The sequence below is a fragment of the Carettochelys insculpta genome, chromosome 5 (assembly GCF_033958435.1).
Source record: "Carettochelys insculpta isolate YL-2023 chromosome 5, ASM3395843v1, whole genome shotgun sequence".
NCBI lineage: Eukaryota > Metazoa > Chordata > Testudines > Carettochelyidae > Carettochelys > Carettochelys insculpta.
In genome coordinates, this window is record NC_134141.1 from 125,415,521 (window position 1) to 125,482,104 (window position 66,584).

General features: G+C 49.8%; 2 protein-coding genes across 3 annotated transcripts; one reads left to right on the forward strand and one right to left on the reverse strand.

Annotated features, from left to right (window-relative positions):
- Nucleotides 1-10,702: 10,702 nt before the first annotated feature.
- Nucleotides 10,703-17,023, forward strand: LOC142013266 (myogenesis-regulating glycosidase-like). Its single transcript, XM_074994426.1, is given in 2 exon segments — nucleotides 10,703-13,613; nucleotides 13,616-17,023. Coding segments are annotated over 2 exon segments (2,091 nt in total). The 5' UTR covers nucleotides 10,703-13,264; the 3' UTR covers nucleotides 15,358-17,023.
- Nucleotides 17,024-25,976: 8,953 nt separating this feature from the next.
- LOC142013884 (myogenesis-regulating glycosidase-like) lies at nucleotides 25,977-56,631 on the reverse strand. 2 transcript variants are annotated; one of them, XM_074995854.1, is made up of 4 exons: nucleotides 56,437-56,631; nucleotides 52,581-52,856; nucleotides 32,279-32,332; nucleotides 25,977-29,142 (listed from the first exon to the last, which is right to left on the reverse strand). In XM_074995854.1, the coding sequence occupies exon 4, from the start codon at nucleotides 28,955-28,957 to the stop codon at nucleotides 26,921-26,923; it is 2,037 nt and encodes a 678-aa protein (XP_074851955.1). In that variant the 5' UTR covers nucleotides 28,958-29,142; nucleotides 32,279-32,332; nucleotides 52,581-52,856; nucleotides 56,437-56,631; the 3' UTR covers nucleotides 25,977-26,920. The 2 variants fall into 2 exon arrangements, with proteins under 2 accessions (XP_074851955.1, XP_074851954.1); XM_074995853.1 differs by lacking the exon at nucleotides 52,581-52,856.
- Between the last annotated feature and the right edge of the window lie 9,953 nt (nucleotides 56,632-66,584).

Consider the following 66,584-nt stretch of genomic DNA (forward strand, 5'->3'; position numbering starts at 1 on the left):
CTGTGACTTATCAGCTCTGTCTCTTGCTGCATTCCTGTGGGCAGAATCTACCTAGCACAGTTATTGCTTTAACCTGCTGTTGTTCAGGCTTGAGGCCTTTCACTTTGCTGTACGGTAACAAAGCATTAAGTGTTGTTCTAGGCCTTTAGCCTTACACCAAGCCTCTCATTACTACATGTACCTCCTTTATTTCCATGGGTATTTGCATCCACAGATATGGATAGATACCCCCAGTTCATTTTTGCAGATATCTGTGCAGGGCTGTAATAATGAAGGGTAAACAAAATATAGTACTAAAGCTTTCGCATGTACAGGTTGAATTTCTCTTGTCCAGCACTCTTGGAACCTGATCAGCGCCGAACAGGAGAATTTGCCGGACCACAGGAGGTCAGTATTGTCTAGCAACATTACCAACACTTCCACGGCTTACTGGGCACTTAGAAGACATTTAGGGGTAAATTGCAGCCAAGTAAAAGCGCAGAACACTGAGAGCCAGGACTGGTGGCTATAAACTAAGTTTATGGGACCACAGAGATTTTGGCCACACCCATGATAAGTGTTCATCTGGCTAAGAAAAATCATGCAAGATTATGGATGTTGCTGGACAAGAGTGCTGGACTAGAGGTGTGCAAACTGTACTTACGTACACCTCGAGGCCAACTATGTTAACTCAGGGATGTTTACAATGGTGAGGGGCCTGCGGTCCATCCTTGTTGATCACTGTGCAGTCTGTATGTCCAAGGCCATGCATTCATTGTAGTTTGCACATCATTCTAATCACCGTTTCCCCTCATCTCATCTGCTCAGATGTGATAACGAGCAGCGAGAAGAGGTAGCGTTAGAGATTAAAGGTCTAGTTTTCAGGAGACAGGTGTGTCCACATGTCTGAGTGACTGCAGCTGCAAGCCTGAGTGTATTTCCCAACAGGGACCAGCGTTGGTATCTGCAGAAGCATGCACACAATGCAGGCACAGCTGCATTGCTACAGGTGCAGACCTGACAGCTGAACAAAGCATTGGCAAGATGACATGCTAAAAGCTTTTCAGACCACCTACACTATTCATTTGTAGCAAGTGCAATTCATGGAGAGATACTGGACCACAGAACTTTCATCGGCCACTGATCTGGTATTGCTCCAAGGCAGAAAATAGCAAGTCCTAGACAAATACCACAGTAACTTTCAGTCCTTAGAGAGTTAAACTGTGTCAAAGAGAAAGTGCCACAAGAGGCCCAGAAAAACAAGCTGAACATAGAGCTGGGGAATTGTTAGGGCATTCCAAATCTGACTGCTCCTATTCCTCTCCTATCCCAGCAAGGAACTTAGGCTGCTGCTACACTACCATTGTCCTGTCGGAGGTGCCATGGTAATGAGGCAATTAGAAGCAGGCTAATGAGGTGCTGACATGCATATTCAGCACCTCATTAGCACAATAGTGGCTGTGCAAACAGACTTCGAATTGCAGATTGATAGTGAAGATGGGGCAGCTTCAAAATAAGCGCCCCGCTTCGACATTCCCTTACTCCGACCTAGTTCTGTGGGAGTAAGGGCATGGAGAAGAGAGGCACTTATTTCGAAGCTGCCGTCATCTTCACTGTCAATCTGCAATTCGAAGTCTGTTCACGTGGCTGCCATTATGCTAATGAGGTGCTGAATATGCATGTCAGCACCTCATTAGCCTGCTTCTAATTGCCTCATTACCATGGCACCACCAACAGGATAATGGTAGTGTAGAAGTAGCCTACGTCATCTTTTGTCATGCCTCCATCTACTCATTTCTTACTCACCCAGACAGCATTGCTTAGTCTGGGAAGTACTTACATACAGAATAATTCTGCTACTAGGGCAGTTCATTCTGTTGTAAGAAGCTTGCTTGGCCCGGTGGAAAGGGGATCTTTTCACAGGCCCTTTTCCACAGCACTGCCCAACTATTTTTCGCAGCCCTAGGTGTGGAGGCACACACCAAATCCGACCTCTCCCAAACCTAGCAGCAGTCAGCAGAGCTTGCATTATATAGTTGTGTGATCAGCTGACCTCAGTCACATGTTCTGTGGTTTTTGCCTCCTCCATCAGTCCCTGTAGACCAGTGTTTCTCAACCTTTTTTTTTAATAAAGATGTGGAAAAAGTACCTGAAAAGTTACTTTAGTGAAACGGCAGCTGCTTTCACTTCTACATACTTGCATGCCAGCAAGATGTGATGTGTTTGCACGTGTATGTTTACTCAAGTAGATTCCAGAAGGACACCAGTGACTTGTACTTAAGTACCCCCCCCCCCAGCTATTGTACTCAAGTAACTTTTTGGGTACTTTTCCCACCTCTGATAAAATACGCCTTTTTCGAAGGAAAAAAAATTGTACGTATGCCCAGTACCTACAAGTTTCAGGCGCACAATATTTTTTCCTACCATTGCAACACATGTGTTTAAATATAATTGTAACTGGTTAGTTGGAAGAAATTGCCTCCAGGCAATAAACTTGCCATCATGCTTATGATTGTGCAAAAAGGATAAATTAAAAAAACCTCAGAGGAACATTAAATACGTCCAATTTTTTCATTCATAAAAGAGATTGAGGAACACTGAGTTAATTTACCCTTTGGAAGAGCTCTGTGTACCCCCAGGGGTACACATACCTTGGGTTGAGAACATGGCTTCAGACAACATCTCCCAGAATGCCCTGGTCCTGAGTACCAGGATCTGGGGTTTGAGTGGACTACAGACTCTTTTAAAGGGCTAATGTATATTCCACTACACTTTTTAGCCCACCAGAAGGAGAAGCACAAACCCAGTTTTTAAATATTCTTTTGCAGGTCTCATTCTTAGGTGCTATCAAAAAATGGAGTGCAGAGAATACGCTTGGAAAGCAGAAAGCCCAGGGCTGAATCTCTATCACCGTTGTCTGCACTGGAGTTACAGCCCCGATGACAACAATGTAGGAAGTTAACCAAGTTATACAAGGGATGAAGTTGACTCATTATGTATTTATTACACACACATATCACAAAGGCCTAAACATAACAGAAGTCCACTAAAAATGCAGTATCAGAGAGCCTAATGTTATGTACCACCTTCCAGCCAAGGTTCTTAAAGCATTTTTCATGCCTGGTACCTTGCAGCTCCCCTGTAATGCAGGCAGTTATTTCCATACCCATTCTATAGATGGGAATACTGAGGCTCCAAGGTATTTTTTTTTTTTTTAATGATTTGCCCAAGCTAACATGGGGAATAAGTGGCAGGGCTGAGAAAGGACTATTTCCTTACTTCTGTGACTGTCTCTTTCACCACCCCAGGAAGGGAGTTGTTCTGTGTCCTGGACTCAGCAAGGGCATTCTTGTTCAGTTGGATTAGGCAGTTGAATTTAGCCGCTATTTTTCTTTCTTCCTTTTCCTCTTGTCTTCATTCTCATGTGGAGGTCTAGCAACAGAAGCTGTATAGAGGGTGAAGAACCCTAGTCTCCCCTTCCCTGATCGCTGAGTCTCATTCTCTCCTGCCCCCGCATACTCAGTCCCAGGTTTCTTGCCCAGATGGTCCCAATTACCCCTCCTAGCTCCTCAGTTGATCTGTTTCTCCCCTACCCCCCCCGACTCTCTCCCAGTCCCAGTCTGTCTCCTCAGATCCTCAGACAATCTCAGCCTTCTACTCCCTATCCCTGACCCTGGTCTTTTTTCCCAGCCATTTCTTTCCCCACACTCTGGACCTCTGTCAGATCTGTCTCTCCTCCTTCTCTACACCTATGTCCCAGAGGCTCTGCATCCCAGTCTCTGGTCCAGCAAGTCCCGGTATCCCAGCCCCTGGCCTGATTTGAGTGCCTCCCCGGCCCTGAGCTAGTGAACAATGCTTTCTGAATAAGCCATTCCATGGAGCCCTGTTTCCCACCATGCCAATTACTGGCATGCACGGCAGAAGAGTAACCAGTTTTCCTAGGTGCTGGAATTGGGCTGGCTGTGCCTGTGGGCAGGTAACAATTCTTTCTCAAGGTAGAGGTCTGATTTTTTAATGTACTCTTGTTACAGAGTTTGGGGGTCCCCAGGCCTGTGCTCCAGCTGCAGTCGGCTGGGACTCTCACACAGCTGGGAGAACAGAAGGTTTATTAGGTGACAGAGACACAGCATACAACAGACTTGTCAGCACAGAACCCAGAAGCTGTCAGTATGATTCATCTTGGGGAGAGAAGCCCAGAATGGGTCCCTGAGCCACAGACCAGGCCCTCCTTCCTCCCTCTCCAGGCCCAGGAGACTGCCCCACTCAACAGCCACGTTCCAGCTCAAACCAGCCAGGCCCTTCCTCCTTCCTTCGTCCTGTTTCCAAGGGAAAAAAATGTGTCACCTGGTTGCCTAGGTTACAAAGAGCAGGGAGGGCCATTGCCTATGCGTGAGACTTCATCACACCAAAACTCGCATCACCAACATTGATTTTGTGCCGAGGGAAAATGAGGCACTCACATGGAGTTAATACACGACAGTAGGAAACACATGCAACCTAACAAAGGGAATATAAGCCCCAGAGCCCTCACTTTGTCACAGCTCTCTCTAGAGAATTAGCATTGCTTGATTTCCTATCTCCTACTCTATCAGAGGGATAGTCGTGTTAGCCTGTATCTGTGCAAACAAGTCCTGTGGCACCTTATAGAGTAACAGATTTATTGGAGCAGAAGCTTCCGTGGGCAAATACCCACTGCGTCAGATGCATCATCTCCCACTGATTTCCCATCTCACACCCATTTAATGTTTCCAAACAAAGGAAAGTGAGATCATGCCAGGGGATCTTTCTATCTGCACTGAGCCACATTCACAGGTCAATGTGAGATGCTGCCTCAACTTTTTTATTCCTCTGCCACCCAAGTTTTCCCTACCCGTCTGTTCAGCCTGCCATTGTCTGTAGCCCCAGTTACATAAAAAGAGCCAATGGCCTCTACCCTGCAGGAAGTTTCTCCCAGCGTACAAGAGACTGCGAGGAGATTTAAGAACAGCGAGAAGTCTTGTGGGACCTTGTAGACTGACAGATGTTTTGGAGCATAAGCTTTTGTGGGCAAAGACCTGCAGATTTATTAACGCCAAGTGCTTCAAGGGGTAGATACTTGCCTCGCGCTGCCATCTACCGGACGTGAGAAAGATGGCAAAAATGAAACCGCATCTTCAGCTCACTACTGTTAATTGAACTCCAAGGCAAAACTTCCTGCAGTTGGGGGATGCTTACTGTTGTCCAGATCAGACTACAGCCTTAGGGATGGCTATTTGTCAGGCCCACCACAAAAGGTCTAGGCTGTGGGACATGGGAGAATGATGCTGACCCAGGCAAAATGGGACAGGTGGTCACCCTATGTCGGAGTCAGGCAGTGGCACCCTGCTCTGGGGCAGGGACTGCAGAGGGTAGCTGTGGCTCTCTGCTGCCCCATGACTTGGGGCACTGGGATTGGGTCTGCTGTCCCACCAGCAAAGCTCCCAGCTTTCCCCCAGCCAAAGGAAGTTGGGCACAGCCACACACCGCTCCAGTCTGACTCCCGGCTCCCCACACCTGTCTGGTTTCTGCAGCTGGGGGAAGCCCGGCAGCAGCCATGCTGGTTTGGTTCCCCCAGCCAGGGGAAACTGAGCAGCTGACGTGTCCGGCTCCCTTCGCTGCAGGGAGCTGGGTGGCAGCTGTGCCACAGCACCAGTCCAGCTCCCGGTTCCTCTAGCTGTGGGGAGCCAGAACCTGGCAGCAGCCACCTGCACTGGGGAAAAAGTGCAATATGGGGTAATTAGCCTCTTTGGCAAAATAAATAGGGACACCAGGATAGTGCCTGAAATATGGGGCTGTCCCACCCAAAACAGGATGAATAGTCACCCTAAGGCAGCGCCTTGTGGACAGTGGGGACCCCCGATGCCCCTGGCAGAGTCCTGAGCAGCTGAGCTGTGGTGTCTTGCTCTGGTACTCATGGGCATCTCTGCAGAAAGAGATTTACCAGTGAGATTTGTTTCCAACATGGATCAGACCTATTTTGGTCCCTGCCCATATTTCTCATTATGGCAGGAGTGAGACTGCTGACCCAAATTCAAAGCAGCCTGAACGGAAAGCCTGCTTTACTTTTATGGCTTGCCCTTCTTCACACCAGTTTGATACAGTGTCTGCTGAGGACATAAATTTGCTTCCATCCTCCTTTTGTGCTGTGGAGGAGGCTTATTTTGGCTTCTCTTCTTTTCATGCCATCTTCAAAGTACCAGCCATCTCAGGCCCCCAGATCCTCTAACAACAATGGGTCCTTGAGGGCAAAGAATATATGGGGCATTATGACCTGTAGTGATGGACACTTCATAAAACCTGATTAGAGCAATGGCCGCCAAGTACCCCCTCAGGTGCTTTTGGGGTGAGCCCCTCCATCCTGACACAACACAAGTGTTGCTTGTCTGAGGGCAAGGATCTTGAGAAGCCCAGTGTGTGTCTCTCTGTCCTCCACTTTGTAAGCTGCAGCCTTACTGCTGCAGAGGAGCTACTGCCTAGCATCAGGGCTGAAGTCTATCTCCTGGTAGTCGCTAAAGCACTGGGCTGCTGGAGGGTGTCCTGGTGAATTAGCTGGTGATGCTTTTTCCTCTCTGTCACTTGCTGCTGGAAGCTGCCCTGGGTTGGGCAGGTGGGGGTCTAGGCTCAACACCCCTCTACATTGTTTGAAAGAGGGATTAGGACAGGGGTGCACAAAGTGGGGGTGGGCCCCCTTGGTGGGGGCCTGAAATTTCATAAGGGGAGCACAGAACAAGCAGCTGCGGGATGTGAGGTTCCCCCACCTCACTAAAAATGATGCAATACGGTACTGTGTTGCTGTCTGTGTATTCACATTGATAGACCGATTCGTAATATTTCTACAGTCTACAGCCTCACTTTCTTACACGTGCTGGAAGATTGTTTGTTTTTTTTCACATGAACCTAACTGAAATGTCTGTCGGTTTGGATTTAGTTAGACGGGTTCAGGGGCCTTGCTAATTGCAGGGATGAAAAGTGGGGACCAAAGTAAAAACTGCTCACCCCAGTGAGATGTTAAATCGGTCTGGACCATTTGCAGCTGTGGCTGGAACTTGGGGAAGTTGAGGGGTTTTGCAATTCCTTAGCAAGTAGGTTTTGGATTGGGAAGGATGTTCCCTTCCCACTAAGCAATGGTTGAAGGACAATTAGAGGACTGAAGCACTTGGCAAAGGATATTAAGTCTTTCTACTATAGGATGCCAGATCAAATCCAGCCTAAGGATCAAGACCAAAAATCACAGCCAGCTGATGGCTTGTGATTGTTCTTTGTGAACAGAGCTGGTGGTTTTGGTCTAACTATCCATATCAAAGTGACACTTTGCACCTGGCTCAGACTTGGGACAGAGGGGCCCAGGGCATCTCGCGTCCCACTTCTCTTTGGATACAGTAAACCCTTGAGATATGTGCAATTAGGTTGCGTGTGTCTCAGGTTCACACGACTGCCACCCCTGACAGAAGCTGCAGCTTGGTTCCTGTCTCCCCTCAACTTGCACAAATATTCAAGTAAACCCGTGTAACTCGAGGGTTTACTGTATAGCAGTAATCACTGTAAGACAGCACTGAAGTGCATTGGTAGAGAGGTTGTTATTCCTGTTCTGGCCAAACACAGGTATGAATCTCTAGCACTCTTAATCAGGCACATTTCTCCAGTGTTGGGGATGCCTAAGAAGAATAAGTGATCACCCAGTATTCTGGTAGGAGGAGGCACAGCGGCATCTTTGAAAGACAAACCTACTACTTAGTACCTACCTGGGTACCTGTGAGCCATGTTTAGTTAATGCTTATGCACAGCTTTGAACTTACAGAGTGCTCTGAAAGTACTACATATTGTTAGGAATGGGGGGTGGGTAGGCATCCTTGTTCTCCATCCTTGTAGATCAGAGAGAGTCCTTGAGAAAGTCAGTGCACTATCTCTACCCTCCCTATAATTTACTGCTTGCTCATGTGAAACTCCTGTGTCTTTGTAGCCTGACAGCATCCTGTGGGATAATTTTGGCTTTCCCCCATCCACAAGCAATAGCCGATCCCGGCTTTCTCATGTCAGCTGTACACACAGTCAAGGGACTGGTGAACAAACAGGCTTCCAAATCCCTTCAGGCATAAATCCCCAAACAGGAAGTTATGTGCCAGCCAGAGTGACCCTATTTGCTGGGGTAAAAGTATATATGATCAGAACTGTTGCTTTCGGCCACACTTTGTATTATGGGTCCATCTAAAACTAACTAATAAAAGGATAATGAAGGACTAATTATAGCTGTTACAGGGTCTTTCAGATGAATAGTCTTCTTATCACTATCTATAGCACCTCCTAGAAGAGTGTTTCCATTTGCAGGTCAGGGCTCTGTGTCTAATCTGGGCTGAACAATCCCGCCTAGACTGTAACTACATCTACACTAGGCAACATAAGCTGACCACAGATATGCAAATCTAGCTATGGCAATTGTGTAGCTAAAATCAATGTATCTGCACTCCATTAATTAGGCTGTCTATACTGGGGGAGGTTGACGGGAGAGTTCTCCTGTTGACCTCCCTTATGCCTCACATCTGGCAAACAGTACAGGGGTTGACTGTGACCCTCCTAAAGGTTGATTTTGTATGTCCATACCAGATACATGAAATTGAACCTTGAAGTTCCACCCTGAGTGAACAACAAGAAGTCCTGAGGCACCTTATAGACTAACAGATCTTTTGGAGCATAAGCTTTCATGGGCAAAGACCCGCTTCATCAGATGCATGAGTGGGGGGGCGGTTCCACAGAGGGGCATTTAAAGAGTGGGGTCCCAGTAAAAGGGAGGGCCAGAGCTGACAAGGTCTATTCAGCAAGGTGGAAATGGCCCATTATCAGTAGTATGTATCAAAAGAGACAAAAACAAGTCAGATCAAACAGTGGGGATGTGGCCCATTGTCAGAGTTTAATGTGGAGATATTAACACCCAGGGCAGAGAAGCTGCTTTTGTAAGGGGCCAGCCACTCCCAGTCTCTGTTCACTCCCTGGTTGAGGGAGTCAAATTTGCAAATAAATTGCAGCTCAGAGCTTTCTCTCTCCATTTGATTTTTGAAATCTCTTTGTTTTAGGACTGCTGCTTTTAAATCTGTTACTGTGTGTCCAGGGAGATTGAAGTGCTCTCCCACAGGCTTCTGTGCATTACCCTTCCTAAAGTCTGATTTATGTCCATTTATTCTGTTACATAGGGAGTGAGTCAATCTACCGGGGTAGTGTAGACATAGCCTGAGATGCCAGAAGGAGAGATTTGGTGATGTGGACAGCTCTTTACTAGGAGGCAGGTTAAGACTCACCAAACTTATTTCGCTCATGAGACTGTGCTCTGCGCCACACCGCCTTCGCTCCCATCTCGCTTGTCCTGAGCACCTGAAGCACTCGCCTCTTCAATACAGACAAGACCAACTTCAGCTTCTGCATCGCCCTTTCTCCCTGCTGCCATGACTGCCCTGGAACTAGATGATGGATTCCAGCAGCTGCTGCTGAAATCTGCCACCGGCCAAGCTGTCCCACCCTTGACGCTAGGACAGCAGCAGCTTGGAACGTGCTGGCATCCAGAGCCCTTCTGGTGGGTGGGCACAGCTGCTGTGGGGAGATTGTCAGGGTTGGCATATGCCATTGTGGGTGATGTCAGTATGGAAGAGTGATGGGCCCATCTTCTGTCCCTTCCCCCCTGCCACCGAAGGACTTTTGGAACATTTCGAGGACACAGAAATCAGGCAAACTGCAAACTTCTCTGGCTGAGACAGCTCTTTCCAGAGCCAGCCCTAAGAACAAGGACCCTCAGGAGCACTCAGGGTGGAGGATGATGCTCAGCAGACTCGCAGTACCAATGTAAGGGGTGAAATTTCCAGCTTGGGACCTGCCCTGGACTCCCTCATGCACTGGTGCAAGTCAGGAGAAGCCGTGACTCTATTCACATCAATGAAGCTGCCTTGAGAAAATCAGGCACAGTGTCTCTTTCTCTCTGCTCCTCTCCTGCTCTTCCCTCTTGTCTTCCGCCTTTGCCTCCTTGCTGCTGGCTGGAGAGCCTCTCCTTCTGCAGCTCCCATCATCCCCTTGATAAACTGCAATAGTAACTGAGAACTGCAGGGGACAGCACGTTGCCCCATGCAACAGGCACTCCTGTGGCATTGTACCGCTGAAAGTACGGGGCTTGCTCTCACCTTGCAGAAGGGAGGGCACTGTAAGGCTGGGGTGACAAGAGATGTTTTAAAAGTGATGCCACCCCCCCCCCCAAAAAAAAAAAACAAAAAAACAAAACCTTGGAAAATTATGAAACCTGTAGGTTTGTTCTGCAGGTTTTGAAATGGGGACAAGTTTTCCTTTACTCAAAGGTTTACTGGAAACTTGCTTGGAAATTCTTCCTTTTTCTTCATTTTCCTGACTCCCTTTTCTTGCCCTTTTCCCATTTCCCCTATGTTGCCACTGGAAATTGGGAGATGAGTGCATCAAAAAAAAAAGATGAACTGAAAAAATAGAAAAAGAAAAAGTTGATTATTTGTTTTGTTTTCTTATTTCACCAGGTTAAAATATAACCTTTTGGGGGAAAAAAAAATCCAAAACACTATCATGAAAGTTTTCAATTTTGAAAGAAAAATGTCATTTTTCAACAACAGAACAAAGAAAGCTTTCATGTAAAAACCTGCAGCCAGCATTAGGCTAAAAGTAACTTGAAGGGGTGAGGTGTTGGTGGGTTTCTGTCCTTTCCTATTGGCCAGGCCCATGTTTGCTGTCCCCTTACTTGCTATGTTTGGTGCTAAAACACCTGAGCCTCTGGGTTATTTCTTGATCCCAATTTTCTCTTACTTGTTACTTTCCAAGGATAGAAAATCCTAGATTGTAAATTCTTTGGGGCAGAGATGCTTTTGCTCATTGTACTTGTGCAGTACCAAGCACAGTAAGAGCTGGACCATGGCTGGAGCTCCCAGGTAATGCCACAATACAGCTAAACCAATGAAACAAACAATGCCCCTCTGCCGTGTATATTAGCCAAACCGGAACGTCTCTACACCAATGGATAAATGGGCACATTAGGCCACAGGAATGATAAGACACATACACCTGTAGTGGAACATTTTAACTTCCCTGGACAGTCCATTATGGATTTAAAAGTAACCATTCTTCTCCAAAACAATTTTATCACCCAACTACAGAGGGAGACATCTGACCTGGAGTTTATTTACAAAAGTTCAACGCTATCAACTTCGGCTTGAATAAATCTCTTAACTGGTTAATGTATTACAAAGGCAAGTTCCCCTTTTTAGATATGTGTGTTTCCACATCACATGCTATGAATGAGCCAGACCCAGCCTAACTCAATTGGTTTCATTAACATTAGTCCTACAACTGACAGGTAACTTGGTTTGCTGTTATGTATACCCTGGAGTCTGTAATTTCCACTCCAAATCATCTGACGAGGTGGGTTTTGCCCGCAAAAGCTCATGGCCTCATAAATGTGTTAGTCCCTAAGGTGCCACAGGACTGCTCATTGTTTTTAACTATGTCCAGCTACTGCAAAGGTTATTCCATTTAGGTATAAGAAAGGATTTTTTGCTCAGTGCTGATCTTTTTTTCCATTTCAGGCCACGTCACAGCAAAGCTGAGGCCAGGCAAAGTTCAGCCAGAAGCCCAGAATATCCTTCCCCCCTCCAAACACAGCAGGTAATGGAGGTTACTTGGAAGCCTTTCTGACTGACATTGAAATTACTGATTATGGCATTTTTAATGGCCCCTCACACAGCTTGGCATTACTCTACTGAGATTCTGAGTCGTTAAGAACGATGGAAAAACACTTTGAGATGCATGTTGCCTAGCCAAGGAGGTTGAGCTTATTACCTTGTTACCTGAGGACTTGCTTCCCAACCCCGTGTTGATGCTAAGCTGCAGCCAGACTTCCAAGGGAAATGGAACCTCCGTCCTTGGAGGATTTCAACATTGGTTTGACAAACACCTGTCAGGGGTGGTCTAGGCCAGCATTTCTCAACCCATGGAGTGACACTCAAATTTGAATCACCAGAAGGTTTTAAAGGGTCACGTGACAGCAATTCGGCCAATCAGAAAACTGAATCTGCCCCTGAGTAACAAGTGTCAGCCAGACGCACCAATGGGGAGTACGGGGCAAGGAAGGTCAAAGGAAGCAGGTGTTTCCAGACCCAGCCTTTCCAAGGGGCCCAGAGCTCTGGCCACCAGTGAAGTGACTTTGGCAGTGGTGGCTGGAGCTCCAGGCCCCTTTGAAATGCCGTATGCTGCTCTGGCTGGATGTGGCTGTCAGGGAGTGGGAGTGGGGTCAGCACCACGGTCCAGGTGGTGCTTAGGACTGACTGGCCTCAGCCCCGCTCCTTCTAGGACATGGAGCTGGGCTTCCCTCCATATTGCCTCAGGGCCTGCGGTGGCTGTCGGCACCGCTAGCTTCAGCACCCTCAGTCTGATCAACATGACTTATTTGTGTCCTACACCCAAGCTGCTTAGGTACTGCACTGAACCAGAGCCTACCCGGTGAGGATATAAATAGCTCCTATGTGAGCTTGCTGGCTCCTGTCAGCAGCTGGCTGGCGGTCCGGGAGCAGTGCGCAGACGTTAACCTCCATGCCATGAGGCAGCTATGACTACCGGGCCCTGTCCAAAATGAAACCTCACTTCATCGTAACTGATCCAGGAGAGCAAATGTCTCGCTGCTGGCGTGATCAGAGTCAATACAGAATGAGAACAACGTGATACAGGAGGACGGGGAAATGCATCCAGGAATCTACTTGACCAAAGGACTAGAAGCCAGAGAGCACTGTGAAGCTGCCAGCCTGCATTGTCTGGTGCCTGCCCTTGTTTCTCTGTAGAGTCCTGTCTGCTTCTCCCCAGCAGGCTTTGTCCCCACCCCCTCCTCCCAGCTTGGCTGAGCTGAGCCAAACTGCAGCCAAGGGATGCTCGTGGGAATCTTGGCAGGTCCCCGTCTGGGTGAGCAGCATTATAATCAGCCTCGCACAGCTGCTGGTGAGCAGAAAGTAAGAGCCTGGAGCAGAGCAGCCAAAAGCAGCACAGACAGGGCGTCTGCACTGAAGTGGCAAGAGAGATGATTTGCTTCATTAGCTGCACTCATTTAGTGGATTTTTTGTAACATTTCACCCCTTCTTCTATGTCAGGGTCCGTGCTGCAGGACTAAATGGGTTGGAAGGGGACACAATAACTGATCTTCTTCTTCCTTCCCCTTGACTAGCGAGAGCAGAGCATCACAGTGAGAAACAACGCTGCCAGCAACAAGGGTCAGCTCCCAGGCGTCATGGAAAATCAGCCTGTTCATCGGTTAAGAAAGAGGAGCTCTAAAAAGGAGGCTGCTGGGGGGACACTCCTGCCTGAAAGCTCCACCCCAGTGAAACAGAAGCCGCCCACGGAGCTGAAGCCAATGATGGGGGCAATAGTTGTTGGGCTCCTCTTGTTCATTGCGGCGGTGGTGGCTTGGTGCTACTACACGGCCTCTCTCGGGAAGGCAGAGCAGCTGAAGATGGAATTGATGGACCTGAGGAAGGATGGGTTCATCATCAAAAACCAACAGGGAGAGGTGGTCTTCAGACTGGCCTTCCGGTCAGGAGCCCTCGACCTCGAGTCTTGCTCAAAGGAAAAGGAGATTTTACCTGCACCAGATCAGACAAGGGGAAGTTGAATTTCTTCATTCAGACGGTCAAGCCCAAGGACACGGTGATGTGTTACCGTGTCCGTTGGGAGGAGTTTGTGGTGGACACGGTGGTCGAGCACACCATGTTCTGGGAGGACGCTCACTGGTACGGGGGCTGCGAGATGAGCGTCCAGCACTGGCCAATCAGACTCCCGGGGTACCATGAGCCCATGCCCTTTGTGACAAGTGACGTGTATTCCTTCAGGGACAGCTTTGGAGGCATCTTGGAAAGGTACTGGCTGTCCTCGAAAGCAGCAGCTATAAAGATCAGTGACTCGGTGCCCTTCCACCTGGGGTTCAACGCCAGCGAACGGTCGCTCTTCTTTCAGGCCAGGTATAAGGATTCTCCCTACAAACCTCCCCTTGGGCAGCAGCCTTTCCCAGAGCTGAGCTACCGTGTCTGCGTCGGCTCGGACGTGACCTCCATTCACAAATACATGGTGCGGAGGTACTTCAACAAGCCTTCTAAGATCCCATCAGAAAATGCCTTCCGGTATCCCATCTGGTCCACATGGGCTCTCTACAAAAACGAGATTGACCAGGATAAGCTGCTGCGTTTTGCAGAAAAGATTAAAAAGTACCGTTTTAATTGCAGCCATATTGAAATCGATGACACCTACACGCAGACTTATGGCGACTTCGACTTTGATCCAGTAAAGTTCCCTAATGTGACAGAGATGTTCAAAACGCTGCGAGAAGAGGGATTTAAAGTTACCCTGTGGACGCATCCCTTTATCAACTACAATTCCTCCAATTTTGGCGTGGGAATAGAGCGGCAGCTCTTTATCAAGGAGCCGACAGGGCAACTGCCCGCCATGGTAAAGTGGTGGAACGGTATTGGGGCCATACTGGATTTTACCAATCCCGCGGCCAGGGAGTGGTTTCAGAGCCACCTGAAACACCTGCAGTACAAGTATGGCATAGCGTCCTTTAAATTTGATGCCGGTGAGGTGAGCTACCTGCCAAAGCAGTTCAGCACCTTCAGACCATTGTCAGATCCCAGCATCTGGTCCAGACGGTACACGGAAATGGCCATTCCATTCTATGAGCTTGCCGAAGTCAGGGTCGGCTATCAGTCCCAAAACATCTCCTGCTTCTTCCGCATCATCGACCGTGACTCGGTTTGGGGATATGAGCTTGGCCTCAAGTCCCTGATCCCTACCGTGCTCACCATTAGCATGCTGGGATACCCCTTCATACTACCGGACATGATTGGAGGAAACTTTCTGCCAAACAAGACGGAAGGCGCTGTTGAAATCCCAGACCAGGAGCTGTACATCCGCTGGCTGGAGCTGTCGGCATTCATGCCCTCCATGCAGTTCTCAATACCCCCCTGGCTCTATGACAAAGAAGTGATAGACATAGCACAGAAGTTCACAGAGCTGCACGAGTCCCTGGTCGCCCCTCTCTTATTGGAGCTGGCTGGGGAGGTCACCGACACGGGAGACCCCCTCATACGGCCCATCTGGTGGATTTCTCCCAATGATGACTTTGCTCATAAGATTGACTCCCAGTTTCTCATTGGAGATACCCTCATGGTGGCCCCTGTCCTGGAGCTGGGCAAGCAAGAGCGAGATGTGTACCTCCCCGCTGGCAAATGGCGCAGTTACAAAGGGGAGCTGTTTGATAAAACCCCAATCCTGCTAACAGACTATCCGGTTGACTTAGATGAAGTTGCTTACTTTTCTTGGGTAGCGTAACAATTGTATTAGTCAGTTTTAAGCATTGAACAGGTAAGAAATTGAAAAAATAGGGAGCTGTTAGTTTCTGAGGATACTACGCCTCTCTGTGAGGCACTGACCAGTGATCATACTTCCCACAGCACAGAACCATTCTTATGGAGTTATAAATACGACACGTAAAAGATATTTCTATACCTTTTGTCCTTTGAAGAAGTCCATGTTGTGACACAGTCCCTATCAGTCCCTTTAGGGTTTTCTGCACTTCCAGGCGGTCTCGTGTCTGCCTCAGAGACTCACAGTGGCTCTTTTATTGCCTTGGGGCTTTCCGCAGGCAAGAGTCCCCACTCACCAAGCCACTCTCGCCACCGGCAAGTTCTACGTGAGGGGTAAGCAAACCCCCTTCAGCAGTCCTTGGGCTGCTCTCGTCCATCAGGCAGGACAGCCCGCCAGGGGAAGGCAGGTGGGAGCCCAGGCCCACCCGCCTGCTTCTCTGGGCTCTGGCCCGGGGACCCTAGAAGAGAGGCAGCTGTACAGGGCTTTTGCCCTTGCCCCATGCAGCAACCTTTCCCTGGGCCACTTTTCTCACTGATTCCCTCTGGCAGTCTGGTCCTCAGGCTTGCAAATGTCCTGCCTGTCATCATCCTCAACCATGGGCTTAGCATCCCTTGGTGTCTGATGCCTCTCTCATTACTGCCTTCCATTTTCTTGCATGTGCACCTCACAACTTTTTCCCCTGCTGGGGTGGGGTGGGGGGGGCACATTTTATAGTGGGCCAACAGACCTTTCCCTGAGAATGTGTGTTTAATTGGCCCTCCCTGGCAGGCTGGTCCTTAATGAGCCACAGCTGCCTCACCTGGCTGCTGGGCTGCACTCTGAAAAACTAGCCGGGAAACAGAAAGTCCTTAAGCTAGTCCCCAGAATACCTCCCTTCGACCAGGCTCTTGCAGCCTGTCAGCTGTGGTCTGGCATGATGTGCAAAGCCTGACCTCTTAGTTGTGGTATTATGTATGGATATAACATACAGAAATACGGATTGTACTTGGGTTATTGCCCAACTCCACGGTTATGTCTCCACTAGAGGGTTTTGTCAACAAAACCGGCGTTTTTTTGTTGACAAAACCTGGGGAGTGTCGATTCCCAAGGTGGTCCGTCGACAGTAAATCAACAGAATGAAGCACTTTTGTTGACAGTTTTATCCCACTCCCCACAAGGCATAATGCCTCTGTCGACAGACAGCTGGTCTGGACCTTCCGGGCGGGGGTGGGGGAGGGGGAACCCCTCTGTCAACAGACAAGGCTTCCAGGCAGCTCTTTCTGCTGTGCTTCTGGTTCTCAACAAAACTTCTGGCAACAAACTGCCATAATCTAGACATTGTCAAAGTGACATGGGTGCTTTTTTTATGGGTACATTAGAAGATTTCCTTGATCATACACTAATTCTTTTGCTCCAAGATTTTTTTATTTTATTTTCAAATTGCTTTGTTGTTGGCTGAGGAATTGCTTTGAACGGAGTAGTGCATTTTGAAAAGGAGCAGGTGATACTTCTGCAGAGGCCTTCAAGTCCTTGCCGCCACCACTTGGGATGGAGTTTGAGGCAGTTGCAAAGGGTGGTAAGAATTGGCTTCAGGCTGATTTATTCAGACCAGTGAATGAGAATTTTGGCCCTCAGCAATATTAGTGACTGTTGTAATCACTAAAACAAAGCTAGCCCACATCTGGCCCCAATTCAGCAGCTGCTTAAATCCCACTGATTTCAGAAATGAAACCCTGGAGCCCATGGTATCGGTGAGTGCTTGGTGGAATGGGATCTTTGACTACTAAGCAGTCTCTTTCGAAGGGATGCAGCACCGGATTGGAGCTTAGGAGCTGAGATTCTGTTCCTGGATTTGCCACCAGCTTGCTGGGTGACCTCAGCAAGTCACTTGTTTGCCTGGTGCCAAAGCCACCCCCCCACCCATCTGTAAAATGGGGATGTTAGCTAACCCTCAGGGCTTGGAACTGTGCTCTGGCCCTCATATCAGTCTTATAACAACACCTGGGGCCTTGGCCCGAGTTTGGGCCTCACTAGACCCAGGCCCTGGTTCAGGGAGGGGCAGCAAAATGTCAGGCCTCCTAGTAAGGCAGAGGGCCGACAAAGCCAGGTGTGTACCTAGAACAGCAAGAGTGGGCGACTGCCACCCATGGATTAGGGATGGGGCACAAGCTCCACCCCCTCCACTGCGCCCCAGCCCAGGGTCCAACAGCAGCAAAGCGGTCTGCCACTGAGCTCAGCGGCAACCCACACTGCAACACACTGACTCTGTTATCCCTGGCCACTTCCAGACCCACCCACCCCCCCGGCAGGTCACACCTGAAGGGGCCTCAGGTTGGGTTCTTGCATACCTGGGTAGAGCAGGGTCTCCATCCTGGCTTGCAAGCTCCTCTTCAGTGAGGCCCGGCAATCCAGGCCAGTCTTCAGCCTCCTGCAGGGGTGTACTGGCCTCCCAGTCTGGGAGCTCAGAACCAACACGGGCTTCCTCCAGTGGCTGGCCTCCAACTGGGCTTGTGGCTCAGCTTTTAGACAGGCAGTCCCACTCCCTGACTTCCCGTCAGGGAAGGGGATGGGGTGAGGCTCAACCCACCAGGTCAGAGAGGGGCTTCTTCCCCCTCTTGGTCAGTGAGTGGCCACCTCTCTAGTCCAGCCTGGTCCTGCGGCCCCCCCTGGGGATATCAGTTGGCAGTGCCTTCATAGGGCCGTGAACACGGGCATGTAACTGGCGCTGTTCACCCCCATCCCAACTCCTGCCCCTTCTGCAGTGAGGGAGAACCTGGCGTACGCCTACCTCGAGTGTGCCAGGCTCCAGCTCTTGCTCCAGCTCCTCCAGAACCACCTCCTCAGGTTCTGGCTGCTCGTTTCCCCTCGCCACCGCTGTGCCACAAGACACGTGTTCAGCCCTTCTAACCCGTCCTTGTGAGCCAACCCACTCCGTCACCTCTGAATTCCTCCACCTTTCCCAGGTACAGGAGGTCTAGATTCTGCTACCAGCTCTGCTGCTGTCCTGTGGTGTGACCACGGGTACCGTGCTAGGTCTCTCGGTGCCCACCCTTTGTCTTCCTCAGCTATTCAGGCTGCCAGCTCTTTGAGAAAGGGATGAGTTCCCCAGTATCTGCCGTTCTACAGCAAAATATCCCCTGCCCCTCACTCCCGGCCAGGGCCTCTACGTGCCACTGTAATACGAGTAGAAAGCTTACCCATACCAGATAGAATAGGACTCACTCCCTGAGCCACACCACATAGCCAGCCCCCAAAATACACCAATTCTGCAGCCCTCTCCTCATCCAACCCCCTGGGTAATTTATCACCCAATGTTGCTTGCAGCCCCTTTGCTTCCCAGAGTCATTCTCCCCCTTGAATTGCTCTAGTTTGGCAACTGCATGGGAGTCGGTGGAACGCACTCCTCTGGTTACAGCTTTCCCCAGAACAGTGGTGGGGCTGGGTGTATGGTGCCCCTCACTTTGCAGGAAGGAGACTGAGCCAAAGGGTTGAAAGAGACTTTTATTCAAAATGAATAGATGGAAACATCATCATCATCATCGACTGTGTGACTCCCCATTGACTTTACATAGACAAATATTTCTCTGGTTTTGCTTAGTGGGAGTGATGGTCACCGAGAACAGAGTTGCAGTAATGACTGGCTTCCAAGGACACTGAGGGGGGCACCATCATGTGACTGCCCCCCCCCGCCAGACTCCCCTCTGTGCCTGCCGGGGGAGGGTCAAGCGTAGGGTTCCTTCTAATTTTTTCCATACATGGGTGGAGTAAATTTTATTATGCACACCAAGGCTTGTGCAGACATGCACCACCCATAGAACCACACACTGCCCACTGTGGGTGATCTGCTAGTCAGATGCACAGCATTCAAATCTCTCCTGGGTGGTCACCCAAGCACTCAGCTTACAGGCAACACTGGCTGGGACAATACCTCCTCTGACTCAGGCCTTCCTCCACTTCTGCCTCACCTCTTCCCCCAAGCTGCCTCCCTCAAATGATACAGCCTGGAGGACTAGGGGAGTTGGGCACATACAGCAGGGATCCATACCCCTGTACTCACTCGCAACAGCAGGGGGGAGGCAGATTCACAACATGAGGTGGGGCACATGTCCCTACACGTTGCCAGGGCAAGGTAGGGTCAACTTTCATATCCACCAAAAACCACAAAAGTCTGAAGGTAAATATTACTTGCAGCAAGGGAGAGCTGGACAGGTCCTTAAATTAAAGTATAATCATCTACTTTTCATGTCAGTATCAGTTCTGAATGTGACAGCCAGCATTCCAGCAGGAAGGTGGGTCTTAGGTCTGGACTGGAGGAGTTATTGAATTGTGTTGTTTTGTGCCACTTGGCTTCTGTAACTTCAAATATATGCCACATTTTGCCCAGAAGTTGGCTGCAAGCAAAACCCATCGTGTTCAAAGTCAGAAGATGCAGCCTGTGCATTTTAATGTAGGTCTACTTAACCTCATAGTGTAGACCCGAACTCAGATTAGTTTTACAGACCATTGGAGGTGAAAGTAACCCATTATCATCATGGCTACTGCAGTTGTTCCCAAAAAGTTGTTGCAGATGGACCCAGTTAGTTAAAATTCCCTTCAGCATCTCAAAACTATTTCAGTTAATATGAGAGCTGTATTGTTTGTTTTTAGCAATTAAGAGTTAGAAAACTGGTTAAAACAAACTTTATAATCTGACTTGCGAAGGCATGTGCACCTTTACAGCACTGTGCAAACCAGTATAATGCAAAGGTTAAAATACAATACAAAAATCATCTGAGCCAACTGTAGCTCAGCCATTCCCAGCTGCTGGGCTGGACAGACGGACACTGGCTAGCAAGGTTGAACCCATACATCCAACTCCATCTCCACAGGTATTGCCTTGACTTGTAAAACCAACCCTGGATTTTGTGCAGTGACATGACAAGCCAGGAAGAATGACACTTCATCCCTTTTAGTGGTACCGAAAGTAGAAGTCAAGTCACAGGACATTTTAGCGTGGAATCCTTGCATTCCAAAAAGATACACATCAGCCCTTTCCCAATCCCTCCTTGTTCAGAGCATGAAAATGGAACTTCAAAATAGACACCCCCTCACCCCTCCCCTAACAAGGAGCTGAGCTACTTCCCTTTTGTTTCCAGAGAGTGGAAAGTTGACTGTGCAGCAAATTCTACAGCGCAATGCTGAGGCACCTCCTACCACTAGTTTTCCCAGGATGGAGGCTGCCCCAGAACCTGGAGATACATTTGTGGTGCTTGCAACACATGTTCAGCCATTTCCTCGGCAGGTCCCTGGCAGGTATTTCACTTTGCCTGCTGGGAGACCGGGAGCCACCCCGGTGGTTCTTTGCAGGAGAAAAGGATGCTTTTGTGTTACTAAATTTTCTTACTAATCACTTAAACTTTCATTAAGAAAAGTCTTTCCTTTTAAAGGGAAGGGGAGGTGGTGTCCATTGGGAAACTGGACATAGCCGAGCTGCGATGAGTTTTCTGGCCGAGTGTCTCTGTGGTCTTTGCAACAGTGGCACCACTAATTGTCACCAACTTCATTAAATGAAGACTTTACAGACTCTAGCTCATTTCCTTACTCCCTCATCAAGCGCTGCACAACCAAGAGGAAGTTATAAAGTGCTCTGAAATACCAGCCACTAGTTACTTCGGGGTGTTCTCCCTTTGGGAGCAGCCTGTGGCTCATTCAGGCATTGGATGACACAGTGACCTTGGCTCTACTTTCTGTCGCATTTCTGCAGCCCTGTTGCTTCAAGGGTGGCAGGAAACAAAGAGTGCAACAATCTTATGCAGAGGTTCAAATGTCTCCTGTGCCCCCACCCTGTCAAGTTGGAATGGACAATTTCCCCAGGCACCCAGAACCTCGCCAGAGCAGGGATTTGTGTGGCTGAAGTTTTCAGGCTCACCCCAGAAGCACAACCAGGTATGTTCTCTCTCTTTAGGATTCCCGCCGCCCACACCCCAGCTTTTCTGCACTGGGGACAGCTGGTTTGGAGGGATGCCATAACAGTCCTCTCTCCTGAAGGGCAGGATTGCTTATTTGGCCAGTCAATATAGCCAAGCCCCATGCTAGCTGCCAGAGGCAATAGTTAAATGGTGCCAGGCTACTCTGATCACCGCACAGAGGCACAGAGGCATCCATAGGCAATGGGTGAGGGTGCACAAGGGGCCACACGCACCCCCCCAAGCATTGCCCTCCCCCTGCATTCACCATCAGGGCCATGCCGCTTCCGATGAGCGTCAGGGCCTCCCCCGGCGTGGTACAGCCTGACAGCAGTGTGAGCCTCCTAGCTCATGCTATTCCTATGCCATGCTGCTCCAGAGGAGGTGGGAACTGCCCAGCACACACTGGAAGTGGTGGGTTGGGGGGAGGGGCATGGGCATGGACATGGAAGGGATAGGCAGAGGAACATGGATGGTGCCCACCTCACCCCCCCCCCCGCATAATCCCCACCACAGTTACCTCTGGAGCCATCCAGGGTTAGCTTGTTGCTTATGGAGACCTTATCCAGATGTTGCAGCAAACCGACCATCCCCAGAATCCTTCCCCATAACCACTCCTGAGATGGATATACCTAACCAAGGGCGGGCCAGGGAAGCAAGACCTCAGAATGGCTACGTCTACACGTGAAGCCTACATCGAAATAGCTTATTTCGATGTAGCAACATCGAAATAGGCTATTTCGATGAGTAACGTCTACACGTCCTCCAGGGCTTGCAACGTCGATGTTCAACTTCGACGTTGCGCAGCACCACATCGAAATAGGCGCTGCGAGGGAACGTCTACACGCCAAAGTAGCACACATCAAAATAGGGATGCCAGGCACAGCTGCAGACAGGGTCACAGGGCGGACTCAACAGCAAGCCGCTCCCTTAAAGGGCCTCTCCCAGACACAGTTGCACTAAACAACACAAGATCCACAGAGCCGACAACTGGTTGCAGACCCTGTGCACGCAGCATGGATCCCCAGCTGCCGCAGCAGCAGCCAGAAGCCCTGGGCTAAGGGCTACTGCACACGGTGACCATAGAGCCCCGCAGGGGCTGGAGAGAGAGCGTCTCTCAACCCCTCAGCTGATGGCTGCCATGGCGGACCCCGCTATTTCGATGTTGCAGGATGCGGATCGGCTACACATGCCCTACTTCGACGTTCAACTTCCAAGTAGGGCACTATTCCCATCCCCTCATGGGGTTAGCGACTTCGACTCTCGCCACCTAACGTCGATTTCAACTTCGAAATAGCGCCCAACACGTGTAGCTGTGTAACCCTCATTAGCCATGTTGAACGTCGAAGTAGGGCGCTATCCCCATCTCCTGATGAGGATAGCGACTTCGACGTCTCGCCGCCTAACGTCGAAGTTAACTTCGAAATAGCGCCCGACGCGTGTAGCCGTGACGGGCGCTATTTCGAAGTTAGTGCCGCTACTTCGAAGTAGCGTGCACGTGTAGACATGGCTAATGAGGCACAATTAGTTCTCCAAGGCCGCGTCTACACGTGCACGCTACTTTGAAGTAGTGGCGCCAACTTCGAAATAGCGCCCGTCACGGCTACACGTGTTGGGCGCTATTTCGAAGTTGAAATCGACGTTAGGTGGCGAGAGTCGAAGTCACTAACCCCATGAGGGGATGGGAATAGTGCCCTACTTGGAAGTTGAACGTCGAAGTAGGGCACGTGTAGCCGATCCGCATCCCGCAACATCGAAATAGCGGGGTCCGCCATGGCAGCCATCAGCTGAGGGGTTGAGAGACGCTCTCTCTCCAGCCCCTGCGGGGCTCTCTGGTCACCATGTGCAGTAGCCCTTAGCCCAGGGCTTCTGGCTGCTGCTGCGGCAGCTGGGGATCCATGCTGCGTGCACAGGGTCTGCAACCAGTTGTCGGCTCTGTGGATCTTGTGTTGTTTAGTGCAACTGTGTCTGGGAGAGGCCCTTTAAGGGAGTGGCTTGCTGTTGAGTCCGCCCTGTGACCCTGTCTGCACCTGTTCCTGGCACCCTTATTTCGATGTGTGGTACTTTGGTGTGTAGACGTTCCCTCACAGCGCCTATTTCGATGTGGTGCTGCCCAACGTCGAAGTTGAACGTCGACGTTGCCAGCCCTGGAGGACGTGTAGACGTTATTCATCGAAATAAGCTATTTCGATGTAGCGTGCACATGTAGACGTAGCCCAAGAGGGCAGTCCTGACTGTTTTCAATGGTTCAACTGTTTATTACATTGCAAGTTGCACCCTCAAGGAGCAGGGTATAACCTGGGGCATCCAACCTTTGCAAGAGCAAGTTGCTCAGGCCTGGCCTCTACTTAGCACCTTTAAACTTAAACCACTCGAAGGAGGCTTAATTTGAGTTTAGCCCTTGTACTCTGTCTGGAGCATACGACTTCTACAAGTCTCTTCTGCCTCGGGCCAAAACTTCCAGCTGGCCCCTGGAGTACCCCAGCTGTCATGGTTCAATCCCAGTAAATAACAACTGAAAGACAGAGCACATAACATTCACTTGCCTCTGCATTTTCCTTAATAGAAGACTAGGAATGGGTGGCTGCTGGAATTCACCAGCTCTAGCCTTGCCTTGCAGTTCCAAAGAAGTTCCATGAAGAACTAACTCAGACGCATAACTCCCATTGACTTCAATGGTGCAAGAGCAGCCACCATCTTCTTACAGGCTTGATATCTCAGGCAAGCCCAAGCACTTAACTGGGGCTTCTGGAGCCAACACCCCAAGTCTCTACAGTTTGAGATGGTGAGCCAGGCATCGTAGGTGAGGCAGTGGTAGATTCACAGCCTCCATGGCTCACATATAGAGGAGACGGTTACCACACACACAGAGGCAGGTTACAATTGCTGTCGCAGGGCATTCCATATGCTTCATGAAAATAGGCCAAGGATATGAATGACGTCGCTGGGATATGTTTTACGCCAACTACCTCATGTAAGATATTACTGGAAAAGTTATAGGCTATGGAGTAAGATTTTCCCATTTGTATGCACATATCATCCTTGTACAACAAGGGAGGATTCTGGACTATACACCAGTGTTGTTAAAGCAGCCCTGTAAGTGAGGGCTGTTAATGGTACTTTGGGGCTATAACGGCCCATTAGCAAAGAGAAAATGAGCTTAGCCTTCCTGCAGACGTGGGTCAGCCCATGAAGTGTGGAGATGGGAGTACTGCAGAGGCAGGTGACCCCATACTGCAATCCATTTAAAACTACGGCTCCTTTTTCACGATAGCTGAAAGAATGGCCTCTCGCCTTAGGCAAACCCCACTTAAAGGTAAGGTCATCCAGGTTGTCCCTTCTCCCTGGTTACTACCCCACCCAAGCTGAATGCTGGAAACATCTAAGACTGAACTGGGGTGAAGGGGAGGGGATTGGGCCCAGACTGAGAGGCTTTTCAGTCGAGGAAGGAAGCTATTAGAACAACTTCGAGGGTGAGATATTACATGTAACTCATCTCTTCAGTGTATTAAGCTTAGCTTGCTTGTTGGGTTTTATTTTGGTTAGTAACCTACTTTATTCTGTCTGCTATCTCTTATGACCACTTAACTTGTACAGCTTAATAGAATCGCTGATTAATGAACCCAGTGTAAATAATTGTAACCGGGGAGGGAGAGCCCCTATGTGTCGCACTCTCTACCTTGAGGAAGAAAAACAGTAAGAACTTACCCTCTATAAAGTTTTCTAGAGCATAAGATGGATTTATCTGGGGTTCAGGGCCTACTGGGGATGTGCACCTGGGTGCAGAGGCAACTCCCTTTAGCTGAACCTTCGCAGACCTGAACAGATCTCAGTGTCTGTATTATACTGCAGAGGGCTGCGACCCTGTCTCTGTGGCCATCCTGGAGGAGGCCGGAGGGCTTGGCTCAGCTGGCCAGATTTGAGTAGCCCAGAAGAGCAGGAAGATGGGCTCAGTGCTATGTGAACATATCAAGTGACAGTCCCAAGGGGGTCCCAGCAACTGAAACCATTACAATCACTACCTACCTTCGGGCCAAACTTCAGATTTCTTACTTCCAGCAGCCCTGTTTTCCATGTAGATCCCTGCACAGAAACTATTGATGACTAGGCTCTTTAAAAACAGCAACAGAGAAAAAACTGGCCCAAGACACTTTGGACAAAATTGCGACAGTTTGAGAGCCTGCCATGCAATACTAGCTTAACTGGACTGAGTGCCATAACCTTCCCTGGAAACAATGGAAAAGCCCGATCAGCACAGCCCTGTTCAGGGCAACTGTCATTGGTTCTCATATCAATTAAGTCTGTCAACATCAAAACAGCTGGATCCATTTGTGTGTGGTAGACAGACACCTGCAGTCTCTGGGGAGTGTCACACGCATTCTTGGAGCCGTTACTTTGCTTCTGGCAAGCCTGCAGCCAATAGCTAAGCGGCCAGCACCCCTATAAAAGGGGAAGGAGAAGAATCTGCAGGATAGGGGTGTAACACAGAAATCCAATTTACTCCTTTGAAAGAAGCTATCCAGTACAAATGCAGCTCTGTGGGGAGGAGTGCATTCAGCAGAATCGGTGCTCTAGGAGTATCGGAGTGGTAGCCGTGTTAGTCTGGATCTGCAAAAGCAACGAGGGGTCCTGTGGCACCTTAGAGACTCTCTAAGGTGCCACAGGACCCCTCGTTGCTAGTGCTCTAGGAGGAGATTCCCACCAGCAAATATTACCATAGGCTAGGTTGACATAATGCAGCCTGCCCAGTTATGTAAGGTATAGGTAAAATACTTGCAGGTAAGTCGAGTAACCTGGCCTGCCTGGCACTCGAGAAGGTAGAGAGGTTGGGCATTTGGCATTCAGCCCAAAGTTGGATTAAAGAAAAAAATATCGATTTATTCTCTTAAAAAGTCATTTTTAAATAACATTTGCCACATTATAAAATATAAGGCCATTGTGCTGTAGTAATCCACTGCTTCCTGTGTTAGAATCATTCCCAGTTCCCTTCCAACATTACTTTCACCCCAGGATTGGGGCTGTGCTCCCTTTGTTCAGCTGCAGACCATCTATGTAGCTTCCAGCAACTCAAAGATGGTGCTTCATTTGTCATAAAACAGAGTGGTGTGCAGCTAGATGGCCCAAGGACCATGAGTCTCAACATACACTGCTTCCTCTTTCACTCAGCCTTTCATTGAGATCAAGGAGCAAGGCATTATGGAATTTGGATTCATAGGCTGAACCTGGGTGGGGGGAGCCTGTGGCAAATATTGTAGCCTCCACCCCACGTTTCTGAAGGAGAAATAAAAACCAACACATGCTGCACAGCTACAAACCCAGGGGTGCTTTTACCTCTTGAATTCAGAGATCTGAAAAGGTCTTGGCTTCCTATATGCACCTTGTGATGCTATTATTTCTCCTGCATATCTATACACCTCAGCCCAAACTGGAATGTGTCTCTTTGACAAGATACCGGATATTTAAAAACCCCAAAGATCTGTTAATTTCCCATTCTTGCACTAGCCCCTTCCAAAATCATACTGTGCATTTAGAATTGTTTTTTGTTTTCAGGTACTAAAGTAAGGCATGACTGTCACAAAGCTTCAAGCTGATGGAGGAGCCTGCTAAGATACCCAGAGGAAATAAGCAACTTCATCCAAGTCAACCGGATAGTCTGTTAGCAGGACTGGGGTTTTATCAAACAGCTCCCCTTTGTAACTGCGCCATTTGCCAGCGGGGAGGTACACATCTCGCTCTTGCTTGCCCAGCTCCAGGACAGGGGCCACCATGAGGGTATCTCCAATGAGAAACTGGGAGTCAATCTTGTGAGCAAATTCATCACTGGGAGAAATCCACCAGATGGGCCGTATGATGGGATCTCCCGTGTCGGTGACCTCCCCAGCCAGCTCCAATAAGAGAGGGGCGACCAGGGACTCGTGCAGCTCCGTGAACTTCTGTGCTATGTCTATCACTTCTTTGTCATAGAGCCAGGGGGGTATTGAGAACTGCATGGAGGGCATGAATGCCGACAGCTCCAGCCAGCGGATGTACAGCTCCTGGTCTGGGATTTCAACAGCGCCTTCCGTCTTGTTTGGCAGAAAGTTTCCTCCAATCATGTCAGCTGAAATGAAAGGGTATCCCAGCATGCTAATGGTGAGCACGGTAGGGATCAGGGACTTGAGGCCAAGCTCATATCCCCAAACCGAGTCACGGTCGATGATGCGGAAGAAGCAGGAGATGTTTTGGGACTGATAGCCGACCCTGACTTCAGCGAGCTCATAGAATGGAATGGCCATTTCCGTGTACCGTCTGGACCAGATGCTGGGATCTGACAAGGGTCTGAAGGTGCTGAACTGCTTTGGCAGGTAGCTCACCTCACCGGCATCAAATTTAAAGGACGCTATGCCATACTTGGACCGCAGTTGCTTCAGGTGGCTCTGAAACCACTCCCTGGCCGCGGGATTGGTAAAATCCAATATGGCCCCAATACCGTTCCACCACTTTACCATGGCGGGCAGTTGCCCTGTCGGCTCCTTGATAAAGAGCTGCCGCTCTATTCCCACGCCAAAATTGGAGGAATTGTAGTTGATAAAGGGATGCGTCCACAGGGTAACTTTAAATCCCTCTTCTCGCAGCGTTTTGAACATCTCTGTCACATTAGGGAACTTTACCGGATCAAAGTCGAAGTCGCCATAACTCTGTGTGTAGGTGTCATCGATTTCAATATGGCTGCAATTAAAACGGTACTTTTTAATCTTTTCTGCAAAACGCAGCAGCTTATCCTGGTCAATCTCGTTTTTGTAGAGAGCCCATGTGGACCAGATGGGATACCGGAAGGCATTTTCTGATGGGATCTTAGAAGGCTTGTTGAAGTACCTCCGCACCATGTATTTGTGAATGGAGGTCACGTCCGAGCCGACGCAGACACGGTAGCTCAGCTCCGGGAAAGGCTGCTGCCCAAGGGGAGGTTTGTAGGGAGAATCCTTATACCTGGCCTGAAAGAAGAGCGACTGTTCGCTGGCGTTGAACCCCAGGTGGAAGGGCACCGAGTCATTGATCTTTATAGCTGCTGCTTTCGAGGACAGCCAGTACCTTTCCAAGATGCCTCCAAAGCTGTCCCTGAAGGAATACACGTCACTCGTCACAAAGGGCATGGGCTCCTGGTACCCCGGGAGTCTGATTGGCCAGTGCTGGACGCTCATCTCGCAGCCCCCGTACCAGTGAGCGTCCTCCCAGAACATGGTGTGCTCGACCACCGTGTCCACCACAAACTCCTCCCAGCGGACACGGTAACACATCACCGTGTCCTTGGGCTTGACCGTCTGAATGAAGAAATTCAACTTCCCCTTGTCTGATCTGGTGCAGGTTAAAATCTCCTTTTCCTTCGAGCAAGATTCCAGGTCGAGGGCTCCTGACCGGAAGGCCAGTCTGAAGACCACCTCTCCCTGTTGGTTTTTGATGATGAACCCATCCTTCCTCAGGTCCATCAATTCCGTCTTCAGCCTCTCTGCCTTCCTGAGAGAGGCCGTGTAGTAGCACCAAGCCACCACCGCCGCAATGAACAAGAGGAGCCCAACAACTATTGCTCCAATCATTGGCTTCAGCTCCTTGGGTGGCTTCTGTTTCACCGGGGTAAAGTTTTCAGGTAGGAACGTGTACATGATGCTGTCCTTTTTGATGGGCTCTCTCCTAAATAAGAGAGACAGCAGCTTGTTTTCCACAAAGCTGAAATCTCTTAGTTACTTTAGGTAGAGTTCTAGTCAGGCACTTAAAAAAAGGAAAGCAACATTAGTTTATGCAGCTGTAATATCTTCTCTAGATTCCTTGAATCCCTGAACGCTGGTGCCTGAAACAGAAGGGGGGAAAATACATGTAAGTAATCCTCCTGTCACTCAAATATATTACAGCAGATAGGGGAGGTCTACACAGCAAAGTTATTTCGGAACATCTAATAACTATCCTAGCATCTACACAATGCAACTGCTATTTTGAAATAATTTTGAAATAGTGGTTGGCTTATTTCGAATTGGTCAACTTCAATCTACGAGGAATAACACCTATTTTGAAACAGCTATTTCAAAATAGGTGCTGTTAAGTCAGCGAATAGAGCCTATTTTGAAATAAGCCATAATGAGTCCAATGGCTCTATTTCAAAACAGGCTCTATGCGTGTAGCTAACTGCTATTTCGAAATGCATTTTTGTGTGTTGCGGTGTTCCTTTGAAATAAGGTATTTCAGAATAGCTATTCTGGAACATTTTATTTCGGATAAGGCTGCTGCATAGACATACCCTGAGAGACCAACAATGGGTAAGCTGGTAGCCCCTGTTCTGAAGGGCTAACAATCTAAACAGACTCAGAGGGATAGTTGTGTTAGTCTGTAGGGATCCCTGCTACATAAACCCTGGATTCTTATTATCTGCTCCAAATCTGAAGAAGTGGGTTTTACCCACAATAAAGACACTTGGTGGTGGTTAAGGTGCTACAGGACTGTTTGTGTTTCATTTAAACAGACAAGGCAGACAGGGTGGCGGAGGAGTAGAACACACAAACAGAGTGAATGTAATGGCAGGAAACATCGTGTTAGAGGCAATCCACCAAAAGGGAGGGAGTTTAGCTAGGAGGGGGATCAGCTAAAGAGAAAGCAAAGGGCATAGTGAGGGGTCAGTGATAACAGGGTACGGGGCAGGGGAGAAGAGGGAAAGAGGGGCAGAGGTGGATTACAGTAGAATTGAAGAGCCTATGAGGGAGGCATACAGGAAGAGTAAGCACTAATCAGTTCGGAGAAGAGGAAGTCCAATCTAGACTTTAGAAAATGCACTACGAAATCAAGTATGTCCAGAGGTCCCTGCATTGGCTGATTCCACTACTGGTGGCTAACACAGTGGTCCCCAAAGTGTGCATTAAGGGTTGAAGGTGGGGTGCACAGCAGGGCCCAGGCCAAACCACCCAGCTCAGTCCTCAGGTCTTGACTATAGTTCTGGTCCTGGCCCTGCCCTGGCCCCTGGTCGAGCTGCAGCTCAGTTCCCTGCTGCAGTGTAGCCTACTGGCTTGGCCAGAGCTTTGCATCCAGCTACAAGCCCAGCTCCACCCCTGTTCCCAGCTGCAGCCAGCCCAGGTCTCAACTTCTGGCTCTTGGCCAGACTGTGAATCCAGCCCACGCCTCAGTGTCCCAGCTCTGCTCCTGCTCCCCCGCATGGCCCCAGCTCCAGTCACGCCTCCATCCCAGGCCCAGTTCCCAACTGCGGCTGGGTGGAGAGAAGGGCACGGACAGAGTAAAGGAGGAGACGAGGTGAAAAGGCAGATGGGGTTTTCACATCAAACTGGCTCACAATGCGACATTTCCATACGGTTCACCAGGCCAAAACAATCTTTTGAGTCAAGTCTGTCAAAATGTTTTCTTCTTTTAAAAAGGGAATGTTTTTACCCCAAATTGTCAACCTTACTATGGTGGAGCAGCTGCCTCGCACAAGGAGCAAGGTTAGAAGAGAGGTGGGCAACCTGTGGCCCAGCAGAGTAATCTGCTGCCGGGCTACAAGACATTCTGCCGATGACCATTCACAGGCACAGACCCCTGTGGCCGCTGTTTGCCATTCCCAGCCAATGGGAGCTGCTGAAGTGGCAACCAGCATCTTCCTGCAGCTTGCCACAGCTCCCATTGGCTGGGAACAGCAAACTGCAGACACCCGGGAGGTGCAGGGTGCTGTGCCGGCAAATGGTCATTGTTGGCAAAATGTGTCCTAGCCCGGCAGCGAATTACTCTGCTGGGCCATAGGCTGCCGATCATGGGGTTAGAATCAGCTCTCAAGGAGGCTGCATAGAACCCCAGCCCATTAGAAAAGGCCTTCTTGGGAGAGCCGATCAAGGGAAGACATGCTGCAGCAGCCCCTATGAAAGGCTGCAAAGCAGAGGGTGAGCTCTCTCTGGAGAGCGAGAGGGAAGGACTCATCACCACAACGCCTTCTGTTGGTCACGCTGGGAATTAACTTAACCACAGGAGCATCTTCTACTAGTGGTGTCTCGTTTGTGGGGGCAGCGGAAGTAACAGCAAGCAAGACACTGCTAGATGAAGATGTCCCGGTGGTCTGAGCGCTAATTCCCAGCACGACTAGAAGAAGGCATTGTGATGGTGAGTTCTACCCCGTTACAATTACCCACGTTTTTGGATTTGGATTCAGACATTCATTGTTCTCATTGAAAAATAGAGTTGACACTTTGGGGTGGAAACCAATGCTGAAAACACCAGAATTTCCTGTCAAATGGAATTCCTGAGTTTTCACCTAGCAGTAGTCAGACTACAGATGTGTTGAAGGGATGATGGCAATCACAGAAGTACAGCACTAGGACGTCTTAGTTTTAAAAGTCTGGATTAAGGCATTAGCTTGCCCAAGATTACAGGCTAAACTGCAAACATCTCTGCTGGGCCTTGCTAATTAATATCCTTGGAAGAGTAACCAGGCGATGATCTCCAAGCAACCAAACTTAGTCTCATCTAGCTCTCGGTCTGTGCCGTGGAGTTAACTCAGGTTATCTTCACTCAGCTAACAATTTTAGACTTAACCTACCTCACGGGAGAGCATCCTCCCTGTGAAACACTGCTCCAAATGCACAGAGTGGTTGGACAGGATGCTGACAAGTTGGGCTAACTCAAACATCCACCCATCCCCTCTGACTAGTCAGCCAAATGGAGTTAAAAGCAGCACCATGCTTGAATTAAAGGTTTGTGTGTGCTGAGGGTGCGGCAGACATGGCAGTAGCCTGCATAAACCTTATGGAATTAAGTTTAATTTTCTCAAGAGTTCATTGTTTTTAACAATGCAAATGTGTATATGTTACTGGGGGATTGTATGTAATTAATGGGAGACAAGACTAAAGTAAACCCGAAAAGCGTTTTTAGCTTCAAAGGACTCTTAAAACAACAAGTCAGAGAAGACAGAACAGTTGAGTGGCTCTCCTAGGGGAAGGAGAATACAATTTACTTACCTACAGATGTATCTTTTGAAGCTGAGCTGAGAAGAAACATTGTTTGCAGATCACCTGTTATGAAGACAAGATCAGATGCCCAAATAAATGAGTGACTCACAGATTGGTGCCTGTTCTGAGACAACAGCTGTTATGAACAGAAGACCATAGAAAAAACTATTTTGTGGTTCACTGGCCACAGCCCTTGTTGGACTTACAGCGATCTCTGATAAGCTCACTAGCATGTGTGTAGCTTCCTTATCATTTTAAAGGTTTCTCTGTACTGCAGTGCTTTCACCATTAGAATAAAGGTGCTTGCTTAGATCTGTGTGGTAATTTTATAGTTTTTTAGAGACTCCAAGGAGAAAAGCACAGAAGACTGGCTTAGGCAACCTCATTGCTCTGGGGAATTCAGGATTGATAAGGAACTGTGCAGTGGAGAAATACCCTGGTGAGGAGAGAGAGAGATGGATGTGGCTCTCCGCCTGAGAGGGGGGACGGTCGGGGAGCCAGAAGCCATGGAATGGGTGTCCTTGCCGGATCCTGTAAAAGGACTATAGATACCGTTTAGAGCAACTGCATCAGATGTAACTAGAATTAACTCTGCTGGGAAGACAAGACCTACAAGTTATAGTTAATGGGAGGCTTCAGAGGCACTGTACAGACATTAGATCTGGATGAAGAAAGCAACAACCCCCGCAGCCTCAGGGTTGCAGGGTGAGGAAGGATGGCTGGTTTTGCTAATGAGTGCTAATGACCCCCAACCACAGGCTCTCTCTAATGAGCAAAAGCCATCATGATGCTGCTCCTCTGTGGCTCTGCTCCAATGTTACACTCTGTGCAGCAGCAGCCGCCAACAGAGGGTTATTAGAAACCCATTTGGAGGCTTGCATATGCCAAGTTCCTCGTGGCTTTCACTTGGCTGCCAGCTTGCTTGGCCCAGCCAGAGAGTGTAAGAATAGAAAGTGCAAAATGAGAACAGGAGAGCGAGCAGCAAGGGTGAGAGAACATTGGGAGGGAGCACAAGAACAGAGACACACAAGGGAAAAAGAGGCCACATCCTCAAAGCAGGGCAGCTGAGCACACAGGAGAAAGCATCAGCCAAGCACTTCTTTGCCTAATGGTCAAGCATTTGCCTGTTGTATATTTCTCTTTCCCCGTATCCCTCGGCCTCCTCACAAATCTCACTGGAAAAGATCTTTGACCATTAGAGCTGGTCAAACTGTTCTCCAGCAAAGCAGGGTTTGGTGCATTGAAAGCTTGTTATTAACAAAAGTGGAATTTTCACATTTCAGATTTTGTTGGAGAAGTTTTATAAAGAAAATCAAAGGGTGCATTTTCGTTTTGATCAGCAAGGTCCAACCATTCCCGTTCTCACTTCACCCACACGGCAGGAGGAGGGGAGAGAAAAGTCAGAGAGTTCCCGCTGCTCCCACCTGGGAAAGAAGTTTTTCTACTGAAACTTCAACAACCAAGCCTGTGACATGTCCTCCTCCTCTCCACAGCTCTAAATAAAGCGTTTGGAATGATCACAAGAGCCAACTTCCCCTGGGCTCAGAGAGTCCTCAACCCCTCCACCCTCATCTCCGCTCTTCTCCCAGTTCCCACACCTCCACCCCCCCATTCACGGAATGTGCCCTATCCCCTCTCCTCCCTGAGTTTCCCACATGCCACAGGGCAGGGCGATGGCAGGCAGGGGAAGGAATTGATCAATGGGGCTGTCAGAGGCAGAGGGGAGAAGCTGGCTGCTGGTGGGTGCGAAACACCCACTAATTATTTTCCTGGTGGTGCTCCAGGCCCAGACCACCCATGGAGTCAGCCCCTATAGGAAAGGCTTCTGTAGAGGTAAAGAATGAATGAGTGGGGGGGGGGGTAATTTTTGGGGGGAGGCTACTCCAAGATTTCGGTCAGTGGTCAAGGGCTGCACATTTCTGTAGAGGGGATGCGGAGTCTTGAGATGGAGGTTGGGTGCAGAAAGGAGCTTGGGGTGGGCATTGGCGTGCAGGGTCTGGAAAGGGGTATGGGTGCAGGAGAGGACTCTGACCTAGAAGAGCGTTGTAGAAGCAGGTGCAGGGACTAGGAGGGAGTTGGGATGCGATGTTAGAAGTGGGCTCTGTCTGGGAGGCACTTAGGTAAGGAGTGCCCAGCCAGCAGCACTCAGAGGCACGCTTGCCCACTGTTCCATGTGGCGCTCTGCTCTGGCGTGTGCGTGCGTATTCACAAACTGCCCCACCTTCAGCAAAAAAAAAAAAAAATCACTCAGTTCCTATTGGCTGGTTTCTGGCCAATAGCAGCTGAGAGATTTTTCTGGGGGTGGGGGCAGCACCTGATGCTCTCTCCCTTCCGCTGCTGTCGGGGCTGAGCATAGGCTGAATTAAAAGGCTTGGCAGGCCGGATGCAGCCTGCAGCCATCTCTTTCCGGCCCGACTTAGTGTGTAGTACAAAGCACCTCCACCCACTCCAAGCTAGCCTACAAAACCATGTTTCTGTTACAACCTCTCCCACGCATGTGCTGAGGCAAATTCTCCTCCAGCTTGCCCCTTTCGACAGTCAGTGGTACACGACAATGCCAGGGACCGGGCATTAGGGAGTCTGGTCCCACCTTTGCCTGTTTAGGCTGCAAGCTTTTGGTCAGGAACTCTCTCGTACATGTGTGTTCAGCACGCAGAACAGTGAGGCCACCAATGAAAACTGGGATGGCTCCCAAGTACCAAGATATCCAAGAGTTCCTAAACCCCTTAAATGCTCCTGCCTGTAGGTGTTGACTATATAGGTGCTCCAAGGCTCAAGCACCCACCTGTATCCCATCAGCTTTTAAATAACATAGAGTGCATCCAATGGGGCTGGATTCTTCTTTTGTGGACCCTGTTGCTTAGGCTGTGGCCCTGCTCCCCACTTCTCCTGCCAGGGTGCCTTGAGGGCCTTCCCCACTTGGCCTGTTCCCCCTGAGGACCCACCACTGCTTAGGTAATGTGTCCACAACAGGGCCAGGTACTGCTCCAGGGACACCAGTTAATGTGGCTGTGATAGAGAGAGAAAGAGAGAGAGAGAGAGAGACAGACACAGGCTGGATGTGTATGTGACAGGCGGAGCAGCTCACAGCAGCTATGGATGACCCCCTGAGGCTGTAATCTAAGCTGGCAGGTAACACCTCTGTCCCTGACCAAAGGGCAGGGAGGAACCCAGTTGGGTTTTGAATCAGAAGGCGGTAGTTGGAAGCAGAGAGAGGGAGAGGGAAGGCAGCCAGCCTGGGCTGAGGGGAGGCTAGACCCGACATGGGGCACCCCTTGGGCTCCTCTCTCCAAGATGGGTTGGAATGACCATCTCTGCCGGCTGTACTGACACCTCTGTGCTAAGCTGGGCCTCTGTCGACTATTTAATAAGCTTCCCGTTCTACCTGCTGAGGGAGAGTCACTCCTGCCTGAGGACAGGGTGCTGTGCTTGGGGGCCCTAGAGCCCCATGACAGTGACACAAAGTCAAATGCGTACAGTCAAGTTGGCTCCTGAAAGCCACACCCCGCCCCCCTCCCCCCAGTCCTAGTCCAGGTGAACACAGCCCTAAGGGGTCTCTGGAGACATGACTAATGTCAGCCAGCCTGCCTACTGGTAGGTGTCCTAAATAGCATGGTCCACAAGATGCCAGGCCGCAGCAGCCCCAAGGCCACCCTGGCACTGGATTCCTGCTGAGCTTGAATGGAGAGGTTCCCATGCAGCATTGAGAAACAAGACGGCTGCATACGATGCCGTGATCCTACTCCCAGGGATAATGAGTGCTTGGAGTCATGTCATGAGGCCTACGCCCTGTCATTGGCTATATGTCAGCGCCGACCAGGCACCAGTGTCAGCTCCCTCTCAAGGGACAAAGTCATTTGTCATTATTTAGCACTGTGTAGTACCTGGAGGCCTGCCTGCCGACACACCTGGAGCAGTCTGCAGGGTCAGTGCAGGACTACCTGGCAGCTATACTAAGGACTACGTGTACTGTAATAGGAGTCCCTTCAGAAAGCACACAGAGTACCATCAGAATCCCACTGTCCTTTAGGAGGACTTTTGTTTGTGAGCCTGAAATAGCCTGGATACACGGGAAAGGGACAAAACAAACCCGTATAGCCATTCTAAACTAGCTGTCAGTGCACAGTGAACCGAGCCACTGTCTTTCCTGAATAAGCCTGCTTTCTGGGGGTTACGAGGCGAAACGCCCACAGAGATCCCGTTCCCATTGCGGGGCTGGTTGTGACCCCTGTGTTTAGACTGCCCAACACTTCCACTGAAAAAGTTTGTGACCTTTCTTGGAGAAGTTCTGTTGCATTAGTTAGGCCCTAGTTGTGAGTTCAGCTGCAAAAAAGGAGTGAATGTTTTTAAGATGTCACAGATGTTGATGGAAAAAGGTACGAACAGGATGTGATGGGATCCTCGTGGGTTGCAACCTGGCACTGGGGGCTGCTGTGCCCCTGAACTCTCTCCAGCTTGGGCTGTCTCTCACAATGACTGGCTACTGACCAGCAGCAAACCCTTCCGGGCACTGTGATCACTCAGCATAACATATGGAGATCCCACATGCAGCTCGATTGCATGAACATTCCCCAGATCTACTCAGAAATCACTCAGAGAAAGGCACCAGCCACATCCCCCAGCTCCCAGCACTGCACCTCAGGAATACACCGTCTAATTCAGTGGTTCCCAACTTTTTCAGTAACATGACACACTTCAATGAGACAGACAAACAATCCAGCTGGAAAAAAGGGGGCGTGCCATGGAAACGATTGCTCATAAACCTCATGTTGACCATGGTTACGGTCTTAGAGAGGTTTGTAACACAGTAGTGCATACGAAAAGCTAAACAAGAATCAAATGCATTCATGTTTCAAACCCACCACAGAATGCACCGGATTAGACGGCGAGCACAGACATTTTCAAACTGCTCAATGCCATGCTGGGGATGTTGAGTAAACGAGTAGCCACTGCAAGCAGGCGCCCCTCCTCGCCAGCCCATTGGAACCAGGCTGCAGCATTTAAACCAGGTCCCAGCTCCAAAAGGCTCCCACCGCTCCCCTTGCCCCACCAGGTAGCGCGGGGTGGGCTCCCCACCAGCTCGTTCATGCCGGGAAGCAGCATTTCGGCTGCCTCCTGACATGAACGGGTCCTATGGGATCAGCATTTCCCCTCAAGGTGGCTCGACAAACCCCTTGCTGCTTGAGCCCCAGCTGGTGCAGGCTTGTCATTTTCCCCTGTGGTAGTTCTCTGAAGAGCTGTGACGAGGGGAAACTGAGGAAGTTTCCTGGCAGAACTGGAAAGTTCTCATGGCACACTGGTTGAAAACCACCAGTCTAATTTATTAATCAGTTCACCGCTTCATCAATGGAAAGGGGATCTATCCAGCCTTGATAAAATTCCTGAGCCATCTTACCAAACACTTCTGCCCGCCTGCAAGTAAAGATGGTCAAAAAAGCTTAACTGTTTATTAAAGATACAAGGTAAGTGGTATTATGTGAGACACAAGAAGGCAGAGTAGCAACCAAAGGAAAATAAAACACAAGCATGCAGTGTAATTAATCTCTTAACCGTATTCAACTGGGCAACAAGCTAGACTAAGCAGTTTCTCTCACCCCACTGGATACTGCAGTCCTTAACATAGAGGTTTGTCCCATAAACCTGGGCCACCCCCTCTGTTGGGCTCTTCAGAGTGACCTTGGTGCTTGCAGGACAGTGGGTGCAGGAGAAAGGCCAAGCTGGGGGCCATGGGGTTCTGTTTTATACCACGTGCCAAGTCCACACATCTGGGCCTTGCCGAATCCCCAAGCAAAGCCGAGCAATTCCCTTGGTGTGGCTTCATGCAGGTGAATCACCACACAGTGGCTTGCTTGCTGGAGATGTCTGTTCGACAGAACCCACCTGGGAGCTGGTCACCTCCCTTGTCATTGTCTCTGTAGAGCTAGTATTTGAGCACCCCCCCAACCCACCACATATTTTAATGAGAGCCCCCCGATGTAGTTCTTATTTCATATGCATCGATGATATACATACATCGATAGAGAAATGACTTCGGCAGATAATAATCTTGCCCCGGGACTGCACGTGGCCTGCTTTACAGACTGCGACAAGGTAAGGCTGGGAGGGGGTGAGAACAAGAGGGAAAAGCAGGGCTGGCAAACTAGCGGAGAGAGCAGCTGGGGAGGAAGCCGCCCCCGGGGCCAATTGGGGCCAGCTGGTCCCACGTAAGCCTGCTTTGAAAAGAACCCTTTGTCCAGTAGGACGGGGGGAGAGGAGAATGATAGGAGATGTGATAGAGGAGAGGATAGAGAACAAGGGGAGAGAGGCAAAAGGGGCTTTTCGAGAGGCACCGGAGGAGGAGGAGAGGAGTGCTCAGCTGCAAGGGGCTCAGGCCCTGCCCAGGAGGCCCTGAGATACGGTGTAAGGCCAAGCAGACTGATCACCCAGGAGGAACCAAACCAGAAGGGAGAACGTACTGCTGCCGCAGCTGCTGCCACTACCTGGAGGAGGTACGGGGGGGAGGAATCGACTGGGGAAGAGGCCCAGGGAAGAGCTGCGGCGTTCATAACAAGGGGAGCCCTCCCCCACCACTAGCAGCCACACTGGGTCCCTGGGCCGGAAGCTGGAACGAGTGGGTGGGGCCTGGGTTCCCCCCCAGACCACCCCCTGCCCCCCATCTCGAGAAGGGCAACGGTGTCGTGGCTGTGGGATAGTGGACTAAACAGAGGCTGGGAGTGAGGCGAGCCTTGCCACAAGACAATATCACAGTTATCAGAGGAGGAACAGGGGCTTTACAGAGTGTTCCTCCACGGTGTAGAACGTCACACAGGCAACAGACTGAACTAGTCCAGGCTAAAAGATCTCCCAACACCTCAAGAACTGTGTTGAGAGCACACCTGGTGAACAAGAAAAGCAGAATCAGAAATTAATTAAAATTACCCTGTTGGAAACTAGGCTTAACGAGAGGATGAGCTCCTCCATCCATCACACTTTGCTGGTCCTTAAAGAAAGAGACTTTAAAAAGGAGAAAAATTGGCTGATGGAGTCAGCTTCAGGTCTGCTACCGTCACCATCCCCTAGGACCTTAGTCCTTCTCTGTCCTAAATCAAAGAAATGCCTTGACTAGACCAGGTCAGAGAGACACCCAGAGTTTACCAGCACTTCCACTGGCTTCATCTGAATCTCAGGCATCTTCTGAGCTGAAACAGGATCAGCCTTTAACAGCAGAAACACTAGTTTATGTCACCTCACTTCTCTGCTCTCTTCCCCTGCAAAAGCAGAAGTTATTACAATGTTGAACACATCAAAGAGCCTGTCAAAGAAAGTCACTCCCTCTTCTAAAAACTCTCTCCAGCTGAAAGAAAGGGAAGCTGTTAAATGAAAGCCTGATTTAATGACTTACATTTCAAACGCTTTCACTGGTTTTCCTTTTTCTTTAGTTTTAATAATTGTTTAATGGTGTTTGCACGAGGATGCAAAGCAGAGATTGCTCTAAACCCAACCTCAAACCTTGCTTAACAGTGCTTTAATGTAGCACTACAAAACAAGAGCAGTCCCGCAGCACCTTAAAGACTAACACGTTTATTAGAAAACGAGCTTCCATGGGTAAGACCCTCTTCTTCCTTCAGAAGCTCCAGACTAACGCGGTTCTGAGACAAATGTAGCACTGTCACTATTCTCTCTAAATCAGTGGTTACAAACCTTTTCACTAGTGCAGACTCCCAAGCACCCCCCACACCGTTCGTGGAGCCCCATCAAGGCCAATTCTAGCTGCTATGCACACTTCATCAAAAGAAAAAGGAAAGCACAGTATAGATTTTCAGACAGCAATTCACAACATTATTGGAAGATATTTAATTTAAAAATAATTGTAACTTTGCAATTTATTTAAAACTTATTTTCTTTGATCACTTGTGTTTTTTTTTTTTGTTTGTTTTTTTTTTTTTACACTCACGGCCCCCAGGCTGGAAACCACCAATGTAAATGAATATAAAAGCTCTAACATCTTCCATGTTTAAAGAAGGCTTTTGAAACTGAGGGGAGCTTTGCCCCATAGGTTGTGTCTACTGCTCCATTTTTTCCATAGCTCCAAAGCCTACAGGGTGTTCTGCCTCCACCACAGATATTCAGAGGTCTCCTCTTTTGGCTCCAGCCTGGCCCTATGCTTTGTTTCCAGGGTGAGCTGCAGCTGTGTTGAACAACTGGATCTCAAGTTCCAAGGTGAAATCCTGGCCCCATTGGAATCAGTGAGAGTTTGGACCTTAACTTCAATGAGGACTTGATAACAGCCTTCAACTTACTGAAGGGAGGCTGGAGAGAGGCTGTTCACAGAGGTCACGGATGGCAGAACACGGAACAATGGTCTCAAGCTGCAGTTGGAAAGGTCCAGGTTGAACATTAGGAAAAACTTTTTCACTAGGAGGGTGGTGAAGCATTGGAATGGTCTACCCAGGGAAGTAGTGGAGTCTCCATCCCTGGAGGTGTTTAAGTCTCACCTCGACAAAGCCCTGGCTGGGCTGATCTGATGGTTTTGGTCCTGCTTAGAGCAGGGGGCTGGACTTGATGGCTTTTTTAGGTCTCTTCCAGCTCTATTGTTCTATGATTCGATGAGGACAAAATTTCATCCAAGAAACGTTGTGCTTACGATGACTTGGAGTGCGAGCATCTCCGTGACGTCTCACGGCTCTGACTTGGCATCCCACAAAGTGCTCACTGAGGAATTCCTTCAGCTGTCTCCAGCTCTGGTTTTCATTATTAACCCTTTCACAGCCAGCCTGAGGAAAGTTGCTCTTCATCAATTTGGCCCTTTATGCTCTTGAGAGAAGTGTTACTGCATGTCTAGCACGAGTGCCTGTGAGCCTGGACGCCTGGGCTCTGGTTCCAACTTTGCCACTGACCTGCTGTGTGACTTTGGGCAAGTCATTTCACCTTCCCCTGCCTCATTTTCACCATCTCTAAAATGGGATGGACACATACTTCTCCATCTTCCAGACAGGTAGTGACTGCAAAGTGGCCAAACAACTGAACGAAGAAAAGAAAACTGAATGAAGCCACAGTCTGTGAAGATGGTCTTTAAGAAAATAACATTGCCAGTAAGAGATAAGGAAGAGTTAATAAAGAACTGCTAAGTGTGGCGTTCTAACTAGTCTGATGCCCCAGAAATGATCCCTACCCTCCCAAAGCAGAGTTTATGGCCTTTCCTGGAGAACATCTGTATGGAGCTCAAGCTGACCCCTTGAGCACTACAGATGCCCTGTCTGAGGCTGAATTTGTGTTTTACAGAGTTTGGAGACGCTCAAAACATTTTAAAAAATATAAAGGCTGACGGCTGTACGAAGCAGCATCACGATGTATTTTATCTATTTCCATGGCACTCCAGACAAGCAGTTATCTAAACCTCTGGTGATTCTGAATGGATTATGTGAGTTAGGGAAATTTTAGCTTTTGTTGTCAGAAGGCTTGGGGGAGATTAAATGACTTGCCCAAGGCCACTCAAGCAATCTGTAGTAGAGGCAGGAATTGCACCCATTTCAGCTGGCCTAGTCTAGGCCTGTGCACTATACTGTACTCCCTCCCAGGCTGTCCTTTTGTTTGTGTATGGTCCACATACCCCTCCTTACGTGCCATGATTCCATCTCCCTGTAACATTAGCAATGCAGTCGTGTGGGCACTGCCAGCTCATGGAAAACAATAAGAACACTATCGTACAGAGATGTCGTGAGTCAGCAGCAACTCAGAGATGAAAAGCAGCAAGAGGAAAACAGTGATTCAGGAATGGCTGGGACCCCAGGATTGGAGGGAAAGTGAAGGGACACAAATGCTATTCAGAGATGGAATGGAGGGAAAACAGTGAAATGTGGATGAACGAATCTCTTCAGCCCTCGGTCAGAGGCCTTTAGCTTTCCAGCCTTTCAGTTGCTTTAACTAATGGGCTTGTTATGGAATTAAGGCCTGATTAGATCACATGGGGGATAGGTTTAATTAAGCAAGCTGCACAGCAGCCAAAATCCACAGAGTCCAGGGCTCCTTCATTCCTGGGCTTGAATACAATGGTAATGGAAAAAGGGGTTTTGCATCAACAGGTGGTTGCATTTCATTTTCTGCAGTTTAACCTGCGAATTTCTTTTTCTGCAGGTAGTCAGCCTGGGATCCTGTTCCCTACAGCACCATACCCGATTGGGACCCCACTCCAGTGCATTCTAATCATTGTTGGACGGGGCCTATAGTTAGTTGCAAAGGGATTTCTCCACTCCCTCTGAAGTGACAAACATTGACCATCGCTAGAACTGAGACTGGAAAACAAGAGGTAGAAGTCAGAGCTGCTAACGCAGACCCCTCTCTTCCTTAGAGACCTTTGTCATCTGAGGCATAGCAACTGGTACTGTTGGGAGAATTCTGCACCACTGTGCAATCCAGAATTTATGTTCCCCACAGAATATCAGATCTCCCATTGTCAGCCCTGTGCATGGCAGCCTGAGAGCTGACAACTGGAGGCCCGCCCCGTGTGGGCCTGACTGCCCGAGCCCCAGGCACGTGCAGAATTTTAAAATATCCTGCTCAGAAATTAAATCTTTTTGCTGTAGAATTCTGATCAGGAGTGAACTTGCTATCTCTCACTGCTGCAGAGTTCAAAGGATTTCAGAGTAGATTTTAGCACCAGAAGTTAGTGCATGAGTGCTGCTATTCATTTAGCCGCCAGGGCATGCAGGGTGCTATACAGGACACCTGTTTACCAAAGCAATGATAAGAATCCTGCCCAGAAGAAAATATTGTCCAAGGCCTTAATCCTGCAGGTAGGCAACACTTGGCCTATATCAGAAGTCCCTCTGAAGTCAATGCTAGGGAGCTAGAAACCATGTGGCTGGAAAGTCAGAGCACTTACTGACAGAGATGGAACATGGATAAAATCTGAGATAAGGTCCTACGGTTACAATACTCATTTTTCCCCCCACAAGCAATAGTTCCTCTAATCTTTTCCATCGGTGTGCAGAATAATTTTTACATGCACTGATGCATGTGTGAATGTGCACCACCAACGGAAACATAAAAACTTGCTAATCAGTTCGGCAGCATTTGCATTTCTCCGGAGTGACCCCACAAGCACACAACTACAGAGAACACCACCCACAAGTCCTGTTGGTTGTAAGTTTTAAAATAGAAAACTGGTTTTCGAACAAGGGATGACCAGAGGCTTTGTGATTAGCAGAGACTGAGATGATTAGCAAGGGGAGGATCATTGAAAAGATGAAGTAGCTATGTAGCAAAGCCTTGAACAAGAGGAATGATTTCTGGTGTTTTGATTGGGGGGGGAGGGGGGACTCAATGCCTAGGTGGCACCAATAAAATCACAGGCTTTATTAAGTGATAGAGTTGGTCATTTTATTTGTTTAACCAAAATTGAAATTCTGAGTTTTGGTATAAAAATGGAAATTGAACACTTGGTGGTTAAGAATTTTGTTGCTTTTAGGGGAAAAAAAAGTTTACAGAAAAGTACAGAGTTTCTGGTTTTCCTTTGAACCCAGAAAATGGAGTGGGGTGAGAGGGGAGAGTTTTAAAGTTTCCTGAAAAAGCAAAAAACCTGATTTATTAAATGAATTGTTAAAAAAAATTGGCAGTGCCTTGGCCACCACCTACCTCCTCCTCTCCTCTCCCATTTCCTTCCCAAAGTATCACTTCTTCCCACACTTTAATCTAGTGACAGCCCTGTAAAAGGCTTCCATCAAAACTGGCAGTAGTGCAGACTTCACACAGAGTTTCTGGCACATCTCCCCTTTTCAGGGGAACGGTTTTGTTTAAAATCGTTGTTGTCCCTGTAGGTTGGTTTGGTTTTGTTGAGTGGGGGTTTATTGAACAGGATAGGGACCAGTGTTGCTGGGGAAAAGTCTATTTCAAAGAGACAGATTTTGCAGCTTCCTAGGGAGGGTGGGATCCTGAATTCATCTGCACTCCCCGACACTTCATACTACTGCTGACTTCCTGTCCTAATTCCCACCCAGCCTCTTGACTATAACCCTGGTGGAGTGTGTCATGTTATAGTGTACAGGAATCACACAATGTTGCTTTCTTCTCATGCTGAACAAGTAGCAGTGTTAGAACCGATCTCGAGAACAAGAAGCCTTGTGGCACCTTATAGACTAACAGATATCTGTTAATCTATAAGGTGCCACAAGACTTCTTGTTGTTCTCGAAGCTACAGACGAACCCGGCTACCTCTCTGATACTTGTCAGAGTAGACCTCAGGTCTCTTGGGGGTCACTCGATAACAAGTAGGACATCTTCATATCACCCTCCTGTTTGTGAGTCCAGTGATGGGTGATCAGCCCAATTCTGGAGCTGCAGGTCTTGTCACAGAAGGGGCAGGGGCTGGTAGCTGTTGGAGGGCAGTTTTTGATACTCTTTCCTTCTCCTCGTTTGCACTGGGACCTCTCAAATTGTGCCCCCCGCCCCACCACCATCACAGATTAACACTCTCCACTGGGGATGGTCTTGGGCAAGGCTCTCCCAAGTGTCGACACCAATGCTGCACTTTTTCCATGTGTACTTTCAGCATGTCCTTACATCGCTTCGGCTGGCCCCCAGTGCTCCTCCGCCCGTCCTCCAGCTCGGAAACGGAATCTGCTTTGGGAGGCACCGGTCAGACATCCAAACCACGTGACCAGTCCAACGAAGTTGTTGATGGAGGAGAATGGCTTCGGCGCTGGTCATGTTCGACTCTTCCAGGATGCCAGTGTTCGTGCACCTGTCCTCCCAAGAGGTATTTAGAATTTTCCTGAGGCAGCATTGATGATATTGTTCAGGTGCCTTGAAATCATGCTTGTAAGGAGACACAAGGTGGGTGAGTCTCAGAGGCACAGCCATGACAGTTCATACCTTCACAAATAACAAGTAGTTGTGTGGCACCGTAGAGACTAACCATCATAACAGCTTTTGTGGGTAAAGTCCACAAGACCTTGTACTGGACATCCCACTTCAGTGGCTCATCAGGGTTACAGTTAAGAGGATGGGGCTCAGCTAACCTGAAACAGGATCTGCAGAGCGCTCACTCATGAAATCTGTACCCCCTTTTTGTCCTATGACTGCAGAGGTTTTAACTGGTCCTTCACCTTGAATGATCCCTTAGGACACAGGCTTCTGCTAAACTCTTTGACCCTGTGTGCGGCTGTGATATCGAGTGCTTCTCACTTGGATGTGGCCTCCAGATGATTTTTCTGTGGGTCAGTAGCACCTGACCCAAAAGAGGTTCCTCACGCTGTGCTACAGCTTCAATACCAGTCCTTGTAGTGCATGCCGAATTCTTGCTTTTGATTCCAGTACTATCACTTGCATTCATTTCTGGCCCCCCACCGGAGGCGCTGAAGGCATGCAGCTTGTAACAGAGGGGTTTGTATTATTTCCCCAGGCACAAAACGTTTTTTTTTTTTATAAGATTAAGGGGAAATAACAAACAAGAAAAAAGCAAATCATCTCAAACATCTGCATTTGCTCTTTGCGTATGGGAAACATAACCACCTCCTCATCCCCAGACATGAGAGCAGCAAATCTGTATCAATCAATTACATCTCATCAGAAATCTTTCCAGCAAGCAGCAGCGCTTGTTGCAGAAGATCTGGCATCTCTCTTTGCTCTAATGAGATGCTAGCTCACACTGTGGGCCATGCAGCAGCTGTGAGCAATGGGATAGAGTGATAAAGTGTCAGCTGGATTTTTCAGATTAGAGGACTACAGGGCTAGTTCTGAGAGAGCTTGTGGTGGCTAAAAAGCCACTACAAAGGCTCAGACTTGTGCAAGGGAGGTCATAAAAATGCAACTCACAAAGCAGCTGCAAACTAAAGCAACAAATTCAGCCAGGATGAAACCCCATCTGGAAAAGGAACCCTGTACTCTAAATCAAGGGTGTGCAAAGTGAGGGGAAGGCCTCCTCGGGGGTCATGTCATTTTGTAAAGGGAGAGGCACAGCATGATTGGCTGTTTGGTCGCAGGCTTACCCTTCTTATTAAAAATGCTGAAATGTTACTGTGTGTGTGTCTGTGTATTCTCATTATTAGACCGACTCATAATGGTTTTACATTCTATGGACTTATTTTCTTACAAGTGCAGAAAGGGTTTTTTTCCTTTGAACACAACTGAAACATCTGTTGGTTTGGATTACGTTAGACAGTTGGTGGGGAGGGGTAGAGAAGATCTGCTAACTTCAGGGACAAAAAGTGGGGCCCCAACATAAAAAGGTTGCTCATCCCTCCATTAAATCATTCATAGTAGGCAGCACCTAGGAATCTGAACCAAGGACCTGGGCTCCGGAGAACGACTTACTGTATAGACATGTAACTGAGAGTAGTCCGTGCCCCATGAAACTGAACTGCATTAGATGGAATGAAAGATGAGGGGTGGGGAAAAAGGTGGCAACAATAAGATGAATAGAGATTAACAGAAAACTTTATACTCCAGACAGATGCAAGAGGTTGTTGTGTCTTCAAGCATTACGCATGGGTTTCACCCATTCCAAGGCCAGAAGAGACTACTGTGATCGCCTAACCTGACCTGCTATATAACGGAGGCCACAGAATTTCTCCTGAGTAATTCAGAGCAGATCTTTTAGAAAAAGGAAACATCCACAGCAGGACTGAAGAATTGTCAGTGACACCACAACCACTGGATGATCCGCATGCCTTCATGCTGTTAACTCAGCCCTTGTGTTAATAACTGGTTGGGATACAAGCAACAGCGCATGCATGCAGCTACCAACGCCAGAGACCTCATGTGTTTTTCACAAAGTGTCTTGTGACCAGGAGAATTTTTTTTGGGAAGGCGTAGGACAAGTTTTAACTCAGTGATCGCTTTTCACAACAGCACAGATTTGGACAACTTATTTTATACTTCAGTTCACTTGCTTACACAGTTCCATAAAAAACAAACCAAACCAGAGCACTTTCCAAAGTTACCTTCACATTAAATTTGCTGAACAGTGACAGAGAGATTGCCATGCTAGTTTGTATTCTATCAAAACAAAAAAAGCAGTCAAGTAGCACTTCGACGACTAACAAAATAATTTATTAGGCGATGAGCTTTCATGGGACAGACCCACCTCTTGAGATCAACAGAAGTGGGTCTGTCCCACAAAGCTCACCACCCAATAAATTATTTTGTTAGTCTTCAAAGTGCTACTTGACTGCTTGTCTGTTTTGATTAAATTTGCCGTCACCGGAAGTGGGCGGCTGCAAAACAAAGCATATCACGGCTGAAAACACACAGGCAGTACAGTACCATTCCAAAGGGAAGGTGCCCAATACAAGGCAGGGAGATTTGCCACACAAACCTGAGAGCCGCAGTATTAGGCCACAAACACTGCCTCTGGAAGGAGGGGGGTTTGAAATCTACACAGCGGGCACGACTACAGAGCACTGCAGCCGCAGTCATCAAGTCCCACAGGGTTTACACCGCTCTGCCCTGCAAGCTGGCAATCTGTTCCATTCGTACGAATGTCAGATTGAAAGCAAAGCCTTCGTCTTTTGCAGCACTGAGTCTGCGGGTGAGGGCAAGCCTCTCACAAGCCCTCATTGTTAGCCTTGCTCAGCTATCGTACCCCTGCAATTTTTACCATCCACGTCACTGGGAGCACAGTTAGACTGAGGCTGAGGGCTTTTGCAAAGCCCACCTTATACGGACACTCTTCTGTTTTGGAGAACACGTGTTTTAACGTTGCAAGAGACTCCGTGTCCTGGCATAGCTAAACTTTTGCCTAGTTTCCTTGAATGGGGATATTCCTACCCAGTGCTCCCTCTAGTTCTTTCCATACGTGGGGGGAATAAATTTTGTTATGTGCACCAATACCTGTGCAGATGTCCATCACCAGTAGAAACACAAGTTGCTCGCTGTGGGCATTCTGCTATTCAGCTTGGCTGCACCCAAATCTCTCCTGGTTGGCCTCTCAGTGCTCAGCTTACAGGGAACACTGGTCCTACTCTGATTTTCCCAGAGTGCCAAGTACCCAGTAGCTCCTACGAGTTAGGCTGCCTATCTGGGAGCCTGGAATTAAACACTTACTTTTGACCATTCTGGACTTTGCAGCCAAGCCGCAGTTGCTTCTAATGTTATTTTGGAATGATCTGAACAGTGACGCAACTGCCATTTATCCCTGACTTGTCACCTAGTCAAGAGTCTTGAACATGGTGTGCTCTCTAAGGCAAGATTTAACACAAAAACACAAACACATCATTCACCCTTCCAGAAGTAGTCTTGTTTCCTTATTCTAGGAGGAGCCATTTAGAGCAAATGCAGGGTTGCTCTGCATCTGGAGGGAACAAGAACAGACCTCTGCAAACGGAGCAGATACTAGGACACAATTTGCTTGCCATCAGTTTCCAAGGCAGAATTTACTTTTGTCTCCACCAATAGCATAGCATGCATTCATTTTTTCACTGGATCAAACACACACACAAACCTACACAAAGCCTTCCTGACTGATGTATTTCTCTTGCAGATCAAAAATGCGCTTTATATTCGTCCAACATTAACCATAGCCTACCCTTTCAAAGAGTGGTCATGAGTAAGAACTGGATTTAGATTTCTTCTGCCTGAAGTGGGATCTACCTAGAGCATCTTGAACCTGTCATCAGAATAATTTTTTTGTTGGAAAACACCAATGTATTCTGTGAAATTGTACCGGATAAAATTTCATGTGATTTAAAAAAAATAATAAAATAAAATGTCAGAACATCCCACTGCCATTTCCAAACAAAGTTTTGAGTTTTCACTTCAATCTGGAGAAAAATTTTTGGCCTTTTGTCTTTACAGTACTTGGGAGAAAAATAATGTGCAAATATCCAGATTTTTTTTTAAATAGGACACAAAAATTAATAGTTCTTTGACTAATAGAACCTAGATGAACTGCAGCAGCTGCACTAGCTTCACTGCAGTTTTGTAATCAGGTCATTTTAAAGAGAAACTTCAGAAATTCAACATGTCTTTATCAGCAGAGCAGGATGAAACAGGTCTGAACTGCTCAGGAGACAGGGACCTCTTCTGTACACAAAGCACTTTTTTTTCTTTTTTACATAACATACCAGTGAAGTAAACAAGAATTCCACCCCATGACTATGTAGCAATACTCCACCAGGCTTCAGCAACAATCCAGTTAGTGAACTACAGAGTTTATTTATTGCCAGCTCTTAGGACTCCAGACCTTTAAAATACTAAGGCTCACGCTGGATAATTCAGGTTAAACGATCCCTGAGCAGAGGACAAGCCCCCAAAAATCTGCCCCACTTCAGCACTCAAAACATAAGCCTTGTTGATTTCACTTTAACTGATGAAATAATCTGTAGCACTCAATGCAGAAGAAATGTTGCCTGGGTGCTGAAGTGGAGATTTGCAAGATCCAAAAAAAGACAGTAAGATTTTATTCCGATCTGCTCAGTTTCACAGAGGGCCACCATGGTTAGCAAGGGCCAAAGAGTGGAGCTCGGTCCCAAAGAAGCTAAAAGCTAGTGCCACTTTGCAGGGTTCAGCAGCCTAATGTTTCTGATCACTCACAGGAGATATGCTCCACTAAGAATACCAAGCTGGGCCAGCCACTACTGGGAGAGAATCACACTTAGATCATTTGATTTCCCACAAGAACCATCTAGTACGGTAACAATGAGAAGTCCTGTGGATTCCTTGAAAACTCACAGATTTTTTGGCGCACAAGCTTTTGTGGGCAAAGACCCTCTTAGTCAGATGCACGTCTTTGCCCACAAAAGTGCCTGCTCCAAAAAGTCTGTTAGCCTTCAAGGTGCCACAGGACTTCTCGTTGTTTTTGTGGATACAGACTAACACGGCTACCCCTCTGGATCTAGTACAGTGGTCCCCAACCTTTTCACTAGTGTGGACCCTCATTCAGCCCCACAACCATTCGCGGACCCCCATCCAAGCCAATTCTAGCAGCTATGTACACTTCATTAATTGAAAAACGAAACCTCAACATAGAGTTTTGGACAGCAGTTAATAACGTTATTGGAAGATATTTAAAAATAATAATTGATTGTAACTTGCAATTTATTTAAAACTTATTTTCCATAATCATTTTTATTTATTTTTTTCCCCCCACAGACCCTCTGCAACACCACTGACAGAGACAGAATGAGTCTCCTCTACAACCTTAGCTGAAAGTGAGTGGGTTTTTAGCTCAAGCTGCAGAGGCTGCTGCACTAACCTCTGGAGGTCCCAGGTTCAAGTCCACTTGTGGGCAATTACATTTGTACCTGGTTAATTAGAGGGAGAAGGGGGTTTGGAGGTTCAGTGCCCTCCAAAAATCTCTCTCATGTCTAATGATCCTCCCCTCTCCCCCCACACAGATCAAAAGCTGCCAAAGTCACCAAGCCAGGGAGGTTAGCCAAGCTTTCCACAATGCCTGGCTGCTGGGATGAAGGAAGATAACATAGCCCCTTGCCCAACAGAGCTTCTGCGGGGTGCCTGCAGGAGGCAGACACTCCCTACCCCAGATCCATGGGACTGCACCTCCACACTGCTCCCAGGGAGTCAGCAATTTTCTGGTCAGGATGCAGTTATGCTGTTTTCCAGATGACAGCCAAGAAGCGGCTGCTTCGTGCATTCTGCAGAAATGCCTCCTTTCTGCACGGTGCTTTCCTGTCAGAGGCTGGTGTCAAACTCGTTAACCAGCACCTGCACCCATGGCCCCGACAGATTCCCCCAGCCTTTCTAGTCCAGCTTCCCCTTGCCCTGCAGTACCCAGATCCAGCAGCCGCATCAGCTACCTCCGCCAGCTATTTCTGACACCAGGGTCATGGCAACATCTCATCTCTCCCCATGAAACTATACTTCCAGCTGCACAGCTTGGGACCTGCCCTTCCCCACAAGGTGCTGGCCCTATGGGTGACCACGTCTGCACATTTTAAATCAGTTTAAAAATAAGCCCAGCTAAGATTCCACTTCGCAGGGCTGGGCAGCCTCTCGCCTTTCTCATCACTTGCAGGGGTTGTGCTCCACTGCTATGTACTGGCAAAATCCCAAGCAAAATGCTAGCAGATCCCAGTGCTCGCGAAGAGCAGGTATTGGGAAGAGGAGAGACGGGTTCTGCATCAGCCTCTTGCGACATTAGCTTCTGTTCAGAGTTCTGCACCTTTAAGTTTATTTTGACCACCTCTTGGAGGCAAATTGCATGTCCTGGAAGATCACCCAGCTCATTTTCTCCTGTGAAGACGTGATTTATTCTCTTCTCCTTTCCCAAACACAATATGAATCTGAATGACAGTACAGCGCTGCCAGCTCCTGTGGGTTTGGTAAAGCCTCGGCTCCTGCAATCATGTGGTTAGTTGAGAATCTCAGCATTCACTTAAAAAAAAAAAACCCTGTAGTTCTCATGGGCTTGGAGAAAACCATGGGGCTTGTGGGGCGGGGTGCTAAAAGGCTCCAAAACAGAAGGCAAAGCAAAAGACACTTTATTTTTCTTTTTTTTGTTAATTTCGGGGGCCTGACTCTTCTGGCTTTCTGAGCTCTGGAAATTGGTGCTCTGAGCAGCTTTGGGTGCACAGGAAATAAGCACTTGCCAAGGTATCTGCCAGTTACTACACAGGAACAATGTACTCAGTGCTAAATAAAGACAGAAAAACCAGCAGCCATGTCCTATAGAGGCCAACGCAAACGCCCTTTCCTTCCATGTCTCTGCAGGCACTCAAATCTGCAGGAACAGAGTACATATTTGAAATGTCTACCTCTAGCGTATGAACTAATGTGAATTTTATAGCCTAATCTCACACTTCTATACAGGCTACATGATATAATTAAGTTTGGAATGTCCTTTCACATTACAGGCATGCCCAGACACTTGATCAGTTATTTAAGGAGTCAAATCTGCAACAGCAGAACATGAGAGGAAATTGTCAGGTGAAAATTTTATCTAGAGAGACTCCATTGAGTTCCTACCAGCGCTCAGCCCAAACAGTTGCTCGGAGTTATTGAAATAGAGTTTTAAAAAGACAGATTACGTTTTTCTCCAATAAATGCCACCAGCAGAGTCGCTAACTTCCAGCATTTTATCAAGAGTCTCAATTCCTCTGACTTCCCACTACCTCCCGCAGGGGAGCTATTTAAGAATTTCAGATTTCACTGACCTAGTTAGTTCCAAACCTCCTGAGTGGGGGGCAAAACTTTAAAATAGGACTCCAAGAGGCTCGAAACAGGAAAGAAAAAAAAAAAAGCAGACCACATTATGACGACTTAACGTGTGATAACATTTAAACAAATCTCAATTTCTGAATGCTTGGGGTTGGCAACATTGCGTCATTCACCAAGAGCAAGCCAAATAGAAGAATTCAGTGTAAATGGTCAAGTTTACCTATTTTTTGGCCAGTTGCCAGTGTATTTGCCTGAGCAGGGAACAGCAGATCAGATCGTGTAGGGAAGGGTTATTTTCCGCCATCTCCACTTACACATTTTTTTTTTTTGGAGACTCACAACAGAAGCATGTCTAATGATGGGCTGGTTTTATAAGGATCTGGCCGTGCTCTGTTAAGCTTCTGCCAAAGGGCAAAACAGCCCCTACTATGAAACGTTAATCTCCTCTCATGGCATCCTCTTCAGTCTCAAGAGGGGTAGCTGTGTTAGCCTGTATCTGCAAAAAGAATGGGGAGTCCTGTGATACCTGAGAGACTCATCCATTTATTACCATAAGAACAATATATGTCTACCCCCTATACTATATACACCCCCCCCTTATGTATACCCCTTTGCAACTTCCACTCCAGCTCATACGATGAAGTGGGTTTTACCCACAAAACCTTATGCCCTGATACATTTGTTAGACCCTAAGGTGCCACACTGGCAATGCTGTGAGACCTGCCCAAATCTGCAGTGAAATTGTCAATTTCCCCTCAGTGAGGTTCTTTGCAGAGGGGCGGGGCAGGGAAGAGATTGATGACTGGCAGAAAAGCTGCCTGAGTCCCAGCTGGCACAGGGTTGGTCAATTCTCCCCCTGCCCCCAACCCCCACACTGGCTCTTTGCAGAGCTGCCATGAGGGGAAATGCTGACCCCTCTCAGGTAAGACTGCAACCACAGTAAATAACCAAATGTAATGTTTATGAGCAATCGATTCAGCTGAAGAAAGTGGGTGTGCGGCAGAACTGTTTGTCTCGTAGAAGTGTGCCATGTTATTGGAGAACAATCATCCTATATAAAACCTTTGCCCTGATGCCAGAGCTACACTTGAAGCTTGCCAGCATACTATTGGTGGATAAAAATGTTTCCAACAAGTCACATCTCTACATCCCTGTATCAGCAAAAGCCCTAAATGTAATTATAATTGGGGGGTGGGTGGGGAAATCACTCAGGGAACCGGTAAAAGTTATACTAGCAAAAGCGCCTGCTTGCCATTCCATGCTATGTCTCCACTGGGAGGTTTTGCTAGGATAGACAGACCTGTCTTTAACATTTCACTCTTGCTGCGCACATTATACCTGTATAACTATATTGACAAAACTCTGCCATGGAAATATGGCCTTAAGGGCAAGTTTTGGGCAGGAGCGTACTAGGTGGCATAAGCAGCCTTTCCTTGCCTCCTCTCCAGGGGCATGGAACAGGCAGTTGCTGCACCTGTGGGGTGGGATATGTTCGGACAACGCTTCTGGGAGATACCTGTGGTCCCAGCGCTGCCGCCCTGGGCAGGATTGGGAGATGTGGAATGGGAGCATGGTCTTCTGGGGATGAAGCTGGGCCTTGCTTGTGCCTGCCCTAGGCACACTCCTCCTGGCATAGCCTCTTCTGCCTCACCCTGGCACAGCCCTACTTTGGAGATAGCAGACTTCGCCCTTCAAGTTTTCCAGACTCACCCCTTGGCTTCTGACGTTCCCGACCCTGCAGGCCTGACACTGCCAGTTCGAACAGGGGCCAGGTACAAAGGTTGTTCAGCTCTTCTCCAGCAGGCCCAGCTGGTCACAGGAGCACGGCTGGCGCAGGCTCACACATGAAGAACCTATCTTAAGTGCACTTCAGTCATGGCTGGGGTACGGAGCTCTGTCATATCTCTCCCATCCCACTCCAAACCAGTCTCTTTCCGCAGCATTCCATCTGGCCCATGCCCTCGCCCATCATTGTTGAATTCTTGATCTTCTGAGGGAGGCAGCCCTACTTAGCCTGCCTTACAAAGCCCTGTGGTGCTCCCATGTCTTCCTCAGCCCTTCCCCCTCAAGGCTTGGACCCTAGATGCCAAAGCTCCTGCTCCAAGTTCTCCCTCTGGCAGCCCACGGGGGGCAGTGATGTCTAATGGAGAGCAAAGCCCAAGAGTTTTCTGGAGGGCTCAGCTCACAGCTCATACAGAACATAAGTACAGCTGAGTTCCTGCTTCAGCAACAAAGTAACCCAACTTCCCAGAGAGCTCAGCTAGCTGAATGCTGAACAGTTCTGAAATCCCAGCCCCCACGAACATGGACAGGGAGAGGTGATGTGATGCCACCTGCGGTTCTGGGTTCTGGAGCCGTCTTCCGTTCTTAATTCTGCTGTCTTGCTCACTGCAGTGGAGTCTCCAAAAAGTTCAGGGACCTTCCAGCTTCAAAGACTAATGGAAGATGCTCAAAGAGCAAGGGTGGGCTCTGGCTTAAGGTCTGCTGGCCCCAGCACCCAGCACTTCTATTATGTCTGGCTGGGGATACTGGGAACCCTCAAAAATTCTCCCTGGGACACCAAAGGGGCCAGCAGGCAGGTCTGCAATTTGCTCCTATAAAGTAGTTGGGCCAGATACGGGGAACACTGTCCCTTATTCCCAGCCTCTGGAGATCTGCATGGATATCTGTCTGCCTGCTGGCTTACGAGCTGAGTTGGAAGAGATGGCACAAAAAGGCAGCCTTAAAAATCAAAGAGTAAATTGGGGGCAGGGAAGAGAAATAAAAGTTCTCATGCCTCCTGCAGAGCACCAGCTAACCTGGCCCCAGGGAACACTTACACCTGCAAACGAGGCGAATAACTACAACCGCACTCCCCTTAGGCTAAACGTTAACTGTTGCACAATCACATTGCCTGCTAATGCTGTCATTGCAAAACAGGTATATATGGTGCTGAGAGGCCACAGTGCTCTGCCTAAACAGACAGGGGCACATTCCCTGATCTCAGGAGTTTACAGTCCAAGTTAGATTAGCTATCAGTCCGAGTTGCATGGAAAATTAGCACAGCTCCTGCGTTTAACAGTGCAGAAAGATTATACACCAAGGTTGCAGACTCCACTCCTGCCCTCCCCCCAGCACACAGACAGGTTATTTAGTCCAGGAGCTCCCACCTCTGTTTAATGCTCCCATCTCCATGGTATCCAACCACAACTCACTACCATTAGCATCTTCAATGGTCCATGAAGGGTTTCCTAATATTGCAAAGCCAGCCAGCAAACAAAATCACCCTCACTCCCCTAACACCAGATTAAGTAAATTGCAGGGCAGCGAACTGGGTTTCTGCTCTCCTTCAGCAGGTCTGTTTTAGAGCCACTTATTTGGCAATTACAGCCCTAACAGGACAGCAGGTTAAAACAAGCCAGGCACAGGGTACATCTGGAAGAGGCAGCTTGGCTCTGGAGATTAAAGGTTTCCCTGTAGCATCCCACTCATCAAAAATTATTCTAATAATTAAATGCTCCAGGCACTGGTCCAGACAAAGAGACCTGTGTCCAACAGCCATTCATCCTCGAGGTCTGTGCAAAAGACACAAGTGCTCCTGCCCCATTAATACCCACTCACTACCTAATACATAAAATTGATTGTCTTTAAGGTGCTACAGGACTGCTTGTTAAGCGATTCGCTCATGGAGTCTCTTATCCACGCCCCCCCCCCCCGGATCTTTTAACTCAGCCTGGTAACCTGAGCTGCAAACTTCAGTCCAGCTCTGGATCTTACATTGGCTTGCAGGGCTCAGCGCCACCCAGCACCGTTTCCTAGAGTATATGGTTGTTTGTGTTTTTTTTTTTTTTTGCACGGTATTAATAACCTCCCCCCCCCCCCGCGCGCACACACGCACACACACACGCGCGCACACACACACAAGCACTACTGCGAAGGACCCGACCCTCCGGAACGCCCCGCGCCCATCATTCACAACGCCCCGCAAGGAGGGGCAGCGCGCTGGCGATGCCCCAGAGTCAGCCGCTTCTCCTCGGGCGAGGGGAGGAAAGCTTGCGGGGACTGGCGATCGGCAGAGCTGGAAACCAGACACTCACCGCCCGCTTCCTCCAGCGCCCTGGCCGGGCTCTCCTCTCCCGCAAGGCTCTGGCGGCGGGGGCGCCCCATCCGGGCGAGCCCCAGAGAGGCGGGCGGGGCACAGCCTGGCCCGGCTGGAGCTGGAGGGGGCAGAGCTCCCTGGCCGGCTGCGCGCAGCTCCCGGCACCAGCTGGCCGGGCAGGTTCCCCGGCGGGGCGGGGACCCCGCCCCCTGAGACTCACCGTGGCTCAGCCCCTGGAGCAGGAAGCGCCCCCCGGCTCCTCATTGGCCCCCTCGGCTGCTCTTCAGGGGTGTGGGGGCGGGGAGGACGCAGCGGGATGCCGGGAGATGTAGTTCTTAGGCGGGGCGAATTGAGGCGGCGGGGTCAGCTCAGCGCCGGGGGCGGAGCCTGGTGTCCGGCCAGGTCCCAGCCTGGGAGGGGCTGAGCGTCTCTCGCAGGCTGGTCCACAGCAACTGGGGAGTGAAGCCGCGGGAGGCAGGGGGAGGGCAGCTGCCCCCGGGCCCAGCCCACTCACCCCCAGGAAAGTGAAATAATCTGGGGTAAACTGATTATCCTGGAGGGGGCAGTGGGGTAAACTGGGTTACTGTGTAGGGAGGTGGTGGCCAGCGCTCGCTCCGCTGTGTGTCATAAGCCCCCTACTGCTGATGGCAAAGGGAGGTTTTCCTATGGTTCACGCAGGCGGTGCTTTGGCTGCAGATGGTCCTTGCTGTTGCTGGGGTGGACCATGCAATCATAGGGTGAATGCATTACCCTATGGCAGATGTGGGGCACTGGCCTCCAGGGAACTGGGGCTGCTGTTCCATGTCAGGGCTCCTCAGTGATGGGGGCAGATGCCTCACAGTGAAGCACCAGGGATGGGGGCTCTGCAGCCTACTGATGAGGGGGAGTGGAGGATGGGGGCTGCACTACCTCTTAGCAGGGGGGCACCAGGGAATGGAGTGGCTGCCCCATGGCAGAGCCCTCCAGCAGTGGGGGGTGCCTCTGTGGGGTGCCAGCGAATGGGGCAGCTGCCTAGTGGAGGAGCTCCCTGGCAGAGGGGGCTGCTGCCCTGAGACACAGGGTGCCAGGGAACAGGAGCCCAGCAAAACACGGGACAATTTGTCCATTTTCTTAAAAAAAGTCAGGACAGCCGTGAGACAGCGCAGATTAAGGACTGTCTCAGGAACAACAGGACCGATGGACACCCTATGCGATCAGCACGTACAGCAGTAGCTAAAGGCCTGGGTGGTTGTGCGTCTTTCATGGGGCAGACTGGGGTGGTGGCGGGCGAGGTGGAAGAGCCATGGGATGAGGTCACTGCCGTGGAAAGCGTGGTAGCAAATTAGCAGGCAGGGGCAGATTTCACCTGTTCTGGGCCCTGGACATATTAGTGCCATGATATGAGGCCTCTTTGCCCACTGAAAAATGGCATGTGGCCCCCTTTCCTGCCAGGGAGCTGTGGCAGCACCACGGGGTCCCTTTCTCCCCTCCAGAAGCACTGTTAAGAACCCTCCTGGCTTACCCCAGGAGCCCCAAGTGTCTCTGCTTGCTGAGCGCTCGCTGCTGTACATTTCTCCTTAGAGTCGCCTGTTGGGATGGGCTTAGAAGAGTCTTCGAGGGTGATAGTGTCAGACTCCCTGCAAACTTCAGCAGCCTTCACTGCATCTCTTACACTCCCGGCAGCTCCCCCATCCCTGAGCCATTCTCCCAGGCTCTCTACAGACCCAAGCACCTGTAGCAGCAAGGTCACATTTTTGAGTTTAACTTCCAGTCACAAGGGCTGGAATCTGGTCTTTCTCCCCAGGAAAGCTGAGATTCACGGGGCTCCAGGAGCTGGCACGCAAGGCCTTGATCTATAGCTCATTGGTAGCCTATGTTGAGATTAAGGCACATTTATGCTTGGACTCCATTAGTTCTATGTCCGTTTAGTGTTCTTGTGTATGGAGCAAGGGACATGAAGCTGGGAGTCACTGTCCCAACCAGGCCTGCTTGGCAATGGCTCTGGTCAGCACATCTGTAGATGAACACAGTTTTTTCAGCCACTGCTGCCTCTTTTCCCGAGGACCAGATCCAGGAGGGATGGGGACTGGGGAGTACAGAAGGGAAGGGCAATGGAGCCCTTTGCAGGAAGACAGGAGTTTTTCCCCAGCATCAGGAAGTTGCAAATAACTCAGAAGATTAGAAACATGACCTTGCTGGCCAAGATCGAAGGCAGAGAAGCAGCAGGAGGGGGACCAGACCCTGGATAAATATGCTCAAGCCCCAATTTCACTACCAGAGCCGCCTTCTGTTCTCTAGCTCTGAACACCCCATAGGGTCAACTGTTGGTGGTGTAAGTTGCTGACTGGGGATGAAGTGGAGCTCCAGGCGATACAGTAATGCCCTCCGGACTTCCTCTGTACGTTAGCCCTGTGCGAGGTCACCCCAAGGCAGCTGCCAGTGTACAGAGCCTGGTCAAGCTGAATCAACAGGCTCCCAGCACTGAAAACACGTTTGAAATACTACAGGACTGGTGCCCATTTCAGAGTAGTTAGCAGTTCAGGATGTCCTGAGAACATGATTCATGGACAAAGCTCTGCACTGATAGCACTGGCCATGTACAATGCAATGCTCTCCAGTTTTGGCTTAGATAATGTCACCCCGATATGGCATGACTGACAATATTCCCTGCACCAAGGATAGGAAATATCATGGCAAATACCAGGGAAAAAACCCAAACCCTGGTGTCACACAGAGTGACCAAGTGTGTGCCTGGTGGGGGGTTTCCTGGAGGGCTGGGGTCTGCCCACAGGGATCATGCCAGCTGGAGAGCTTTCAGAAAGACTGGGCATGTCATGTGTTTGCTTCTATTTCATTATTATTAAGTGCCGAAAGCGTGCCCAGTGCTGAGCACAGACCCAGTCCTGCAAAGACACGTGCCCAATCTTGCTGATCAAGGGAATTAACTGCACAGTGCATAAAGGCAGGCACAGGTCTTGGCAGTACAGAGGCTATGATACAAAGAGAGACAGTCACTGCCCCAAAATGCTTACATTCTGCCCACCGGAAATAGAGGAGGTGGGACGCAGGGAGATGCTGGGGAAGCAAGACATGAGAATAGGATTTTTAAAATGACAGGTCTAATAGGTCAGACTTGTAGCCAATACATGTCAATCAATTGCCGGCAGGCAGCAGAGCTGGGATGTTTTAGGCTTGCTGAGAATCTGGCCCAGTGACTGCAGTGGAGCTACGTCAATTTATACCAGCTGAAAATCTGGCCCAGTGATCCCCCTGCAGCTACATCAATTTACACCACCCGGCCCATTGGCATCTATGAAGCTGCCCTGATTTGTGTTGGCTGAGGATCTGGCGCAGGGTTTGGACTGGTTCATCCTCCAAACATTGCAAAGCAATGGGTATTAAGGAGGGACTTTAATGTTAGGAGGATAGTGGTGCCCATGTTTGAATAAATATCTTTTTATTACACTTGCCTAGAAATACTCTTATGTCAGTTACAGGCGTCACAGTGCCCTATCCCCTGCACCATGCAGCCTCTCCTAAAAGGAGACGAGTTTCCTCAAGAGTTAAGTACATTTTCAGCATGGGCAACATATTTTGTGACCACTGTTAAAAATATTTCTTCCCCCATGGTGTTCCTGGAGTGCTCATGTGACCCAGTGGAACAGGGGCCCCTGTGTGTGTTCGTAAATAGAATTTGCAAGAGAAGAGCTTGTTGAATGCATTAACATGCATGCATAGTGGTTGCTGGAGCACTTTGCTGGCGTTGGTCGTTTCTATAAATGGAAACCTTGATTTCCCAGCGGGAAGTGGGCGGCTGAATGCGCAACAAATATGTGGCGATCATAGGCTGGGCTTGTGGTTGAAGCACGGTCTGGTCAAATCCTGGCTCCGACAGACTCCCTATTTGACTTTGGAGTAGTCAAAGTTGCTCATCGGCAGCTGTGGGGGTTCGTAAATTACTGGTGCAGATCAGCAATCAATTGCTACCCAGCTATTCCTGGGGACGGAAAGAAAAGCTCAGACCTCTGCCTGGTGTGCTGATGCTATTGTCTCAGTCTTTCCTTGTGCTCTCCCATCCATTTCTCTGGATCTCTCTCTTGTCTTAAGTTGTTAACTCTTTGGGGCCTAGTTCAACAGGGTCTTGGCCCTCTGGGTGCTCCTTAGGCAGGGGTGGGCCAGATCCAGTCCAGCAAGCCTTTTAATCCAGCCTTCAGCTGGCCCTTAGGACTGCAGCGGGGATAGAGCTTTGGGTGTAACCTAGGCCCTCAGTGCATCACATTTTTCTCAGTTCCCATTGGCCAATTTCTGGTCAATAGGAGCTGAGAGATTTTGCTGGGGGTGGGGAACTGTTCAGCGCAATTTCTCAACTCCCATTGGCTAGTTTCCAGCCAATAGGAGCTGAGAGATTTTGCTGGGGTGGAGGCAGAATGCACAGCCCTCCGGTCTCCCTGTGCAGCAAGCCACATGGAACAGCCAGTGGGCTTAGGAAACCTGCTTAAGGGTGCTGCTGGCTAGGAGCTGCATAGTTTAACACCTCCTGGGCAGAGCCTGCCTCTGGCACTCCATCCCCTTCTGCACCCCATCTCCTTCTCAGACCCTGCCCCCCTCCTACACCGTTCCCCCAGGCCAGAATCCTTTCCTGCACCCCTCCTCCCTCTGGGATTCTGCATCCCAACACTGTGCCCCCGCTTGCATTAACCAAACTCCCTCTCAAATCCCACATCCTATCCTGCATCCCAACCTTCATCCCAAACCCCACACCTCTTCCAGGTGGGCCACATACAGTAATACAAACAAATATCCAGGACACCGCCAGGGGAGGACTGTTTTCCAGGCTGGCGGACGCCTAATGAAGTGTGATTAAATACAGAGGCACTGGGGCAAGGACTGAGATCTCAGCAGCCAACAGGAAAATACTTAGTACAAATAGCTGAGTCTATTTAAAGTTATGCAAATGACACACGTGCCTTTTAGGTGCCTGATCTGGCGAGGTGCCCCTGCGACTCCCATTAAACCAGATGGGAAGGTGTTACTACAGTTCGGACCATAGTGGTGTAGGTGTGCATGGTAACAATCCTTCCGTCTAGGGGATTGATGCTTCCAGGATCCATCTTGCCTTCAGTGGGTGTGAAGCTCTCTCAGCACCTTGCAGGATCAGAGCCTTCACCAAAAGCAGCGAACCTCCTCACGTTGACATCAGTGGGAGCGCTTGAGGATCTGCCAACGCTACCCTCCGCACTGCACGGTCCAGAGGGCTATGACAGAACTTCCAAGATGACTGATAAACACTCACTGTCCCTGCGGCTTCACAGCCAAGTCACAGCCTGCCAGCTGGTCTCCCTGTGCCTGTCCCGGAGGGTGGTGTCCTCCTTCCTCCCTGCATGCTGCTTGAGTACTCCCAGCAGATGGAACAGCACATGACACGTTGGAGATGCAGAAGGAGTCGACCAGTGGCCATAAGAAATCTAGCCTGCAGGCAGGGTTCCCTCTAATATTTAACATCCGGGGTGGGTTACATTTTGTTATGCGCACCAAGGCATGTGTGGGTGTGCACCACCAATAGAAACACACGGTCCCCAGGGCTGGCACTGGCCCATGAAGAAGGAATATTTTAGCCCCTCTCCCCACATGACACATAATAAAAACTGAATTGGTGCCCCCCTTTAGCTGCTCAGGCCCCTGAGCAACTGCTGAGTCTGTTGATGCCTAGCACCAGCCCTATCTACACCTTTAAAAGACAGCAAGGGGGAGCGCTTCTGACTCCCCGGCCCGGGAGTGCACCAGAAGATCAGGGAGAAGCCCTATCTTCGAGGCTCGTCAGGGCCTTGGTTCTGACCCTGCTCGTGCTCCATGTTAGCATGCTGGGCTGAGGCCACATAATGGGTCTGCAGGACCCTGGTTTGCTTGTCCGTTGGCTTCTGCCTGTTGAGGAGCCAAGTGCATTTAAACTCCACTGCTGCCCTTCCTACTACTGCCCAGAGCAGAAGCCCAGAAAGGACCAGCTCCTCTCACGTCATCACAACACTCCCGGTGAGCCTATCCCATCTCAGGAGAAGCCCACATGACAAATCAGCCATGTTATGGGAACAGATTTCTTTCACCCTTCCATACATCAGGGACATGCACACGTTTACCCAACCCACTGGGCTCAAGGCATGACCCTGTTAATTTAAACTCCCACCTTTGCCCAATTCCTAGGGCTCAGGGCATAATTCCCTGTGGGTAAGTAGGATCTGCGCTACTGAACAAGCCTTACACAGTAATATTCTTATTCTCTATTTATTTACAATTACCAAGAAAGCAGAATACATGCTACGCGCACAGTATCATGCTCACTAATCCTGATAAGGCAGGCAGACTTCCCCTGTTGGGACAGACAAAGTCACTCTCTGGATGCTGGTTTCACCTCAGGGTCTGGCAGTGCTGGTCTTAGGGGGTGAGTCCTCCTTAAGGTGTTCCTTCTTCCCTTCCAGCTTTTTCCTTCTTGGACCCTGGTTTAACTAGTGAAACTTGAGCCCTGGTTATCTATACCTTGACCAATTATTTTGGTATAATTTTACTACCCAGTCATAACATACTGCAACAGAATTTCCTAACCAATCATAACCCACCACCTTAACTGATTTACACCTAGCAAAATTAATTATACAGCAGATGGGGCAATCACAAACCAGACAGAGATTATACAGGAAACAGTAGAAAAGTGAAGACAATCATAATAGAATGGCGATTCCACAACCTCAGCTATTAAGAAGTTATTGCCTGCCAGATGAAATGCTGTTAGCTAAGTGCTCTTTACCCATCTTGAGATCTGTTTCTTTATCTGGTAATGGTGGGTGGCATTAGGATGTGGTCTTCTTCTTACCAGGTTGATGTGACACTATTGTACTGACATGTAGATGGAAAGTGAGTATGTGACCTGTAGTTAATGGTGGCTGCTGCTCTTTCTTCTGGCTGCATAAGAGCTCTAGGCCTCTCCATATGGGTAGAGAGAAACCATATGGGTTATACTGTTACAGGCCAGTGCAATGTGTCAGTGATAAAGCTTCAGCTTAGCCAATTTCCCCACGTTCATTTCCCCTGCCAGCCGCCTGGAACCCAGGTGAGCTGTATTCTCTGCCCCTAAAAACACCAGACAGCCCTTGCACTTTCCTTTAATGGTTTCATGATCCCTTAAGCTGAGACACCTCCACTTGTCCCTTCCCCCTGCATCCCACGGCTGGTTAGAGTGCTCAGCCCCAGTCTGAATCAAGCCCTTAAAGCAAGTATATTAACCAACCTCTTTTCATTATTCACCCCTGAGACAGCAGGTTGATGTGAGTGCTGGGCTGGGCCTCAGGACTCCTGAGTGCCATGCCTGGTCTTTCTGGAGAAGTAGCGCCCCCTGGTGTGTGCCTCACTTCAATGGAATCAGCACGGGTGCGTCTACACTAGCCAGCTACTTCGAAGTAGCCAGCACAACGTCGAAATAGCACCCGTCGCGTCTACACGCACCGTGTGCTATTTTGACGTTGAAATTGACGTTAGGCGGCGAGATGTCAAAGTCGCTATTCCCATCCAAAGATGGGAATAGCGCCCTACTTTGATGTTGAATGTGTGTAGACGATCCGCGTCCTGCTACTTCGAAATAGCACGGTCCTCCATGGCGGCCATCAGCTGAGGGGTTGAGACGCTCTGTCCAGCCCCTGCGGGGCTCTATGGTCCCCGCGTGCAGCAGCCTTTAAAGCACCACGGAGCCGGATTTCCTGTGGCAGGAAGCTGAGAACACGCACGTGCTAGCCCTTCACGCCATCTCTGGACCCCGACCCGAGCACCCAGCACCATGGCATCCAGCCAGCCCCCAGAGCGCCCCCAGGGCTCCCCTCCTGAGGGGACCCAGGCACCCCCAGCAGCCAAGCGGAGGACCAAAAAGAGGCGGGGCCCCTCCTGGTTGGAGTCTGAGCTCCAAGACCTGCTGGGGCTCTGGGGTGAGGAGGAGGTGCTCCACGTGATGGGGAGCAAGCGGCGGAATGCAGAAGCGTTCGCCTGACAGGCCGAGGGCCTGGCCACCCGGGGTCACCCTGTCCACACTCCGGTTCACGTCTGGAGTAAAGTGAAGGAGCTGCGGCAGGGCTACGCCCGGGCCCGGGACTCGGCCAGCCGGTCTGGGGCTGCCCCTGCTGCTTGCCCCTATTACAGGGAGCTCAGGGCCATCCTGGGCCCCCGGGACACCTCCTCCTCCCAGGCCACCCTTGACACCATGGCCGACGAGCCCCAGCAGGCCTTGGAGCTGGAGTCCAGCCCGGAGGCCAGCCCCGCATCCCGGGGCCCACCCGAGGAGCACCCACTCGGGACAGTGGAGGAGGGGTCCAGCAGCGAGGAGGGGGGGCTCCTCATCGACCTCCCCTCCTGGAGCACCAGCTGGGAGTCCGCCCACCGGGCTTCCCCCAACCGCGGCAATGGACAGTCAGGTACGTACCTCACAGAGCACACACCCATGGGCCACAGCACGGGGGCACCAGACACGACCGGGAGCCTCACACAGCCCCAGCGGACCCCAACCCACAAATGCCCAGCCACAGCACGGTCCCAGGACAGCGGCACGACCATCAGCGCCCGTCAGCACCCGCACCCATGGACAGCACTCAGCCTTAACCCTGGGGGCGGAGGGACAATGCCATGGCGACAGCCAACAGGGACACCAAACCCACCGATGGGGACAGAGACCCAGCACCCAAGAGAGCTGGGGGGGAACGGCCATGGGCCAGGGCACTGTACTAACAGCCTTCCCCTCCCCCTCTCCCTCTCTCCAGCTGCAGCATCCGACGCCCCAGGCAGCCAGGCACCGTCCGTCGTCCCCGACAGCCCGCCGGGGATCAGCCACCGCCAGCGACCGGAGACACCCCCAAGGGCAGCGGGACGGTTCCATCACCGCCGGACTCTGGGGATGACCCCTGTGGACCCACAGCTCCTGGCAGCTCTCCGGCGGCAGACGGAGGTGGTGGAGGAGAGACACCGCTTTGAGCGGGAGGAGTCCACCCAGCAGTGGGCAGCATGGGAGGACTTTATGGGGGGGTCTTTCGGGACATAGCCAGGTCAATCCGGGAGGCCGTCGCCTGGCTCCTGCCCCCCCACTGTCCCCCGGGCCGCCCTCCCCGCTGTTCCACCCGAGGCCCCCCTGCCGCACCGCCTGCCGCCCCACCCGCCTTACCACCTGCTGCCCTGCCTGCCACCCCCCCGCCTTGCCACCTGCTGCCCCACCTGCCACCCCCACCCACCTTGCCACCTGCTGCCCTGCCTGCCGCCCCATCCGCCTTGCCACCTGCAAGCTCCACAGAGCCCACTGGGGCTGAAGACTGGCCAGTGGAGGCATCCCAGCCATACTTGCTGGTCCTCCCTGCCCCCAGCTGGCCATGCCAGGGACCGCGGACATGGGGGGCGGTTGCAAGCCGTACCCTGCGGGGGTCGCACCCCTCTACCCCCAACCCGGACTGATGGGCCAACGGCCGAGCCGTCCGCCGGGCCCCCATGTATATAGTTGTCCCCCATGTATATAGTTGTCCCGCTTTTTGTATACTCATTGAGGTTTCTGTTTTGAACAAAACAAGTTTTGAGGTTTCAGAAAAAAAAAGGTTTTATTTTCCAAAAAGCTGGAGGCGTGTGCTTGTTAGGGGGGTGGAGTGCGGGTGTTGGGGGCAGTGTGTGGGCAGTGGGGGCTGTGTGTGGGGGGGTCTTCTGGGGAGCCAGGGAAGTGCTCAGGGGTCTCCCTGATCGAAGTGGGCCCGTAGGGCCTCACGGACCCGTACCCCCTCATGGTGGGCCTGGCGGCTGGGTGCCGTGGCTGGCTGGGGGAAGCCCGTGCGAGCGTCGACCGCCCACCCCTGGACGAAAGCCTCCCCCTTGCTCTCAATGATGTTGTGGAGCGTGCAGCACCCGCCCATAGCCTGGGGGGATGTTTTGGAGGCTGATGTCCAGTTGGGCAAGGAGGCACCATCAGCAGCCCTTCAGACGGCCGAAAGTCCTCTCCGCCATCTGGCGGGCGTGGTTCAGGTGGGCGTTGAACCGCTTCTGGCTGGCGTTGTGGTGTACGGGCACATGAGCCAGGGCTGGAGGGGGTAGGCTGCGTCCGCCACGAGGCAGAGGGTCACAGTGGTGTCCTCCAGAGGCATCCCCCTCTGGGGGATGTAG

What these genes read in the sequence shown, in the direction of transcription:
- LOC142013884 (XM_074995853.1), bottom strand. Translation starts at nt 28,957, where the DNA reads ATGTACACGTTCCTACCTGAAAACTTTACCCCGGTGAAACAGAAGCCA.